The sequence below is a fragment of the Lynx rufus genome, unplaced genomic scaffold, assembly GCF_022079265.1.
Source record: "Lynx rufus isolate CCGP_SWC_20201006 ecotype Redwood Valley unplaced genomic scaffold, mLynRuf1.p SCAF_2, whole genome shotgun sequence".
Taxonomy (NCBI): Eukaryota; Metazoa; Chordata; class Mammalia; order Carnivora; family Felidae; genus Lynx; species Lynx rufus.
This window is the reverse complement of record NW_025814834.1, coordinates 65,247,283-65,319,371: the sequence shown is the minus strand read 5'-3', so window position 1 is coordinate 65,319,371 and position 72,089 is coordinate 65,247,283.

Below are 72,089 nucleotides of genomic sequence, written 5' to 3'. Positions count from 1 at the left end.
GATCCATGTCATATTGACTCATATGCTAAGATCTATGCTGTGTCTGGATACTAGAGAACTAGCAAACAAAAGACTTAAAAAACTGTAAACAAAAAGACTTGGTGTAGCCGAGTAAACCATACAGATGTATGCCTGACTATACATACATACACAGATGTGTACATTTTTAAAGTGTGTATATCCACATGTATGTGGATATGTATGCTTTGTGTAAATATATATATATATATATCATGAAAACATATATGTTTTTTGAAAGTCTTGCAAATAGTAGGATGGTTGGGAACCTAAAACCTGCAGCATTGGTGAGAATGTAGGAAGGGTATCACTTTCGGGTTTGTAAGTGCTGTCTCTCTTTTGCTCCTAACAGAGCTGACTGCTTAAGACTAACACGTTAGTGAGCACCTTCCCTTAAGTCACCCTGGGTAGAGCAGTGATCTTATCACACTGTTCCCAGAAGGCAGCTTTGATTATTCTCCAAACTAGGTTTGCTATGCTCACCAACATGAAAAAATGAAAAAAAGAAAATAAATTCAGTTCATCCTTGTATAACCCAAATAGTATTTTAGAACATTATGTAAATCACAGAAATTGCTGAACTAAATATGACAGTAAAGAGATTTTTAGCAGGGACTTCTTAAAAATTCTTACCCGAGGTTTCTTGACTTTCATGAAAAATCTATACCTGCTTCTAGAGCACTGATAGATAATACAACTGATATTAGACTAAAGAAAAAATAGTTTATTCATCAGGCCTAATTGTACCTTAAAATCTATGTGACAGATGTTTCTTGTACTCCAAATTATTGCCTTATTATTGTTAAAAATATTCTAAAGGTGACAGATCTAATTATGTATATACATATATAGATGTATGTGTATATATATAATTGTTAATGTAAAAATGGTAAAAAGATAAATATGCTGTTTGGGTGTTTTTTGTTGTTATTGTTGGTTAATTGTTAAAGACACTGTGCCAAAAATTAATGACAAATGAAAGCAGTCCAATAAGAGTAACAAAAGTAGGTTAATCTCCTTAAGCTCACATAAATTATGGCAGCCTCTATTCTTTCCCCAATAGTATAAACATGATTGGAATTCCTAAAAAGAGCTTAGGTAGAGTACACTCATTTCTTTTTCTATTTAAACAGGGTTTAGACTAGACCAAAGTTACCTTTATCAATGAAAAAAAAACACAACACTTTTGTACTGTAATACAAGCAGACAAATGAGACCTCCAAGGACAAAAAAAAAAAAAAATTCCAAATATGCAAATATTTGGAATTTCCCAGATTGATGCAGGTATACACTTCAAGCAAAGGTTAGACAAAAATTATTCATTATCCCAAATAAACCGCACAATACATTACAGGTTACCCTCTTTAAACAAAGTGATGTATTTTGAACCTCAACCTGATATGATTTATGGCAGTGATATATTTTGTGAAGAGACAGGAGGATAGCGCTGATTATTCCTTGACATTATAGCATAAACTGTAGGTCATATAAACATGCAGAAATTGAATTATAGTGAAGTCACCTGCAGAACTATACCCATTCTCTTCTCATATAACTCTATTCATAGTTAACCAAAACCAGCCTTTGTTCTGTTTTTTACTTTATTGATCAGAAGGTAAGCTGAAGCAAAGATAATATAATTTGGTTTACACAAAATACTAATAAAAACAAGAAATTATCAGATCTAATTTTAAATTAAATTCAAACAGCTTTTTGGAAATCCTCTAATTCTTCTATTTTCCAAATCTTGGATTATATTTAAATTAATCATGAATTTCCCTTCTTCCAACTGTTAAAAGACATCCCTGTTCCTTAAAGGAGAAAGGGTATATGGAATATGACTCAGATTTTATTTATTAGGAACAAGTTGAATCCCCTGAAACAAATGAGTCTAAACTACCTACAAAATGGTCATTTCCCCAGTCTTGTATTTGGCAGAACGCTAGTCATCTTTTCTGTTTCCAAGAGAATCCTGTTGACTTTATTCTTGTCTAGTGGTGGTCCACCTCGGATGATAACAGTAAGAGAACTGTTTAGGCCAGAAGTTGCCCAGATTGCCTCAGCTCTGGGTTAACTCATTCAACTAATGGACAAAAAAAAACGCCTGCACATGTTCCTACTCCATGTAATAGTGCCCTGCTACTCAAAAGCGTTTCCAAACCAGCAGCATCCTTCTCTCTTGGAAGCTTGTTGGAGACACAAACATTTTGGGCCCCACCTCAGACATATTGAATCAGAATCCATATTTTAACAAAATCTCTAGATGATTCATATGCCTGTTAATGTTTGAGAGGTGCTGCTCTAGGCTACTTGGTGCTTGAGCATTCTTTCTGTTAATTACCCTAATGCTCATTGGTTTCCTTTTAAGTACTGAAACTATGGATCGTGCCTTTTTAATCTATATTATGCCAAATATCAGATGCTGACTTTCTATTACATTTTAGAGATGCCAATTGGTGTTAAACTAACCTCTCTGGTTTCTTTGGTTATTTTATTGTCTTTATGTCTTTGGCTGTCTTTGGTGGAGAAGTGTGTTTTACCTCACATGTCTGTCATTTCTAAAGTACCATTACATCTACCTTTAGATTTTATTTTACTCCCCATTACATCTATTTCTGAAAAATTAAATTATTTTCTTTCTCAAACCTTGAGAAAGAGGAGGCAGAGATATTGGGAATATGGAGTGATTTCATTCAAACAAGGTTACCAACCAAATGGCAGCAATGGATTATTAATAATAAATCATTGAAATGATCACTCTTCAGTCTTGGCACATGCAAATCAGTCATTAAAATAACCCCAAATAAAAGCATTAGTTATTCTTTGTTTGGGTAAAATTCTGAAAATTATTTGTTCTTGCCAAATGGTAACATTTTTGTAATTAATGGCTTGTTCTTATTTTTTAAATAAACTCTTCATGCATATGCTTTTTTAGTAAAGAATAAATTCTGTGGCCTTGGTTTTCAAACAGGCTGCTCATTTTGCATTCTTACTCTGCATTCTTCCCTTTAAGGTAGGAAAAAGCTGTATTCCCCTTTCTGATTTTACTCTGATTATATGACCAGGAGGATAGACTTTTTAGCCTTCCTGAGTTATTTTGATTAAAGATGCTAGTGCTTGCTCAACTCATGTTTCTTTCATTTCTATTCCTCTCCTTATCTCTAAATACTAATTTATTTTATAGCAACCAGGTTATATATAAGCAATTATCAGATGAGGACTAAAAACACTTTTTCAGTAACCTGAAGTTGGAAAAGTATTGTGGGTGGCTTTTTCCCGTTTCACCTCTTTCCCAGAGGTATTTGAAAATGCCTCACAAAGGATTTAAACTATTGTGAAGTAGATGAAGGTTTGAGGTAACGCGAGCGTTTTTGGAATAATCTGGAAATTTCAGTTTTGATATCTGGAAAAAGTCAGAACTATTTAGAAATGACCTCAGTTCTCTACTTCCTTTTTATCCATACACACAGAATTTTCTACAATGACTGCAATAGTTCCGCACATTTATTGAGGGCCTATTAGATTTTTACATGTGATGATTATATCATCCTCCATGAATGTTTTCCAACTCACCAAACTTCTAACAGTGGCTCCATAAGGCAAAATTATGTAACTCGTTACTCCTAATTAACCTATGCTTTGAATTTCCATAGTGGTTAATCTCTTTAATATGACCTATTACCTTAAAAGACAAATCATCTAGTGGAAATTAAATTGGGTTTAGAGGTCACAACACAAGGTTTTGGGTCTTGAATCTGCTGTTTGCTGACTGATGTCCCAGAAGGAGCTACTTGAGCTCCATTTTTTTAATGGCAATATTAATACTGATACTGAACTTGGAAGGATATTTTGAAGACACATGAAATGCTTTTTTATAAATTCTTCTGAACCAAGGTTTAAATAAATCCAAACTGTTAGCTGCTTTGTAGTGCTTTTACTGTAAGTTTTTACATTTGTCCCTCTACCCCTTTAAAATTTGAGACAAATATATTTCATTTGTCATCTTGTATAAATGATGTAAGATAATTTTTCTGCCTGCTCTGATAAAAAAAAAAAAAGGAAAGGATCTGCCCTTTCATAATTTATCTGTATTCTTTTTGTGTTTTCAACAATGTAACTCAGTTGTATTCAATTTTCTAAGATAATGTTAAAGATTTAAAATAAGCCTTAAGAAGTGATTCTGCTGTGAGGTATCCTACAAAACATAGAACTGTGATGGGGAACCCAGATGGTGGTTTTGCTATTTGCTTGTTCTGTTAAAATGTGGGCAAGTCAGGGTCTATCTTTTCCACCTGAAAATCTCCATATTTGGAAGAAGGGAAAAGCAGTGGCACAGTTTCTTCCTTATGGACAAAACTATATATAGTGATTTAGAAGCCTTTAGTTGTTTTTATGCCATAAAATGAGATATAAATTCAGCAGAATGCTTTTACAAAGGAATAGCAGAGTATGTGAAATGACTGTAGTAATCGCTGGTCTACTTGTATAAACATACTCTATTCTCAAAGATGTGACCAGGGTGTTGATGGAAAATCAACTCTACAAAGTGGAATTCTGCTCCTCTATCTTGTTTTTAAAATGCATGGGTTATAGGATAGACTATAGATATATATATAGTCTTCTCAGTACTATAGTATTCTAGAGATCTGTGTATGATTTGGTATTAAGGCTTTTTGTTTTGCAAGATTAAAGGAAAGAAAGTCAGGTAGATTCTAAAACTGAGAGTGACATTTTTACATGTGTGCCGTCTTAATTTTCACACTCTACATTAAAAAAAAATACTCCAGAGTAGAACATTTTGAAGAGGGAGCTTTAAGTTCTCCCTGTGAAAACATATTTTCCCACTGGAAATAGTCTCATAGGAGGTTTCCTAATTAAACATTAATATTAAGAGATTAGAGGGACTAGACATGATTGATTTATTAGTTGTTATTTCGCTCAGACATTTTGGAAGGAAAATATATACTAATTATGCTCTCAGCTGGGTCAGTAAGAGAGAAATTTTTATTTGTGGATTTATCCTCTAGAACTGGGGTGCTGGTTTTTGTAAATAAACAACATGTTTGAAGAAGTCTACTTAATAATTACTTAGAAAAACAATGAATTTAATATTTATTTTAAACCAAGCAAGAAATAAATTTATTTTGAAACAAGGACTATATAGATGCTTTCAGTCAGCTAAGATGAGATTCAAAAACTTTTTGAAGTTCTTTAAAAGTACTAACGCTTTGGTGGATGGGATAAAGTATTTTTAATATGAATGGATATGACATGGTTATGCACCACGTATGAAGTCACTGGGGATGATGAGAGGGGAGTTGGTAAAAGTCAAGAGAAATGATGTATTAAAACAGCAAGAAAGTAAGGGTGCCTAGGTGGCTAGTTGGTTGTGGATCCAATTCTTGATTTTGGCTCAGGTCACAATCCCAGAGTTGTGAGATGGAGCCATGCATCGGGCTCTGTGCTGAACATGGAGCCTACTTGCGATTCTCTCTCTCTCTCTCTCTCTCTCTCTCTCTGTCTCTCTCTCTCCCTCCCCTTCCCCTCTGCCTCTCTCCCTCCCTCTCTCTCTCTCTCTCAAAAAAATATAAGAAACTATAAGTTATAAGAAAGACACATTGATTATTCAATCTACTGTTTTAAGGGTCTAGTAATGGAACATTGAGCTTTATTACTTTAAGTAACTTTCTCTAACTAGAAGGTTATTTCATTCACTACACAGAGTAGTATGTAGAATATTAAGCTCATTATTATTTATGAGATAAGGGATAAATCAGGAGAAAAAAGGAGTATTGAGGAAGGTGTTGGCACAGGATTTAGGAGAATAGGGCTCAGTCTTAGTGCACCTATGACTTTGAACATGGTGCTTCCTCTTTCTGCTTTCTCGGGGTGGGGCTTGTACCTATAACAAGTACATTTGGCTACAAACCACAGAGAAGCAGATATATACAGGCTGCAAACAAATACAAGTTTATTTTTCTTACATAGCCAGAAGTCCTGAAATATGCAGCTGAAGGCTAGTGGCTCAAAAATACCGTTAGTGCTCCAGGCTCAATCCAACTCTCCTAATCTTATAGGTTTGTATAGACTTATGGTCCCCCCTCCCCCCCCCCCACACACACCTAGGCATTATATCCCATTCAAGGCAGACAAACCAGCAACAGGTGAAAAGCTATATGCATCCTCTTATCAGAAAGGCAAAAACTTTCCCAGAATACATGCACCCCCAGCAGAAATATTTTTTAGGGCTCAGTGGTCAGAACTGGGTCACATGGAAACTCATACATTAAAGGGATAGAGAAAACAGAATTGTTATGATTGACTTTGACCAAATTTAATCCAGTACCTGCCCTCAATAAGTACATTGGCTGCCCTTAAAAATATCAAGAAAAAGACAATGGATTTTAAATGGCCAACTAACAGTGTCAATCAGAAGGATCCAACAGGCCCAAAAAAGGAAGGAGATTTACCTCCTCCCCAAAAAGGAAGGGGTACCCAGAGTTATTCAAACTCAAGGTTAAGGGTATAGGCCCCAGATTGCCAAATTGACAGAAAACATCTGACACCAATTGCAATGAGTTTGGCAAACAGCAAGTCTGAGGGCACAGTCCTCCCACAGCCCTTCTCTCACAGTCCTCCACAAGACTGCTCTCATGTCAGACACAGCCACAAATTGAGAGAACTTCAGTGCCACCCTCACTTTATCCAGACCAGCTGGCTACAAAATTGGATTCCCTGTAGACTTCCCTGGGTTCAATAATCCACTAGAATAACTTGTAGAAGTCAAAAAATGCTGCAGTTAAATTATAGTTTCATTATAGTAAGAGGATACAAATTAAAGCCACCAAAAGGAAGAGACACATAGCAGAGCCAGGGAGGGGTCAAAGCACTCTCATCTTCTCCTTTGTGGTAAAGGAGGGCATTACTTTCTCCCAGCTATGATGCGGGACTCAACATTGAGACTCAATAACTCAGGGTATCGTCAACCAGGGAAGCTCACTGTAGCCTTTGGTGTCCATAGTTTCTGTTGGGGCTCAATCACATAGTGCCTACATGGCTGATCTCTAGTTTCAATGCATCCTGGAAATTAGGGATAATACTTTTAGTTTCTAGTTCCTCCAAGGTCAAACTGACATGATGGTTTCTAAGCTCCATCATATTTCATGTTGTTAAACAGTTTGGTGATCAAAACTCACAGGCAAACGAAGACAGTCCTATCAGGCAGCATATTCCCAGGGCCCAGAGATCACCTCCTAGTAGCAGAGGGCAATGGCCAGACATCTCTTTGGCTTAAAAAGTTAATCCTTCACTACACAAATGAATTGAAAAAGGAGTTTCTGATTCAGCTCTCATATAATTCTAGCATCCAAATGTACCACCAATTTACAAGTTAGATTCCTGCTTAATATAGAGCATCTCTTTCCACATCACTGCTATAATTCTTTTTGACCTTAAACTTTTCCTGGCACCCACATTTCCCCCTGTGGTACCATTAAGTATCTCTCAGAACACCAACCTGGAGGAATATGAAGCATTCTTAGCACCAGAAAACAAATGTCATTTCACCATTGTTTCTGCATTGAGCCAAACCTCTTCAAGGTCAAGATACATCCACATTCTTCATGTTCCTTCCCCCAGCCCCATCATGGCCCCTGGCCACTACTCAGCATTCCGCATCACATTCTGGATTCTGCTACTCAGCCTCCATAAACTGGGCACATGGGCTATTGGAAATGACCTTTCACTAGCTCAGAAAGTAGGGGCTCTTAGCTGTATCAATCACATCACTGCTGCACATCCCTGGTCTTCCCAATGCCATACAGAGTTGCTCTGCTCCAGATGCCATCCTGCTTTTGCTGCTGCTACTACTATTCCTGGAACCTTCCACTTGGGAAGCAGCCACATGTTTCACCTGATTATTTGGTAGTAATTTTATTTTCCACGTGGCCAACTTAACTGGTACATCTGTACATTAACATCTTCATCAAATCACTGAATAGGAGGGAGAGAGATCTCTGGGTCTTTACATTATTTGCTTGGGATACCTACAAACATTTTGCATTTAGTAAAACTGAGACCCAAAGAAGTTAAGTGAGTGGTTGCAAGTCCCAGAGATAGTGAGTGACCAAGCCAGGACAGGAATTAAGGTTCTCTTAACTTCTTTCCCTGCTTTCCTCAGGCCACTGGCCAACAGACTTTGCTGTATGAAATTTTGTGCTTGCTGAGGCTCATGAAGCATCAAATCAACAACCTCTAAATGAGAATTTCCATTGGCTCTGTATATCAGGACCAAAATCACTGCAGAAGGAAACCCCTTCCTTCATGACTCTGGGACTATAAACCTTTTTCTAGTTCAGTGATCTAACTTAATCTTTTAAGTGTTAAACTCTTGAATATTTCCCATTTTGAATTTTTTTAACGTTTTATTTATTTTTGAGACAGAGAGAGACAGAGCATGAATGGGGGAGGGTCAGAGAGAGGGAGACACAGAATCGGAAACAGGCTGCAGGCTCTGAGCTGTCAGCACAGAGCCCGACGCGGGGCTCGAACTCACGGATGGCGAGATCATGACCTGAGCCGAAGTCGGACGCTTAACCGACTGAGCCACCCAGGCGCCCCATTGAATATTTCCCATTTTGTAAAGTCACTGGGTCCAGCTCCATCAGTCTGATTTTACCCATGACAAAATTAGAGAGTTTCAGAAGAGTTAAGAAACCTCACTCTCCTTTTACAGCCGATAAAGGAAGTGGGGAGAGATGCACCAATCTTACCTAGTTCGCGAGAGCACCAGAAGGGGACTGCAGATCTGCTTCCTCTCTTCCCACTCTCTTCTAGGGGCATGTGTTAGTTTTCCGACTAGAGGAGGAAAAAGAAAACAGAAACCAAGCCTACCAGAGACTCACCGCCCGTACTCTCTACCCACCCCCACCCCCCAGCTCTGCCACCCATGCCCATTCTTTTTTTCTCTAATAAATGCTTAGAATCCAGTTTTCAGAAGCTCTGTGTCTCAATATGGCCACAGACCTGAGTTCTGAAAATGAGAAGTGAATGGACATATAGTTTGTATCTAGAATGTCTTCTTAAAAGAAGTGAAGTGGGCCCTTCTTCCCCCTCCCCTCCTTCCAGCTGCCTGTAATGAAGATATATGACTGCAGTTCTAGCAGCTTCAGTGATGGGAGTGGATGCATCAAGACAGAAAGAACCTGAAGTCTGACTCTGAGAAGGTGCCATACCAGCCTTAGATTGTCTGAATAATGGGTGAGGAAAGTGGGAAGAGAGAGGGAGAGGGAGAGGGAGAGGGAGAGAAGGAGGTAAATTTCTGGCTGAAATCAGAAATTACTCTTCCTTCTGTCACATGTGGCAAACTAAATCCTATCCAACTAAATTTCCAATTAAAGTTCTTAACTTGAATGGGCTCCTTTTTTATCTTTTGCTTCTTAACTAATATTTAGTATCTCCTGTTCAGAAATATATTTCTCCCATTTCAAGGCCTACCTCTCATTTGTATTATTCATCACCTAAAACTCACATTCACTCTTAATAACATATGATTTTGTATTAATATTTATTGCTTCCTGAGTATATCTTGACTCCCCAAACAATTGTAATCTCCTTGAGACGAAGGTCCAACAACTTCTTAGAATCACTTATGGCTTCTAACTTAATACCAAAATCCCATAAGCCTCTCAGTAAATACTTAGAGAACTATATTACATGAATTATTGATGTTTGTTATCAATGTAGTTATTTATAATAGTTAAAACCAGCAACGTATGTGTGTGTTTATGTGTGTAGCTTACAAGATATTAGAGGCAGATATTAGAAGCCCTGTTTTCCAGAAAAGGAAGCAGAATCAAAGAAGTTCATACCCTGCATAATAACCTTCCTAAAATGCTCATCTTAGGAGAGATAGAACCAAAACCAAACCCTGACCTTCAGAACACAGACTTTCCACTACACCCTGCTGCCTTAAGTCACAAATAACTTCATGCTCTTCACTCAGTGTGGCATACTTCGATGGTGTCCCTGCCATTTAGGAGCTAACCATTATCACTGATAGATAATTCCTTCATACTAGCAAATAATTATCCCTCTCCCTTGCTATGTTCTAGTCTCAGCTATATCCCTGGGGACAAGAGCAGAAGTGACTTAACTATACATTACAAGCATACTTCCACACTCACCTGTGGGGTTGCCACTGGAAGGTGGAAGACAGCTTCTCTCCCTGCCCGTGATGCCATTTCATCACTGAGGCTCTGTTTCTTAGCATCGGGTGGTCTGGGTGTTCAAATGGTTTTCTAGACCTCACAGCAGAACTAAGTATCAATCAGTGAGTATTTTATATAGCCAGAGAATATGAATCTGTATGATGTAAAAACCTTACGGAAACTTGCCTCTTTCTCCTCACCTAATTTTAGCCTCAAATATTATTACTGTTAAAATCTCATCATTTCACTTTCCTCTTTAGTGTTTGTATTAGGTTATTCTAAAGCAAAAGTTGTTACAAGGAAAAAAGACTTCAAAAATACTCTATGCTCTTAATTGTTGCTCTGATGAACAGCTATGCCAGACCTATCTTGCAATTTGATACAGTCCCCATAATATTTTTTAAGATTTTTGGTCTTCAGGTCTCAATTTCTACTCTGGCCTTTGATGATTAGTACCATTTCCTTCCATTTTCTACTTTGTTGTGAATCTACTTATGTTACCACCAACTTGAAATTAATTATAACATGTTGTTCTAATCTCAAAGGTGAACATCCTGGTCATCTCTATGCATTACTGTCTTCTAAGGGAGTGGGAGAAAAGAATTAGAATATGCAAGTTAATCTCAGATAATGAGGTGGTTTTGTGTGGTGCATACATCTTCAAAAAAATTAACTACATTTATTATCCTTTAAATGACAGCCTGGGTACTTGGAGGGAAAGCCATAGAGTTTAAAGCATATATACTGGATTTTGTGATCTAAAATGCAGTCTCTGGAAACTTATTTTTCTTTCAAGAATAGCCTGTGGTGGTATGACTAAGAACAACCAAACTCCATTTGTCCTTTTACAATCATAGAGAAGGTATGTCACACCCAAAATGCTGAGTGAATTCTACAATATCAGCATGGAAGGGTAGAAATTGCATGACATTCTCACAAGTTTGGATAAGCTGGAGTTACTTGTCACTATCTTCAAGGCTTGATGTCTTTGAGAGTAGAGTGAGAAAGCATGATGTCATTGAATTTCCTATGCCACAGAAAGGATAGCTGCCTCTGATGACTGTCTGATTCCTCAGTAGAGCCTGGCAAATGTTGGAAAGGGGCATATTTTGCAGAGGGCTTTGGTGGCTTACTGCAAAAAACAACTGCCAGATTTCAGTTAATTAACCCAAAAAACGTATTCATTTCCGTTATAGCCCAGTAAATGTTGGCATGAGTGGTCCATTCTACAGGTTTATTCTACAGTTATTATTATTTGATATAATGACTGTACTATCTCCCAAGGCCTACAGACCTCTCCTGGATCTTCTTTACTTGAGAATGGATGGAGAACATTGTGGGTTGTACAGGAATTGTCGTATGCTAGATCCACATGTTACTTGTTTGTTTTCAGTCATCTGCCCATTCACCAGATCTTAGTCAAAAAGCACCCCTGACCGTAAGGAAGGCTGGGAAATGTGGCTCATGTGTGTGCCCAGGAGGAAAAGAGAGTTTTGGTGATCAGCTAGCTAGAATAATTACAAACACGAAAGGAGTCACGATACAGAAGAAGGTGAAGATAAATAAGCAAAAATATGCTATTTGAGTGAGGAGGAGATGAGATAGAAGGTATTGGTGGAGATGTTGCCTTTGAACAAGAGGTAGAAAAACACATTCTCACACTAGAGAGAAGGCAACTTAAGTGTTAATAGGTGCTCAGTGGAGGGCTCTACAACCATGACATTTCCTTCTAATCTCCAGGGGAATTCATGAGGCAGCAGATCCAAAAGCAAGATCACCACATAGAGTTGTGTAGTTTGCGTGTTGCACAGAAGTGCCCTGCCAAAAAAAACAGGAAGAGATGAAGAAGAGGCATTGGTTGGCTCTCTATGCAGTGTGCTCTGGGGACATCTGCATTCTCCTGGAAGAGGGAACATTTTTTTTGGCACAAAGTCATCTTGTTCCTGACAGGCTGCCGATCACCCAGACGAGGTATCTTTTTCCAATTCAACTGTGCAGAGAGGGTTCTTTTTTCTAAATTCATTCAAGACACCGTATGAGCTAACAGTGGCCCTACTAAGATCAGAGGGGACTTGGGCCAGACTAAAGCAGATATATTAGAAGTAGTTCTATGCCTCCCCAGTGTGCAGGTCTGGGAACACACTGGAAGGGATGCTGGAGAAGGGTTCTCAAGTCCCCAAGCTGCATCCTTATATTAAAATGTTGCTATTTTAGGGGCACCTGGGTGGCTCAGTCAGTTAAGCGGCCGACTTCGGCTCAGGTCATGATCTCGCGGTTGGTGAGTTTGAGCCCCGCGTCGGGCTCTGTGCTGACAGCTCAGAGCCTGGAGCCTGTTTCAGATTCTGTGTCTCCCTCTCTCTGACCCTCCCCTGTTCATGCTCTGTCTCTCTCTGTCTCAAAAATAAATAAATGTTAAAAAAAATTTTTTTAAAGAAAAAAATAAATAAAACTTTGCTATTTTATTTGAAATTACTGTCTTTTCCCCAGTATTTTATTTTTTTATTTTTTTAATTTTTTTAATGTTTATTTATTTTTGAGAGAGAGAGAGAGAACAGAGTGTGAGCAGGGGAGGGGCAGAAAGGGAGGGAGACACAGAATCCGAAGCAGGTTCCAGGCCCTGAGCTGTCAGCACAGAGCCCGACGTGGGGCTCGTACCCACAAACCATGAGATCATGACCTGAGCCAAAGTCGGACACTTAACCGATGAACCACCCAGGCGCCCCTCTTTTCCCCAGTATTTTAGATAGACTGTGGAACATTTCTGTCATGTCCTAAGGTTTTAAAGACTTATTGTAAGAAGTTTTTTCTTCTTATAACTTTACCTTTATTGCTATTTACTGCCAGGAGTTTGTAGCTACATGGGTTTTGCTTATAGTGGAAAATTCTCAGTGCTGGAAGCAAAGAGAACTGGATCTGACTTTACCCCTAACTAGCTGGATGACCTTGAAAGTCTTTCACATCTTCGACTCTGCATTATCTCAGTCATAAATGTTGTTGTTGTGTTTGTACTGATGATTCCTTGAATACATGATTACCAATTTCCCCTTTATAGTTCTTATATTACTAGATTCTAGGGTACATAGCAAGCAAAACAGTTTAGACAAAGATATTTTCATATAAACATTTAAGAGACCCAGAAATGTATAACCTTGCATTTATCAGTTTTAATGAAAATAAACAAAACTGCTTATTTAGAATACAAAAGTAAAATGGCTTTTTTAAAACTTGTAAACTACTCAGGATTATTATAAGCAGATACACAGTAAAATAAGTGTACAAAATGAAATTTAATGTATTTATATATATTTTAGAGCAGTACCACATAGTAAGCACAATATAAGTGTGTGTTGTTTATTATTATCATTATTATCATAATTATCATTATAAACATTATTGTTTATTATCATTATTATCATTATCATATAATCATAATTATTATTATCATTATTATTAAAACTCTTTCCACCCTAGGACCGATATTATAAATAGTCCACCTGTGATAAAAAAAATTTCTTCAAAACCGAAGTTGCATTTTAGTGGAATTTGGAATGTGTTTCTAAGTCCCCTTATTCTAGTTGACTTTTTGGCCTTCTATAAGGACACTAATGAGCCCTTACTGAAATATTTTTGGGGGGTCCAAGCCAGTTAAAATGGCAAAGTGTATTATAATGGCCTGGATTTCTAGGCAAGATAGTTTCAGTTGGTTTTCAGTTGTATAGTATGTCACATTTTGTTGTTTTTTAAATGTGCCTCAAGTCCTTGAATTTCTCCACTGGCCACCTTTGTCTTCATTTCTTCTACTTTAAAAGCAATTGTAATCAAGCCTTCAGTACTTGGATGTGTTGTTAAACATCTTCAGGGGTGTACTATTTTATCCCTGATTATGTGACCAAAACATATCATCAAATATTTATTGTATCATCATTATTAAAATACTTAATTCCTATACAGGGAAGAATTTTTAAACTATTTCAGTAGATATTTTTTAAAGGCTTCCAAGATAACCAAATCCAAAACAAAATGTAAATCTTAGCATAAAATCTATTCGTATCAAAAGAGCAAACGAGGGCAGTACAGTATTTGCGTTTAGAATTAGAATGGCGGTAGGCTGAAACATGAGTGGATAATGACAGTGTCTGTCTGACGCAACCAAGTTGACCGTACTGTAATGAAACTCAGGATAATGTCAGAGTTTTAAACAAACCAAAAAAAAAATTACAAAAAATAAGAAAACTTTCTTTTAACATTAGGAAACTTGAGACCCAGAAAGCATAAATGACTACCCAAAGATAGCATTGCCATTTAGGGGCAGAACTTAGATTTAGGGGACCCTTGAGTACTGGTCAATTTTTGCTTTTATTTTTGTACCTCCAAAAGAACACATAGAATCTTTTGTCTGCATTCCACTTCCAGCTCTGCTAACAGTGGGACCTGGGAATAATCAAGGACTCTCGGTGCCGTCCACCCTCATTGGTAGAATGATAAGGCTGGACAAAACAAGGGTGTCGAACTTTCTTAGTCCTAAATCGCTCTAATTCCCTGCCATGGTTTCTTTTTCTTAGTAATATAAACCAGATCTTTTTCTCAGGCCCAATTTAAACTTATAATTTTGGAACTATAACTATGGATATGAGGCTCTTAATCATCAAGGCATTTTTTTCTGAACACTTAAGCTGATGCAATTTTCTGAAATTCAGAAAACAAATTTTGCAATCACTTTTCCTAGTGATTGAAAAGAAGGTAAAAGGACAGATATGAGAGGCATAATTATATGGTACATTTAGTCAACAACTGTGCAGGAAAAATGTCAAAAAATAAGGGCATCCATCAGGCAAAAGCTGTACCATGACTCATGATAGTACAGATTTTCTTCCATGGGATCTGTGTTTATTAGGAGCATGACCTCTGATTGTCACTGGCCTAGATTCTAATTCTGGCCCTCCTACCTGCAAATAATATGACTCTGAGCAAGTGATATTTCTAAGTCTCAGTTTTCTCATGTTTGAAATGTGAATAAGAGTAGTACTTACATTGTGATGGTTAAGGGAATACATGGCAATAATATATATAAGCATTTAGTAGCAGTCTTAACATGTAAATGCCTAAGAAATATCCTTTCTGAGTTATCATTTCCTACATTGTGCAAGTTGTTAAGTAATTTGAACATGGCCCCCTGTCCATAATGAGTCTCTAGGAGTGATTGGGAAGAAAGACAATATCTTCACACAGAGAAGCACCTGGCCAGGTGCCAGCTCACTGAAGGATCACTCAGTAAATAGTGGCTGGATGAACCAAGAGTTAGATGACTGGATAACAGATCAAGGTAACACTAAGGATTGTTTCAAAACCATTTCTCTTAGGAACCAATAGTATGCAAATAATCTGCCTACTGTCTACCTCCTCAATATACATACCCTTAGTTTTGTTCTTTTCCCTTCCCTTCGATTATAAGGCTGGTGTGAAGAAAATGATTGTATGAAATGAGAATATATAATATTTTAGAAATTTAGATTTCACACTTGATTCTCATTGCTAATCCATAAAGCTCCTAGAAAATCTTTCATATAAGACTTTTTGTTTATTTCCTTGAAGATTACCTAAGTCAAATTATCTTTTGAATTACTTATAAGGTACTTAGTACCTTTAGCCAACTGAGCTAATTCTTTGTGTTCTTTCATAATATTTCTTTACATGTCACCATAGAAGATATCATGCAACTCATCATATAACTTTTGTTAAATAATTGCACACATCGTGTGGACAAGGAAACATAAGGTAGGAAGCCTGAGGCCTATCTTCTGAGTCTTCCACCTTAAAATAGGTAGTTGCATGATGAGAAATAACATGCTGAATGATATATAAACTCATATTCTAATGATAGACTTATATTTCAGCTAACTGAACTATCCCATGACAGTGCATAAAGGACCTATGTATAAGCTTCAGTTTTCAAATTCAGAGTTTACATCTGATCTATCTGAGAAATCTCAGGAAAGCATTAAGGGGTATAGAAGGCATAAGAACAAGACAGCTACTGAATGTTCCTATCTCTCGAATTTCAGAACTAACTGCCCCCCCCCCCAGGTCACACAATGAGTCATAAGCTGAGAAAGAACTGCAAAGTCCCTGTTGTTTCCACTATAGTATGTTTCTAGGATAAAGTAAAATTCAATCTTTTATGGGCATTTTTTTTTTCTTACCCGTGTATAGCTCAACTACTTGTCACTGAATTACCACATCTGGAGCTATTTCATCTTTTTGCTTACATTTTACTTTTATACACTGTTATAAAAAAGCTGCATTTCAGGAAGAAACACAGGCTTTTATTCAGACATAAAAATAAGCTAATAGCAATGACAGGGATAAATATGAAAGGGGAAGAAGCAAGTGCTATTGCCAAATCTATATTAGGAGTTACAGTGTTCATCAGAAAAGAACTTGAGCATGTCATATTGTGAAATAGCATATGATAGAAGATACAATGTGGTGCTCTGACTGATTCCACTTGCCATATGGTGTGTTGATATATCCTATTTCCTTCGAGAATGTACTAAGGAGGAAAGGAGAAAGGAATCCTTCGAAAGTGTATTGAATAATCATCTGAGTCTGAATGGATTTTGATTATACCACCATGCACAATGACTCCATGACGATAATGAAATACCAGACTTTTTGAATGCATGTTGAGCCATTCTCCAGCTATTGACATCAGTCAAATATGAACTATTTCAACAGGATGGAATCTCCAGGGATTACTCCATGGGTCTTAGGGACAGTGTGGAAGGGATCAAGGCTAAATACCGATTATTTGTAAGTCACCCTTTTTATAATTGTAACACAAAAAAAGCTTTTGCATCTTCATTGGTAATCTGAGGGACAAGTAATGACAAGAAAAATCTCTTCATAAGAAAGGATTCAGTAACATTATCTACAATATATTTTAAATCATAATTATGGAGTATTCACCTACTCAGGTTAGATTAAAAGAATACTGGTTCAATCACGATGCTTAAAATTTAGCACAAATGAGGCATTGGAATAGAAGAGGCTAAACACTCTTGTAAGAACTGAACAAAGCACTTAAAGTTCTTTAATGTGAAAAAGCTCTACTTATAAATTTATCTATCTATAGTGCACAATAGTGGGAATGCATAATTTTTCAGAAATAATTATTGTCAAGCATGCAAGGGAACTATTAAAAATGTAATATAAGGATGCCACAGGGAGATTAAAGTAGCATTAGGAGGTCTTAGAAATTTCTATAAATTCCAGTCTTTAAAACTTTTCTTTATTTCAATAAAAGCGGTTTTATTATGATCAAAATATTTAAACTCAAAAATCTCACTGCTTTATTGAAGTCTGGAGAGAAGACAGTGAGGGAATATTCATCAAAGCATTGCAGAAACAGTGAGTAGGCTCTCCTCCTCATCTTCACTTGTGAATGATGCCCTTAGCTGGGACATTTTCCTATACTGCAATTACAATGAGAAATGGATAAGATAGGTATGCATCTCTTCACGATGCTACTTAGGAAGCATTGTTCTCTGGTGAAAAAACTGATTTACTCCTTACTGTGTACAAGGTTCCTCTAGGTAATATTGTGCTAGTTTCACAGGTGAAGCTTAGGGGGGGTGAAAGGCTTGGAGAAATGAGGTAATGTACCCTTGGGTTAGGCCAGTGTTCAGCATCTCTGTAATTCCAGAGCTCATCCCTTAAAATAAGCCATTTGGCTATAAAATGTAGACCACTCTACATTGTAGAATAATACTCTGTAACTACTTCTGTAACTACTGGTGGTACAAGCTAGCTACAACACACACAACTGGGTTTTGTTTTTTGGTTTTTTCCCCCCTTTTTTTCTATTCTATTTGTATACCAAAATAAATTGTGAAGTGAGTTTGGGGATGGATTATGTGATCGAAAACATTTTAAGCATCTTATTTTGTATGCTGTTATGAATTGCAAATATTGATCGACAAGCATTCTTTGTTGCGAAGCATTTCACCTCTTCTCATAAAAAGTTACGGATATTTTTATCTTCTCAGCTAAGACCATATCATCTTAATGCTAAGTAATAAAATACTTGGCTACAGAATAGAAGTTACTCTACCTGATTGAAATTTCAGATTTGTTATATATTATTTAATATCTAAATTGTTTGTTAATGAAAGTTTCAATAAAAGAGAGAAACATTGTATCTTGGATATCAAGAACAAACCAATACTTAGCAGGACACAAGGCAGCCCCTGTTTTGTTTGTTGGGTTGTTTTGTTTGTTTTGTTTTGTTTGGAGGGCAGAAGAGCAGAGAAGCCCGTGTTGTAGCCATAGCCCTGCACTGATAAGGTGATAGTGGACAACACTCTATCCCACAGGCAACAGATGTTCGTTGTTTTTGCTTCATAGCTGGTGTAGAAGACAAAGGGCATGTGTTGCTTTCTTTAACTCACCCAAAACAAATGAGCATTATGTACTTTTCTGTTCCACATAAATATAAATCGCTGGCTTCACTGGAGACCAAGAAGAGTGTGTATTGAAATTTTATCCTCAGAAAGGAAGACTCAAACCTATATGCTGATGTCACTTTCACAGGAGTTTTATATTCAGTCTACATCTTTTGCAAAGTATGAGGTTGCACCTGCATTCAATTATTTTGCCAGTTCAAGAAAAAGTGCAGTGGGGGACTCTCAATACATTTGATCACTTTTGTTGTTGCTGTGTTCTTGTTGTTGTTGTTGTTGCTGCTGCTGCTGCTGCTTCAGAGCGTAAACCTTTTTGGCCCAATGGACTTACTAAGTCATTCATGAATCCAGCTGGAGTCAAGAGGAGTAATACTGAGTTCCAGATAAAGTCACAGTGCTCTGGAATTTTAACATTTTTTAATGTCTTATCTCTGAAAGAGAATGCAGACAATGTATGGTATTTTGAAAAAGACAAGTCGGTTTATCAGCAAAAGTGCCCTTAGAGCTCATTTTGAAAACATATGGCTTAGATAAAATAATATGGAGAGAAAATGAAAAAAGAAAAACTAAGATTTACTGATTTCACAAAACTTTGAAACCAAATGATGTAATCTAATCTACAATTTGAATAACATATTGTTTAGTACAGTTATGGGTTTATTAATTGGCCCCTATAACTAGTGAAAAGCATTACTGGGTCTCGAACCCACATGTCCAGGCTGAACAAAGTGTACTGCTTAAGGAGTTAGAAGGGCTTATGAAGCAAGGAAGGGTGGGCATTGCTTTGCTGAAGTCCTGAGTGACCTTTAAGTCCTTTACAAATAGTGCTAGTGGCTATGCCATCTAGGAGTTGGAAGGAAATTGAGTTTAAGTACAGCTAAAATTGGTCTCTCATGGCAACATGCTCTTCAAAAGCAATTTTTGAATATTGGACCAGAGTTCACCATCTGAATCACTTGGGGTACTTGTTAACTGTGGAGATTCCAGGACTCATGCAGTCTTACTGGATCAGAATCTCTGGGAAATGACTCAGAGAATCTGCATTTTTAACAAGCTCTTTGGTGATTTATGTGGACACAGACTTGAAAGAGTACTTGTAAAGAAGCTGAATTAAAGGGGAATGACGTTCCCTTCCCTGAATAAGATCTGATTTTTTTTTTTTTAAATGAAGAGTGTAGCTAACATTAAATTGATGTTAAGACAGTGGCTTCAATGATTAGGAAACTGTATTTTACAACCTAAGAAAATAAGAAATAGAATTAATCTGCAAGACTGTAGATAATAATACCTGATTATTTTTCAAATAGTGTTCAAATGAATGTAATCCTTTGATTTAAATATAGGAGTTGTCTTTTATTATGCATGGAATTTTTATTTGGTTTTGATAATCCAAGGCCATCTCAAGGATGTATTAAGCTCTGTGTATTACTTGAATAAAGGGATCATTCTTGATGTTTCATATTTGAAACAAAGTGAAATGATAGTGACAGTGCTGAGCAAACTGATGTTTGAAAACTGCCATCACTATTCATGTTTCTTGCAGTGTTTTCAATAATGCTATAAGTGTTTTTAAAGTTTCATGCATTTGTACTTTATTGCTTCCAAGATGTTGTAGTGGATAATGATAAAAGTGTTATAATTTTTAATGTGATGGAGGGATTATATTAACTAAAGAGGCATTTTGGATACTCTGATTGAGTGGTAGCTTTGTGCTTCTCAGCAGTTAAGTCAAAAGGAATGCAAAAAATTTTATCCTTGTATTCAAAACCCTGTTCTTTAGATTTTTCTTTAGTTCTTTAATTATGTGGAGAGATTTTAATAGCATTCTGAAAACAAGGGTTATATCTTTCAGTGAGCTGGGAAATGTGGCTGTTAAATCTCCCTTTTAGAAACTCACAGTACACATTAGCAAATCAAAGTCTTGAGGACATCCTACAGTTAAAAAAGAAACCTGTTCAATTTTTGAATCTTGCTTCAATTGTTAAACAAATTTAGTTTCACAGGCATAGACTTTCACTTTTCATATGTAATAACATCCTCCACAATAATTTCTTTTAAAACTATTTTGGAAACTGTTAAGTTACGTAATTCTCATTCTGGTGAAAGGAAGCATTCTATTTCTTCAAGAGACACATTTCTCCTAGGTATCACACTGTAAAAGAAATGCACTGTGGGGGGGATAGGAGACTTGCAGGAGACATTAAATAACATAGTAGATAGGAACTTCAACAGAAAACATAGAAGAATTCTTTGCATAATATTTCCTGTAGCTGCTGTATAATTGCTCTGCGTTAACCTGAAAGTATAATTCTGTATCGGTGATTCTATAGTGGGAGAAACTCATGTTGTTTCGATGTGCTCTGCACCTTTCCAGTCATGTAATTTGACACAATACTGGAGCTCATGCCATGTAGGAACAGGATTCCCCTTAACTCTCTTTATTAAATATTACTTTTGGCATCCAGACATTTAATAAGTCTGGAGAGAGCAAATAGGAGATTCTACTCTCAATGTTCTGTGTTTCTGATTGAAGGGCACCAGGCAGACAAAGAGCGGATTGGTACTTAACTGGGAAAGAAGAGAAATCTCACTTGGATCTTACCCAGAGCACCTAACACAGAAATTTGCTGCAAAGTTTCTTCTAGAAGCATATGAGCTCTGAGCATGTACTCAGATTAGGGTTCAGTTCAGATCCCAAAGTTGCATACAATAATATTTTTTAACCTGAACTTTTCAAGGATTAAGAGCAAACTGCAATTCTAACCAACATAAGAATTTCAGGACTATTCCTGCTGTACTTCTGAATTTAAGCAAGTTATTTTTTGTAGTATATCTGCCAACCTGAGTTAGCTAAAACATACAGCTTCAGACACCTGAAAATAATTGACCTGCTAACTGAGTAACTTGAAATTTTATAGACACTGGAAATTTTATAAAATTACAATTATGAAAACAACAGGAGAAAAGGGGGAAGAGAAAGAGAAAAATCCAAAATCAGAGTAGAACTTCAATAATTCTTGAAAGAAACAAAAAGATGCCATAACCTAGCTGTGTCAGAACCATAAATAACAAGGAAAAAAAGGTCATATTGTATTGATACAGCTCTCAAACTGCATGGAACCTCAGTCTTGACCACTACCTCTTAATATTATTGTAAGTCAATAACGAACATAAATGCAATTAGTAGAAACAGAAGTAAAGGAAAAAAACAGAATAATTAAAATGAAGGTCATTCTATTTACATTCTTAATAAGTGTAGGCAATTAATATGATGTTCTTTACGTGTCTGCTTGCTAGTAAGTCCCTTCATTTTAACAACATTCCTTGAAACATACATAAATGCTATGCATTTAGAAATATTTCTAAATAAGTAACTTTGCTCCATCTATTCAAGTTTTTAATTATAGCACATAAATCCTTTTTTTATTTTTAAGTTGTTGGCATTTTCAGCTTTATGGAAGACCCTTCCAGAAAACATTTTTCAGATTTGGAGCTTAGAGTGAACAGATGCTTTATTTCTTTTCTTAGTTTATTGAGGATTAACTATCTCAGTGCATTAAACTTGCCACAAACTGTAAGCATGTAAAATGAAACAAGACTTTTTCTTTGTAGGCATGTCTCACTAACCAAACAAAAATTGGGATTCATGAATATTTAAGTAAGCCTGTGTATCTGCTTGAAAATCTGGTAGACCGACACCTGCCTATTGAGGTCACAACCTCCACTTTGCCCAAAGTGCTTCGTTTATCTGGGATTGGATCTTTTGTTGTAAATACTGCCCTTGAAGTGATCATCTACGCAGTGACCTTGCTTGGTTTACAACAAATACATTGCTATGTTTCAGTCCTAAGGTCACAGCGTTGGTGCCGTAAGGAGCCCTCCAGTGACATTTGAACAGACCAGGTTGGGGGTGAGTGATGCTGGTATATGGATGCCTTAGGTTAGAGAGAAGGACATCATTAGTTGACCTGTTCATTAGAAATAATGAGGGAAAAGAAATTAAATCCTGCTGCCTCCTTGTCCCCATTCAAAGAGACATTGATCAATTGAAACTTCTAAAAGATCCCTCTCAAATGATCTCAAGTCCTTAATGATGCTTGCCAAAGTTCCTGCTCCCAAGAGTTTCTCTACATGTACAATTTCTGCCAGGTCCAAAGGTGATCTATGAGTCAAAAAGATTTGCTGAGATAATGCAGGTCAGCAAAAACACAGATTTATCCTGAAAATAATTTTAGAAGAAAAACAAAACCTTTTTAAACTAAAAAAATGCAGTATCCATATTTTATATAAATACACTGTAGGTATCATTTGATTGTCCCAGGAAACAGCTTTTGGTTTCCATTAAGTGAATTGAAACATAAAAGGTATAAACTTTTTAAAACTATTTAGAATATTATTGAATTTTGTTTGACACCAGAGATGACAGCAAATGTGATTAATTGCCACTCATAATTGCAGTTTCATTCCGGTGGTTATTGCTTGTCAGTATCAATTAATAGCTCAACCAAAACCTCATTCATTCCAGAATATTAAAGAATGATGGCTTGTGGGAATTATGCTAAACTAGCACTTTCAATTAGATTTTGAATTTTATAGGGTGCTGAATAATAGTTTATGAGTTTATAATAGTAAGTACCAGTGAGTTATTGTTGAATTGTAATTACTATAATTATATATGTTTATCTGGAGAATTATAATTAGTATTGTCTTCATGATTAAAAATAGACTATTGTACTTAATTTTTTTTTTTTTTTTACTGAATGTATAGTTTCTGAAGTTCATTATATAAATGAATGGGCTTCAAAAATAACCAGTTCCAAAAATGTGCAAGTATATTGAAAATGACTACTGGCTTCTCAGAGGGGAGAAAAGACTGAAGGTAAACATCTTGAGGTTACAATTCAAGAGGCGAGGCTTCTCTGCATGCTATGAGTGAGTAAGTCTATGTCCGAGTTTTCTTTGTCTATTGAGTAAATAATTTGTCATTAGTTTAGAAAGATGAAGATATATAAAAGAGTAGTAAAATGTACTATAGTAGACCTTTCTTGCCAAAAGGGTTGAACCTGCAATTTTACTTTGCTTCCAGAACCTTCCAAAATTATTTTGTTTACAGAATCCAAGTTTCCATCAATCCTTAGGATATTAGAGAAAGCACACAAATTTCAAATTTGATACCATAAAATATAAGCTGTGTACTGAGTAATATTGTATAAAGGGTCTACAAGGGCATTTTTAGCATTTAAAAAGTATCTTTAAAAAGTACATCACAGACAATTTAGAAATCCAGTCCTGAATTTAAAATTCAAATCTAAAATCTGATAAAATTGTTAATCTGGAATAATTAGAGTAGGTTGAAGCCAACTAAGTGTAGGTCTAGTTCCCTTTTTCCTAGCATAATTGAACCAGTAGCATTCAACCAAAAATAAATATAAAAAAATAGGAACTATATGACCAAATGAAATTAATGTTAAAAGAAGGCCTGGTTAGAGGCGCCTTGGTGGCTCAGTTGGTTGAGTGTCTGACTTTGGTTCAGGTCATGATCTCATGGTTTGTGAGTTTGAATCCCACGTTGGCTCTCTGTCGTCAGTGCAGAGCCTGCTTCAGATCCTCTGTGCCCCCCCATCTGTCTGCACCTCCCCCTGCTTGTTCTTGCTATCTCTCAAATAAATAAATAAATAAATAAATAAGCATTAAAAAAAAAAAAAAAAAAGAAGGTCTGGTTATTTGGGAAACATGATGGTCATCCCAGATTACCCAGTCGATCCAAATGACTATGTGGTACTTGTACGTTAATATGATTGAAAAATGAATGGACAGGAAAATGAATGAAGCACAGGCTTCAATTTCACTTTTTAATTTATATTCCTATATTCACCAACCTGATTCATTGAATAATTGCTCAAATTTTCTTAAAATTTTGTGTTTTGAGCTCAAATTGTGCTGTATTTTGTTTTATGTTATTGTTTCTTTGTTAATGAGTCAAGTAGCTTTATCAGTGTCAATATAAATGCAGAAAGTGTAGAGAGCATAAAATTAGATGATGAATGAATTAGAAGCAGGGACACCACCATATGGAAAAACTAGAATGTTATTTCTCTTGATCTAGAGAAATTTCTGCACAAATGCTGCTAAAGATGCCATTAGCCATTCTGGCAACACTGATGCCTCATGTTGAACTCTCACAGAAATTTTTCACTGATGGACTGTTGAGCAGTGTCTCCCCTAGCAACCTGTGCTTCTGTGTTTGGTTTTTGAAACCTCAGGACAGAATTTATGACACAGTACAGAGCTCTCCATCCTCACCTCCTCTCTACTTACTAGTTCCATGACTTACAGAAAGTAGCTTTACTTCTTTGCTTTTGTTTCCTCACCTGTAAAATGGGAATGACAACTATTTTGTAGCCCTGTTGTAAGGATCAAATGTACAGGTAAACACATGCAAGAGTTCCAGCCCATAGTAAGGACTGAAATAGAAGTTGTCACTATTATTATTGTCTTTTTCATTTTATATTGGGATTAGATGGTCAAATGCTAACTGTAAAATTTTGTCTTAAGTCTAGATATGGACTCTTGCAGAACACCGATACCCTATTGTTATTTTCAGCCCTTCACTCCAGCCTGTCAGTTTGCTTTAGGACCCTGACGCTGTTTTATAGTTTTTAGCTCTGTGAGATCTGCGAATATGACAGGATTTTATTTATGTCTTCATACAAGTCATTCACAATAATTTTCGGCAAGACATGGCTGAGTACAGAGCTCTTTGGCACACCAACAGGGGTCTCCTTGCCAGGGTGAAACTGATCCACTAATCTCACACTCTTCATACAGTAGTTCAACCAGCTTTGCATCTGCTTAACCAGATTATCATTCTGCTCACACATCCCTATCTTGTGTATGAAGTATCATGAGAGATACTGTGGAAAGCCTTTCTGAAATACACTTTTATAAAACTAACAATGCCTGTCTCTCCAAGTCACCTCTTAATTGAAGTTTTATATAGGCCATCTGTAGGCTTACTCAATTATCTCACTCATTGCAGATTATCTATATATCTCCCACGTACAAAGAACAAAGGAGGGTGAACCAATAGAATAATTCATTATTATTATCATTATTATAACTTGGCTTTAATGGCTTTCCAAATGTTTTAAAAATAGGAGTTTCACATTTTTAATTTCTAGGATACATATGAAATACATCTGTATATCTGTTTTTCAGTTGCCTTGTCAACCAGTCAACCATATACAATTCTCTAAATTCCTAGACTTTTAATAAACCCCACAAATAAAAATTCCCTTACTGTCTAATGAATGGTACCATCCTTAAACTACAAATCATACAGTTTGTACAGAGAAGTTACTGGTGAGAACAGCAAGAACAAAAATCCTACTTTTGATTTTTCCGTGTACCATTATCCCAGGTCCCCAGGAGCACCAGACTTAATGTATGTGGGGACTTTCACCATGTTGGTGTCTGCTCTCTCCTCCTTTTCCCCTCATCTCCTCATACACTAAGTACTCTCTTCTTAAACAGCCAACCACTTGGTCATATAAACAGCTTGTGAAACTAATGGCTCTTTGGTATCAGTGAATATGAAACATTAATAACCTCAAAGGCAATTATTAAATCTCCTCCTCTGTCTTAGTATGATGTAGAATTCTTCCACCACCTTCTGCACCCTACTTACCCCACCATGATATTTAATAAATGCCTGGTACTTAGAAGGACCCAGGTTATGGGAAGACACTTCAGTTGAAACCAAGGGACTATAATTCTAATACTGATACTAACAGGATTTCAGTTACATTGAAAAAGTTCCTTCTTAGGGCACCTGGGCACCTGGGTGGCTCAGTCAGTTGAGCATCAAACTCTTAGATTTCAGCTCAGGTCATGATCTCACAATTCATGGGATTGAGCCCTGTGTTGGGCTCTACCCTGACAGCATGGAGCCAGCTTGGGATTCTCAATCTCTCTCTCTCCCCTACTCCTACCCTGCTTGTGTGGGGTTCCTTTTTGGTGTCTCAGAATACTCATCTATAAAATGGAAAGATGAGTCTAGATTAGTAATGGCATATCAATTAATTAAAAGCCAACACGTTTATTTTTATTTTGATCATCAACATCTGTATAAAGTGATGGGTAATGTTCTAAAGTTTAAGAATGCTGGAGCGGTAAGACATTGCTTTTAATTAATTGCTTTTAATTGACCACATAGTATATACTTTGTGAAAGCAGTAATAGTGAGCATATTTATTTTCCTGACTCACTTGTACTTCTTTTAGTTCAATCACATTTCTGATTTGTATGTAATGTGGGTATGTTTTTTCATATGAAATATGGCTTCAGGGATTATACACATTGAAATGAATTTCCTACAGGTCTTGAAATGTTTTGGAAGAAATAGCAAGCAGCAGGCTAAGGTTACTTTATTCAAGAACATTCTTAATTAGTAAAATTAATTTAGAATCCCCATAGTAATTTACTGAAAAATGTTAAGAGAAGTCAAACAAGATGTTTCCTAGTGAACAACAACAACAAAAAATCTGCCCCTATAACCCTATTAGACACTTAACTTTTCAAATTGTCCTTTGAAAATGAGTATATAAAAACCCTGCATAAATGAAGCAGTCAAATGTTTTTTCTATCCCACATAATTTTATTCAGAGATTTATTATCTACCATAAATTTTAAGCAACAGAAATGTTAGTGAATACATTTTCTTGTTTTTTATGCTTATGAGTTCTCAGCATTATATTGGCATGTGAGCAATCAGCCTTGTATGCTTGTAAAGCACAGCATTGAGTTATGGAAGGAGCCATCCTATCATCTAGCCTAGCTCTGTGTCAGGAAGAACATACCCAAATCATCTCAGTGTAATAAAAATAAAAATTTTCCCAATTACAGATGTGGAAATGTGATTAATGAGAAATTCTAAGTCTATCCAACAACAAACCAAAATGCAATGCTGGCTATAGATTGTGTCCGCACTACAGGCTCCCCAGACCTACGTTCTGTCTGTTAGTGTTACTTCTCTAAGGAGAAATTGAATTTTAAAGTGCTACCAGAATGACGTCTAAATAAACATTAGGGCAGGATTTTCCCCACTTGCATGAATATAGTCAAACAAATTTTTCCTTGTAGTTATTTGTGGGAAAGAAAACTCACTTCTAAAAATTAAGCACAGATATCTTCAGCTTCTGTAATAAATGTATTTTCTCCGGAGAACAGCGCAACTTTCTCTTAAAATCATAACAGGTGTCCTGATAGAGGTGAAGAAACAAAAATAGCCTGGGTTGGAATGAAGGTATGTTCATGAGCTTTAGTACAATCTTTTCTCTCGTTTCCCCATGTTTCAGGGAAGTCCCGGAAGTTGAAAATCAGTGATGCTGTGGAAATTAACAAGTACTGAAAGTTGTGAGGACATTTGGAGGGCAAATATGTTGCTTGTTACTTGCAAAACTCTGATATTCAAGCCACAGTACGGGATGTGTATAATAGGAAACCTAATAATATAGTGGGAAGCATTTCCTTTCAGCAGAGAGAGAGGAACATACAAAAGGAACAGATGGTGATAAGTTCGTGGCAGTAGGGTGAAGCACTAAATAGTCTTTGACAGAGCTTGCCCCCAGATAGAATGGCATTGGTGGGGCTTAAATCATTTTTTACATTGCTCAATGACTTTCTTTGCCTGCTCATAAGTCTTCAGAGAATGAATTTCGTTGCAACATGATGTTGCCTTTCTCTGTTAATGTTACATGTCCAATGCTGCATTTGTTTAACCTCATGACCCCAATTTTGGTTTTAGGACCCTCTCTTCAATCTTTCCTCTCTTAAAATGAAATTTTATAGGAAGCAACTCTAGCCCTCAACCATTCTCTTTTAAAATTTGGCATAATAACTAGAAAAACCTGGAGAAGGAAGTGGTTCTGAACCTTAACTGCACAGCAGAATCAGTTGGGGGTCAGTTGGGGGATTTTTTTCTCTCCTTTAAATGCTGATGCTCTGTCTCCATCCAAGAACAATTAAATTTCTAGAAATCTCTCGATTTCTGCCTAGTTTGAACAGTCTGGGCATAGGAATATTTTCAAAATGTCCTCAGGGGATTCTGACGTTCAGTAAGGGTGGATAACCTTTGCCTTCAAGCCCTCAAAAATAGGAAGCTTTTTACACAAGCTGTAGTAACTGGCGTTTTGATACACTGCTGAGCAAAAAAGGAGTTTAGCTGAATTGGCAGCCATTCTTCCTTGATGCCCAGTACCTTGGGCTTCTTTTATCATAGTACTTATCCTGTTTTATCATAATTGTTGCTTATTGCTTTCTTTGTCTCTCTCCCCCTCATACAGGGCAATATCTCTGTCTTTCAAGTTCCTAGCCTTTCCATAACACGCTATGGAAAACCAACTCCTGAAGGGCAGAGGTTAGGGGATTTCTTAAATATGTATATTTTTTTTTTCCTTTCAAGTTCCTAGCCTTTATATAGGTGATTGAAAAATAGTGAAGTTCAATTTTTTTTTAACCAAATTTAGGTTGTTGCGAGGAATAGACTTGTACTTGATAAATTTCAATCACCTTCACAACATCCTCACAATTTGGGAAAACAGTGTTGAATAAACTTAAGAGAGTTTGATGTTGGTCCTCAGTACTGTAATGCATCTTCTGCTGTCAGACAAGAGGTAAGTCATGGGTGGGCTCATGAAAGGATGACTTTTAAAATAGGCTTCTGTTTTCACTTAGATTAAGCATGACACTAAAATGTGTAATCTTTTCAGATGATGAAATTGAGACACAAAGGCTTTTGGAAACATATTTTGCATTAGCTCCTTTAAAATAAAACCCACTTGGGGACACCTGGGTGGCTCATTCGGTTAGGCATCCGACTTCAGCTCAGGTCACAATCTCACAGTCTGTGAGTTCGAGCCCCACGTCAGGCTCTGTGCTGTCAGTTCAGAGCCTGGAACCTGCTTTGAATTCTGTGTCTCCCTCTCTCTCTGCCCCTCCCCCACTCACGCTCTGTCTCTATCAAAAAATGAATAAACATTTAAAAAAATTTTTAAAAATAAATAAATAAAACCCACTTGTTACAAGTAGCCTATTAATCCCCCACACTCTCCTTCCCCTGACTTCTCTTATCCAACTGGGCATTGCCCTGTTCCATCCTTCTTTCCTTCTCTCTGTCTTTGAACAAAGGCCAGACTCCACCCCTCTGTTTCCTTCCACTGTTCCCCAGCTTTGGGACCCTGAGGAGAAAGTCATAGTAGCCCTAGTGAGAAATTGTATCTAACTTCTCAAGAAGACATTAACCCCTGCAGCCTCCCACCCAACCATCCTATAGAAATACAAACTATTCTTTGTTGGGCCTGTCTCTACATCACCACATTAGTATGTTTTTTGCAAATTTCCTTGTTTTTCAATTATGTTAGTTTCACTTCAACTGATAAAAAAATTTACTTCCTAACATTCAGGCTGGGGTTGGGGAGACATTGGATTTTTTTCTTTTTTTCATCAAATCTCTGTAGTATTGTTTGGAGAATACAATAGTGTCCCAGATGAAGGTAGACTAAGGGGTCTTCCCTTCTAGGAGCCTTCTAGCTTTGTAATGACGGGGCAAAATGAGGGAAGAGGCTCCAAGGGACTATAGAGGAAGATCTATGGGGACACTGAAATATGTTCACTACAGTTTGTATTATTTTATTTTATATCTGATTTAAAAAATGAGATCAGAATGGCCTCTTCAATCTTTATAATTTATAAACTGTACCCTTCTCCATTAACTCCATTCTGAGCTCAAGCTAAGAAATACTATATTCTATTTATCCCCAAACTTTTTTATCTTAATAAACTCTTAAAATTATTCAACAGTATTTCAGTTTGACTCAACTTAGATGTTTTTCATTCTAATAAAGTGTCATATGTTATCGTTCAATAGCATTGATTGAATGCCAGAGAGCATCTTAATGAGACTTTAAAAGCTGTCCCTGTCCAAAACATGCCTACATTTACCTATGGAAACAACTATGTAAATAAGCAGTTTCAATATCATATATTATATGCTGTAGTAGAGGTACATATAAAATGTTTAAAGAAATTATGCCTTGGAAATGCTAGAATAAATTGCTAGTAATCATTAGAATCATACTTCTCCAATGGGCTGTTTTATTATTAACTTAGTCAACAATTTATAATCATTCCCTTATTCTTCCTTGAGATTTTTTAATCCACTGGAAAATATACTTGCCTTGAATACACCTGAAACAGACTAACTACCTCTGCTGCATTGTCTGTTGCTTTCAAAGCGGACACATTTGGACATCATTGTACCTCATAGCTCTTATGAACCAGGCCTTTTATGATTCCAGTCCCACCAAGCCTCCTGTGCCAGTCATGCAATTACATCAAGTGAAATTCATCAATAACAAAGTAATGACAGAGAACTGTATTACAACACCAACGCAATGTCCATTGAATCAGAACATTAATTTCAGGAACACAGAGGCTTTTGAAAAACCATAAAGGGGTTTGTGAATTGTTTGAGGAGCACACTTCAAATATTTCCAGAAGGTAGCTACACTTCCCATGTATGAATTGTCTTCCTATTTATGTATTTGCCTGTCAGTGTTCAGGTGAGTCCTGCAAATCAGAGGGCCCAGAAATAATTTCTTAGGTCTGTTGTATGTTTGTGTTTGTTAACAGCCATCAAACTCAATGTGCTTCCTCGTCTGTGCATACGTGTCTTGGTAATACAGTGATGCTCCCTCTCTGCCACAGGTTATCAGCAGCCTGAAGAGTAACAGTACTAAGACAGAAGGATAGCTCCTCTCTAGTGAACCCGTTGAAAATGAAAGGAAAACCAAGCCCACGTTTTGTGGTCCATCTCCCAGATTATACGAACTGACTATCTCATTAGCGATTAAGACAACAGCTGTTAGTATCTTCGAACCAGTTGATCAGTTTAATTATTTTGGAATCCAGCTAGATTCCTCTTCTTTTAGCCAACATGGGGATTTCATTCTCTCCAAACTTACCCCACAAAAATTAAAAAATAAATTAAATAAATTGAAATGGTCCTGAAAGCAGTGCTGTTGGCCGCCATATGTTTACAGACTCAATACACTCTTGTCCAAGCGGTAGTAATAAGTATTATGCAACTGGTTTTTCAGCAAATGCTGCAGTGGCATCACAGATTTACTCACTGTATATTCCGATGTACCAAGAAATATAGTGCCATTGATCTGCAAAAGAGCCCTTATCTCTTTCACCAGCTTCCACACAGTGAGGAGTAGAAAGTAGAGACATACTAAAGTTAGCCCAAACATAATCTGAGTCAATAATTTAGTTTCTCTTTAACTGCTTCTTCAAAAAACTTATTTAGTTTCACCATTTTCTCTCTTTGTTATTTTGACCTTTCCTAAGATGGTACTTGGGCTATTTATTAGAGGGTTAGGAGATCTAGTACATTGGCAAGGAGGGGTCCTGCAGGCACCCTGCTGATCCTCGGTTTGTCCCGCCACAAGGAGGCTACAAACAAATGGCCCACACAGACCCATCTCTGGGCATTTTACAGGGACTTCATACAGAACTCAGAGAATGGTACATCCATGCCCTAACCTCTCTTATCTATATCAAGGCCCAGGGATCCCGGCAAGCTCTGTCTCATACTCATGTTGAACTTTCACCACAGTGGCCCACTGGCTCTGCCATGTGGGCACTGAAAGAACCGTGAGGCTAGAGTTCACTCTATGCCTGGCCATTCCATAAGACCCTAGCGACTTGGTTGTGGCAGCTCCCTATTCGAAAGTTTACTCCACACTACATTCTTTCCTCAGGGCACCATTAGGGAGAGAGATAAGAATTCCTCTGCTCTCAGTGTTGCCTGAAACATCTGTGACACACTTGCAGCTTCAGCTAAAGAAGCAAGATTTGGGCTCAGGATTCTGACACTCTACCGTCTTTATTACTTTTTTTTTTTTTTTTTTTTTTTTTTTTTTTTTTTGCTATCCCTCAAATGGCGAGGGGCAGGCTTTTATTTTATTTCCCCAAGCCATTTCTTTCTCCTACCATACGACTGCAGACTTCATAATGTAGTTCCAAAAGGAGTATCTTCTCTACATTAAGGGAGAAATTCTATGATCTATCACTTTCATGATTAGATATTCTTGTTCATATGTTAAAGGAATTTAAGAAATCTATTCTCTTTGTTCATCTTCCTTTTCCTGTCTCTCCCTGCTCTCTCTCCCTCTTGCTTGTCAAGGTCATTATTTTTGTTAAAAGCATCAAATAGCATCCCTTCTCTGGGATGTCAGAAGGCAGAAAAAATGTTTTTTTGTTTTGTTTTGTTTTTTAATTTATTTATTTTCTTTGAGAGAGAGAGAGCATACAACCAGGGGAGGGGCAGAGAGAGAGAGAATCCCAAGCAGGCCCTGCACTGTCAATGCCAAGCCTGACATGGGGCTCAAACTGACTAACCATGAGATCATGATGTGAGCTGCGATCAAGTGTTGGACCCTCAACGGACGGAGCCACTCAAGCACCCCATGAAAGAATGTTTTGAAAGGGTAAATTGCAGCACCAGTGTATATTTACAAATATTATATTTGTTACCTTAATCTATTTTCTATATCCATCTTAATGTATCAGTACTTCAAACTACTGTGCTTTTTTCCAGATAGTGTGAACATCATCTGTGACATCTCAGTGTTATCAAACTTGTTATCAGTATACTTGAGATACTGTGTTTAGTATTGTAGGGGAGGAAAAACATTCTCCCTCTATCCTCTAACCTATCAGGTTTTCCAACTGAAGTTCTGGAAGTTAGACTTATAAAAACAAGATTAACAAAAGAAAAGCAGAATCTTCCTAACATGTGCAGAGTGCTGCATACACGTGGAAGAATTAAGTGATGAGTAAGCCAACGGGGTGGTTAGATCTTGGGGTTTATATAACATCTAACAAAGAATAACGTTTTAGAGAAGTGACAAGACAAAGGAAAAGAATTTAGGCTCTTAGTGGTGGTAAACTGTGGGAAGATAAATGTATAGGGAAACTAATGGAAGATAAGGGTTGTTTTAGTAAGGTTTGTTATGGAGATTCCTCTCAGGGCTGTCTCTGTGCTAATAAGAGTCTAGAGTGTCTTTCTTGATTGAGAATCATCCTTCCCTTTCTGGTAGAGAGGGAGAGAACAGAATGTGTGTGTGTGTGTGTGTGTGTGTGTGTGTGTGTGTGTGTGTTGCTTGTTAGTTGCCTTTAGCTCAAAATCATCCTCCTGTCAGAGTGACATGTTTTGGGGTAGAATACTCTGAGCCTCTTCTCTCCCCCATTTGAAAATTTAAGTTTTGTACATTAAAAGTCATGTTGGTAGCTAGGGTGGAAGATCTGAGTTAGAAGTTGTAAGATTAGAGATCTGTAAAGGAGGAGAAAAACACAGATTTGAAAAAGCAGGAAAGAACAAACCTAAGTACATTGCTCCGTATCTTATTGAATCAGTCTCTCAATGCTGAGAATAGGTCTGTCCAGATAAACAATTGTGTCTCATTTCTGGAGGCAGTGGTGCAGGTGGAAAGAGGGCACCCCCTTAAAGGGACCCCTATATGGTTGAGCATTCAGACATTTAATGAGGGGCATTTCTGTGGAAACAAAAAAAGGAAAACAGTTTAATGGTTAGAACAAACTATAAACCCAGTTTTTGAATCCAGAAGACAGGGAATCAAGATTTCTAGATGTTGGGCTTGAAACATCCTTAGATGATAGAGTGAGAATAAACAGTGGCAATCCGATGAATTTTCTGTTTTGTAGTTTGGGTGTCTCTGCCGATGGCGTATACATCAGTGTCACAGTCACAGTTATTTTTCAGAGTGGAGCAGGGAAGCATCCAGCTTCAGCTTGCAGGGCATTTTCAGATAAGGATCTGGGCAGTTGGGTTTTAGTTCTCAGTGACACCAAGCCAAGAGGGTGAGAGATAAATTGGAAACCTTAATTACTGACAAAATGCACAAAGATATAAGATCCAATTTACAAAGAGATGGAAATAGTTCAAAGATACTGAACATACATAAGGGTAGGTTATAATTTTTCACTGAAACATAGAATTTTTCCCTACAATTACCCCCTATTTCTTTTTTTTAAAATGTTTATTTATTTTTGAGGAGGAGAGAGAGTGTGAGCAGGGAAGGGGCAGAGAGAGAGAGAGAGAGAGACAGACAGAAAGACATAGAATCCGAAGCAGGCTCCAGGCTCTGAGCTGTCAGCACAGAATCCGATGCAGGGCTTGAACTCACAAGCCATGAGACTTGTGCCAGAGTTGTGAGATCATGACCTGAGCTGAAGTCAGACGTTGAACCGACTGAACCACTCAGGTGCCCCCATCCCCAATTTCTATGAAAGATAACCAAAGTAAGACTAATTTGTTCACAGTAAGAGCCTGGTCAAGTTAAACTTGGCCTGGTTATTTACAAAAGTGCAGCAAGAATAGTGACTGGCCAGATAGGCTCTTTTGTTTAAGTTTGCTCTACTGGAACTTTTTTATAATGAAAAAAATTTTTATTAAGTTTATTATTTTAATTCCAGCATAGGGAACATACAGTGTTATATTAGTTTCAGATGCACAATATAGTGATTCAGCAATTCTGTACATTACTCTGTGCTCATCACCAGTAAAACTCTTTAATCGCCATCACCCATTTCACTGGGCCTATTTCACCCCATCCCCTTACCCACCTCCCCTCTCATAAATATCTGTTTGCTTTTTATAGTTAAGGGTCTGTTTCTTGGTTTGTCTCTTTTTTTCGCCCTTTGTTCAGTTGTTTTGTTTCTTAAATTCCACATGAATGAAATCATATGGTATTTGTCTCTAATTGACTTATTTCCTTTACTTTCCTCTAGTTCCATCTATGTTGTTGCAAATAGCAGGATTTTATTCTTTTTTATGGCTGAATATTATTCCATTGTGTGTGTGTGTGTGTGTGTGTGTGTGTGTGTGTGTGTGCATAGACAGATATAGAGATAGAGATATATACTTCTTCTTTATCCACTCATCCACCAATGGACACTTGGGCTACTTCCATAATTTGGCTTTTGTAAATAATGCTACAATAAATATAGGAGTACATACATCCTTTTAAATTAGTGTTTTTGTATTCTTTGAGTAAATACCCAGACTGTGATTACTGGATCATAGGGTAGTTCTATTTTTAATTAAAAAAATATTTTTTTTAATGTTTATTTATTATTGAGAGACAGAGAGACACAGAGCATGAGCAGGGGAGGGGTAGAGAGAGGGACAGACACAGAATTTGAAGTAAGCTCCAGGCTCTGAGCTGTCAGCACAGAGCCCAACACGGGGCTCAAACTCAGGAACTGTGAGATCATGACCTGAGCCAAAGTCAGTCGCCTAACCAGCTGAGCCACCCAGGCTCCCCGCTGTTTTTAATGTTTTAAGGAACCTCCATACTGTTTTCCTCTATTGAAACTTTTAATAAGGAATCTCAGACTAGACTTTTAAATGCCTCTTGATACTAGGAGGTCAAGCCAAGAAGTAACCTATGGATGTACCTATGAAACTATCACTAAACACTGACAGATTAGATTTAATTCTATAGAAATAAATTATATGACATGAAAAAATTTAATACCTATAGATTTAGTATATTTCTCTCTTCCTGAGTTTCCCAAAATATTTTAAGATTGCCAGGCCCGCTAGGAACTGACCTTTCTTAACTCACCTATAAGTCCAGGAACCTGTAAGTCAGCTACCACACTGGTTTTTTTCAAGAGACCTTGTAAGGAGTGACTCTGTAAAGTAAATCTTACTTTATTAAATCTGTTTGGTCATATCTGATTCTATGCAAAGAATTCTTAAATATGAAATTCCAGTCAAAGCCTTGGTAATATAACCAATGTTTTCAATGATGTCCTGTTACAAGGAGAACAGAGTCTTATTAAACTAGTAATGTTTCAAGCAAAAGGTTGTAAGAAGGAGTTCAGGAGCATATTTGCTTATTATCAGAAATATAGGACAATTGCTATTGAATCTTTTCTTTTTCTTAAGTGTAGACAGTCCAGTGAATTCTTTTTGGTGGGAGATCCAAAATATATTTGCCAAGAGTTTTGTATGAGAAGATCTGAAGTTGTTGGAGTCTAGTTATAGAGTAAGAGACAGTAAACACAGGCTTACTGTGTGTTCCCAGGACCTGTGCTAAAGCTATTTCCTGGCTATCAGTATTTACTTATCTCACAACTGCCTGAGTGCCTTTTGCAATGTTCAATTTTTTGTTCTAAATCTAAACTCCACTTTCTAATCTTGTTAAGGGCAAGGAAATGAATTCTCCTGTTTCTCCCCCCGCCCCCCACCCCGCCATCCCACCCTTTTTTTTAATGTTTAATCTGATCTTCCAATAGGTACCATTAGGACATTTGTTTATGATGAGAGCTCTCTAAAAATCTTCTTAGATATTTTCCAAATGTATTTTTCCAAACTGAAGATCTATCATTAGGCCTTCAAAAGGTAGGATCTCCAAAGGTATACCCATTCTAATTGCAGCACAAACCAGAAAGCCTTTTCAAGGAGAGACCCACAGGCAACTTTCCAGGCTTAGAGTAAATGCTTACATGGATGCAAGAGGCATCCCTGGACTCGGTACAGATGACATAGTCCCCATGATCCAAAAAGGTCACTTCCTAAGATAATAAAAGAGAGCAAAGACTTCACTGTCTCAGACAGTAAGAAAACTTAGGTCTCCCACAAAAATGAGATGCCTCCAATCACAGAGCCATTAATCTATTATACTTGGTAGGCTATTTAGGCAGGAGGTTTCCCAGCACTGACAAGGCAATGAAGGGAAAAGATGATAAAGGCCCTTATGGGATGAGACCCCTTGTTTGAACAAATTCCCCTGTGAGCTGGCACAGACAGTGGGGACGTGTCTTGGGTCCTCATCTTGATAGATGGCCATCTGCAGGTACAGGCCTGACAACCTATATCTCCCAGGAAGCAGAGAGATCAGGGAGAGTCCACATCCACTGGATTCAAGCCAACTTCTCAAGACACAAAACAAGTCAGAAGGAGAACTATAAAGTGAGAACTATAAAGTGACTGGGCTGTGAGGCCAGCTCAAACAACAGTCTTAGAGGATTTCTGCTTGTGTTTTACCCTATGATTCTCCCCCTGGTGACAAATGACACAAAAGACAGAGACAAAGGGAAATTGTAGCTACTCGAGAGAGAAATGGAGCGATAGCAAATGGCCAAAATACCACATACCCAACATAGTTCACACAAATGCTTTTTCCTGTTAAGTTTAATTTGGAAAGGAGAAATGTTTACCATACTTTCTTGACTGGACCCTACAGACATTAATCGGAAAGGCTGATTTTGGTAAGAATTCTTTGCTTCCTTGATCAGTTGTCCTAAGATTTACTGGAACCTCTGGGGTAAGTGGAATTTTCCACGTATCTCATCTGGGTTGCCAGTTTATGGGAGCAAAATATTTCCCTACTTCTCTTAGGTTCAGTGGCTGGGGCTTCAGAATACAGTGATGAAAGACAGATTAACAAGAGAAAATCAAACATAGTCTATTAACACATGTATCACACATGCATGTGGGAGAACTCAGTGATGAGGCTCTCAAAAGGGTGATTAGAACCAGGAGCTTGTATAATATAGGAACAAAGAACCATACATTTTTTAGAGAAATTATGAGGCAAAGGAAAAGGGGTTTAGGCTCTTAGGGGTCATAAACTGTGAGAAGGTAAATATGTGAGGAAACTAATGGAAGATAACAGCTAGTTAGTAAGGTATGTTATGTTGATTATTCTGGTGCCATCTGTAGGCTGAGTCTACAGTTGTCTTTGGTGATTAAGAATTATCCTGCTCTTTCTGGTAGAGAGAGGGAGGGCAGAGAGTTTTTTGTGTATGCTGTCTGCTTCTTTGCAATTGCATTCAGCTCAAAATAACCCTTATGTCAGAATGGCATATTTTGGGGTGGCATACTCCGAACTCCTTTAGTACTGAAAGGGAGTAGATTTTGTTACCCCAAAATATGACTCTTTGGCATAAAGATTATTTTGACCTAAATATAATAAAAACTCAGCAGATTCAGGAAAAACACTTTACATCCCTGCCCCCCACCCTACCCCTCACACAGCTGGAGAAGGGGTCTGACTTGGGAAGAGAGCTGTTACTAGAGATAGCTTTTTTTTTTTTAACGTAAGAAATTTATCAGAATAACAGGGCACCTTTGTTTTCCAAAAATTTCCTCTGCCTTCCCATGAATGGCCTTCCTCCTCTTTGGATCCCCAGACTCCCATCCCTTTCCACTGTGGCTTAGGATGTCATATAAGCCTCAATCTCCTGGCTACTTTTTGTATCTCATATTTTGTGGGGCTCTCATATATACAACATGTATTTGATTTTCTCTTGTCTTATATCAGTTTAATTATTAGACCAGCCAAAGAACCTAGAATAAAAAAAGGAAATTTTTCTACCCCTACAGTATGGATCATATATATTTCATTTGTTGTAAGGTCTTGATGAGACACTTCAAATATCCACAGCAGCATTTCTTATTTTTTCCTACCTCGTGCCAAACCCCAATATTTTTTAGCCTCTTGTGGGCTCTTAGGAACTACAGCAGTAATAGATTTTTTTATGTCATATGTTTTTAAGAATCCGATAAAAAATCATGGATTTTCTGCACCCCCCAACCCTTGCCAAATACTTTCACACTCACAAAATTCTGCTTAAACTTAAAAAACAAATCCAGATTATAAATTCCACATCTAGAGTCAGCTGTCAGCCATGACAGAATAACTTATATCAAACTAACCATCTCTCTAAAAAGACGTACAATAGCAGAATAATGATAATAAAAAAATACCAAGCCCTCTGCGTTATTGGAGGGCAACCGAGGTAGCCAGTGGGATCTGTAAGATCCTACGGAGAAGGGAAATGCATTCAAGAGAACTTGGAATTTTTTATTGCCTTTCAGTTCAAAATATTTACCCTTCCTTAAGTGATGTGGGCTGAGAAGCCAAGCAGAATGTGGTGACCTAGAGCTTTCAGCAGCTTCATAAGGCTGAGGGAGACGAAAATTAGAATTAAGAGTAGCAATGATGCAGGATTTCTTGGGAAAAGAAAAGAGAGACATGAGCTCTTCGCCAATTGGGGCATTTGCTAATAACTAAGCTCAAAGACTGAGCATAGCTCTTGGCAGTGTCATGGTTGTACGCAAACTAAAATTAGAGTTCAGGGCCCATTTCAGGATGGACAGAGAATTCATGTCTCAAAGAACTTAGTTGGTCCTATAAATCAGTTAGACAAAACCTCCTTTAAAACATTGGCAACCAATTTGACTAAGCACTTCACAAAAGAGGCTATCTAAATGGTTAATACACATGTTCATCTCATTACACCTACCAGAATATGGCTAAATTTTAAGAAAAAGACAAATCTGAGGATTTGGAGAAAGGTGCACACTTATACACTACTAGTGGGAATATAATTTGTGTATCCACTTTGGAAAACCTGTTTTGCCAAATCTACCAAAACTGAATATTCATCAGTATGATCAATAATTCTACTCCCAGATTTTTACCCAATAGCAATGAATAAGTTCCAGAAGACAGATGTGAGAAGTTATAAGAGCATTATGTATAATATTTTTAAAAATTGGAAACAACTCAAATATCCATCAATAATAAAGTAGATAAATAAATTTTGGTATGTTCACACTGTAGAGGAATACGTAATAATAAAGATAATATGGGTGCTTGTCTTGAACATAGTGTTGTTCACATTAAGCAGGCACAAAAGAATGAATAATATATGTATATATGAACTCAAAAACAGACAGACTGATGTGTGGTGAAAGGTGAAAATAGTGGTTACTCTTCAAGGGAAATAATGCTTAGGATAGCATAAGGGAAATATCCAAGTTATAGACTATTTCTTGAAGTGGATGATACTTACACAGGCATAGTCACTTGGAGTATTTACCAGTAAAGCTGTATACTTTCGATATGTGCATTTTTCTGTATTTATGTTATTCTTCAAGTTTTAAAAAGTTTGCTTAAAAGAGTTATTAAACTTATGGGAGACTGTTTTGAACAAAATCCTTTAATCCTTCGTTATTCCAGGAAGCAATTTGCAAAGTCCAGAAGGCTCCTTTGGGGCATCCTGCACAATAATTTTAAAAAAGCCATATTTTCATAGTTACCTCAACTACACATTTACAGTTGGTGATAACCAAGATCCCCGTGTTTGAAGTTATATGCTAATTAATCCATTACATGGAATAAGAAAATCAGAGTATTGATAACCAGTTTGAAGTTGAGTTAAGGAAGATGGGATTTCATTAAATGATTCTTCTACTTGTGTGTATGTTTAAAATTTTTCTCAAGTTTTTTTTTTAAGAAGGGTAACACAGAATCTGCCTAGTCAGCAGCAAAAAACAATTTATATTACAAATAGATTCCCATAGAGGAGGACAAAGAAGAGTCAGAAAAAGAAATAATATACAAAATTGGATGCTAAAATTTTGTTTGTTTCAGCTACAAGTTTTAGTTAAACATCTCAAACTCCTACCTTTTTTCCAGAAAACTGAATCCTACTTTTATTTCTATGGCTTATTTTAACCCCACCTTCTCTAAAAAGTCTAATTACTAGTCTTGCCTTTGACTTCTATTCAATTATTATTTGTATCACTTAATTGATCGTCATTATGTGGTATGCAACCCCAGCTGTTATATTTCTATCCATGTTATTTTTCTTCAAAATATTTTACTGCCTGCCTGGGAAATTTGCTATGTCCAGACAATATTAAACACTCAGTATGTTTGGGGCACCTGGGTAGCTCAGTAGGTTAAGTGTCTGACTTTGGCTCAGGTCATGATGTCACGCTTCGTGAGTTCCAGCCACACGTCGGGCTCTGTGCTTACAGTCTGGAGCCTCCTTCGGATTATGTGTCTCCCTGTCTCTCTCTGCTCTTTCCCCACTCATGCTGTCTCTCTCCTTCAAAAATAAATAAACATTAAAAAAAATTCAGTAGGTTTAATTTATAATTTATAAAACATATTGTCATTGTGTTGATAGTTTATTTATTGGAGATTTACTGTTTGTTGTAACGTTTTAAAACATGGTTTGTTCTTCTTACATGCTACTTATTAAATATGCTCATTTACTTATTTAGTCTTAGTAGAACCCATATGGACTTCCTATTATTATCTTTATTTTATGAATTAGATAACTAAGTTGCACAGAATGTTTACAAGGCATCACACACTATGTGTAGGAGCTCCCAACCTGTATTTTAAAATCTGGGGTGCCTAGGTAGCTCAGTTGGTTAAGCATCCAACTTCACCTCAGGTCATGATCTCACCGTTTGTGAGTTCAAGTCCCGCATGGAGCCTGCTTCAGATTATGTGTCTCCCTCTCTCTCTGCCCCTTCCCCGCTCATGCCCTGTGTCTCTCTGTCTCTCAAAAATGAATAAACATTAAAAAAACGTTTTTTAAATAAATAGATGGATGGATGGATGGATAGATAGATAGATAGATAAAATCTACCTAATGCTGCATCTTGTTTGTGTAGTGGGCCTAGCATAGTGCAGTAGAAAAAGAAAGCTTCCAATGTGCTTCCAGAATCTAAAGCATTTTCTATAGAATGTTGGCTTTTTCTTAATTAAAACGAAATTTTCTTTACTTCAGAAGCTATGGGACACAAAGTCTGTTCTTGCTGAATTTGTATTTTCTTCACAAGACTATTTGAATCATATCATTAAAATTAGTCCTAAATTTATGTAACTAATATTGAACTGCTTACCATTAATTAATCTATTTGCAAATTCTCCAGTCGAGGACTGCAATACATTTATGTTATCTTAGAAAAAGTATATAACCTTGTGAATATAATTGAAGAGGGAATCTTAACTAATTCTTTTACTGTCCTTTGGAAACAAACTTCAGGTCCCATTGTGGAGTCAGCCAAATAGCTGCTGTGTTGTATCACAAAGGCTCATTAGATGAAAGTGTAGTACACTGTTAAATATTTGAGGACCAGAAATTGACTGGCACTGATGAGAATTTGCTCACTGATCCTGAGGAAGTCATTGCACCTCTTTAAACACACTTTGCTCTTCTTAACTGCCGCATATTAAATGTGCTCAGGAACCCCACTGTGCTTCTGAAAATAACCATCTCTGGACTGGACCCAGAGAAGTATGCCTCTTGTTTCCAAATTGGGGCTTCTAGTCAAAACATATGGGCACACAAATGGAAAACTAATTTAAATTAACTGAGATCTCAAAAATCCATAATTACCACTAACATTGTGGTATATGTTTCCTATCTCCTTTTACTAACAAATATTAACCTTTATGTTGATGAAACCAACAGGAAAAGAAGATACTATTATAGATTCCACACATATTTGTATAATTGGCCAGTATTATGTGTATTAAATGCTAAAAGACATGCTAGAACAAATGCTATTTCAGGTTTTTTATTTTTTAATGTTTATTTATTTATTTAGAGAGAGAGAGTTTGAGAGCATGAGCAGGGGAGGGTCAGAGAGAGAGGGAGGGAGAGAATTCCAAGCAGGCTGTATGTACTCTCTCAGTGCAGAGCCCCACACAGGGCTCGATCTCACTAACTGAGATCATGACCTGAGCCAGTATCAAGAGTCGGTGGCTTAACTGACTGAGCCACCCACATACCCCATTTTAGACTTCTGATACATACTGTTAAATTGCTTTCTTGAAATTTTGACACAATTTACACTCCCCACAACAGCATGTAACAGCACCAGTTTCCAAGATCCATACTTAAAAGCTTGTTATTTTTCAATCTTTATCAGATTCATTGGCATCTCAATATTTTATTTGCCTTCATTTGATTACTGTGGTAGTTGAATGTTTCCATTGTTTATTGACATTTGAATTTCTTTGGGGAAGAATTGTTTCTTTATGCTATTTTTTTCCTATTATGCTATTCAGGTTATTCTTACTAATTTGTAAGCTCACTTTCTTTTGCTGTCTTGTTAGATATATAGATGATAGATAGATAGATCCATTTATATGTATCTACATATGAATCCAGGTATATACATATAACCATTTTCTAAATATTTTTCTAAATTTCTAAAATTGTTTCTTTTTTATGTTTTTGATATATAGAAGTTTCAAATTTGTAAGTGATTAGACTTATCAGACCTTTAGGATTTTGGCCTTCATTGTCATGCTTAGGACAGCCTTCCTTTTAATAAAAGTGCATATAACTTATAAGCGTTTTATGATTTTATTTCAAAATTTAACTTAAAATGTATTTTGTTACAAAGTATAAGGTAGGGATCAAAAAATTTCTTATTTTAAACTAACTAGCTACTTATTCTTGTACTGTTTGTTAAATAATCTACACTTTGCCCACAAATTTAATATCCCACTTTTATCACATAGTTCTGATATAATTGGATCTCTTTCTAAACTTTTATTTCATTCCATTAATCTGTCTTCCTCTCTTGACACTAGTACCACTCACTGGGATTTTTATTGGATTGCATTAAAATTATATATTATTTTTTGAAAAATCATTGTAACCTACTTTAAATTTTTATTACAGATACAATAAAACACAGACAGTTTTCTAATAGCACAAAGTAGAGAGGTTTTATTTTTATTTCATTAGCATTGAAAGTCATAATGCTCTGAGTAATGAGAAACTCAGCAACAAAACTTGGGTCCACCTCCAACAAATCTACAGAAGTGCACATTTTGTACTTCAACCCTAATCTTAATTGCATCATTCTTCCCATTCTTATATCCTCTTTGTCTCCATTGCCTACCTTGATTATTTTTAAAAATCTTTCGCATTGTGTTTATAATTGCTAGCCACCTTATCCTGTTTTGAAATGACTTGAAAATATAAGTAAATAGATTTCAGTAGATTCTCAAAGAAATTCGTGACTCTAAAGGTTAAGAACCGTTGTTCTAGACCATATAAAGTGACTCATTATTGGCTACATTGAATACAGTTTTACAAATTTCCTGACACCAAACTATTTAAAAAAGCCATCTGACCCAAATGTCACTCACATTATTTGAAGTTTATGTGAAATTAAAATTGTTAATGTTTAGAAAGCTGGTGCTGAAGTACAGTACCACCCACAAAGTCCATGGCATAGTGCTTATGTTTCAGGATAACTGCAATAAAACATTCAGGTTTTGCTTTCAGAGGCTATATGGTATAAATGTCAAATCCATAGACTTTGCTGCTTCCCACGTTGGTGGCATTAGACAAGTGGATGCAAAGCAAGTCTTTAGTACATCTTGCTCAATAAATCATAGATTATTTGCTTTTACTGGATGCATATCACGTATTTCCATAAATTTATTTTTCAATCAGGACTTTGTCATTATAAATAATATTCTGGATTAATTGGTTGACTAAAATGCCATGACTGCATAGTAAAATAACGCATATGTTTCCTGATATGTGGCATGATCAAAGTATGATTTGATGTATATCATAGAACCTGATTTGTTGCCGTATCAGGACATTTTTTTACAGAGTGGTTCTTAAGCTTTCTGAAATCAAGTGGCCACTTAATCTCATATGCCTTCACAGCCCTGCACTAGAAATTTGTATGAAAAGCTTAGATAACAGACAAAGGTATAGGCAACTACTTACTCTGAACTTTAATGGTGGAGCTGGAAGGCAGGCATACAAGAGACAGTGCAGCAGGTTGGAAGATAGAAGCAGAGCGGGGAGATAGGACAGGGTGCCCATGTGTAGCGGGGGGCCAGAGAAAAAGTCCTGATGGAGATGACAGTGAAAGAGTAACACTAGGGAGCTGAAACGGGTCATAAAGCTAGAGGTGATAGAGAAAAAATGTACAAAAATAAGTCACACTGTAGCTGTCTGCTCTAGAACACCCAACTACATCACATGTTGTCTCCTTAGTCTGTTTTGCCAGTTTATTCTTTTTAGAATTAAACACTATCAGAGCAAAGATGATACTATTAAATCACAGGTAAGTAAGGCCTTCAGATTGTCCAAGAAATTTTAAAATATTGTGCCTTCATCTGTGTGTGTGTGTGATTTATAAAAATATTCTACTCTTTATTCTGCTTTACATGTAAAAATTAAAGTGGAAAATCACTGAGTCCAAACTCAAAACACCATGGAAACGCCTTAGCGCTGACCAATGTCTTTCACTGATGACTTCAGGATGACGGAAAGGGAAAAAGATTAATCACTTAAGAAACAGAATTTCCAACATTAATCCCACTAAAATGTAACTAGCACACAACTCAGTAGTTATGTGAATTGAAATGTAAGCTTATGTATCTTGGTAGAATAAAAATGAAAATTGTTTCTCGGTCTTAAAATATCAAAAGACCAAGTGAGAGAGATTGAGAGGGCTATGTTGTCTCTTTCTGTGTTGGTATATGCATGTAACAGTTATTCTCATTCATTCCAAAGCTATTTAAGCTTTTCAATTCTTCTGACTTTATTTTCTTACATTTTAATACTGCTATTTTTGCTAAGAGAAATAAATGGTCCTAGGAGCCCTCCTGGAAGAGATAATTGTGGAAGAGTCCCTGGTCTCCTTCAGCAGTGTAACATACGTCACTTGGTAATGGCTAATTCATTTGTGCATTTGCAGTTTGGTCTCTTGAGGAGGGAAATTATTTTTTTTTCCTTTTAGCTTAAAAGAATATCGATATCTTGTGAATGTGTTCATCATATTTAGACTTTCAGGCAGGGCCTCTATTGAGGGGAATGGAATGAAAACAACCTAAACTCAGAGAATGACAGGTCATTTGCTGAGGACACCAGTTATAATAGGAAGTGCATAGGATGTTAAGTGCCTAATTTAACTGTGCCTATTAGATTTAACACTGGGCTGTATATATATTTGAATTTTTACATACTTGTTCTTTTTTTTAATGTTTATTTTATTTTTAAGAGAGAGAGAGAGGGAACATGAATGGGGGAAGAGAGGTTCAGAGAGAGAGGGCCAGAGGATCTGAAACAGGGTCTGAGGTGATAGTAGAGAGCCCAATGCAGGGCTCAAACTCACAAACTGTGAGATCATGACCTGAGCCAAAGTCAGAAGATCAACCAACCAAGCCACCCAGGTACCCCATACTTGCTCATGTTATTGAAAGAGAGAGGCAGTGTGCTATAGTTGAGAGAAAACCGCCTTTGGAGTGATTTTTATCTAAGTTCCAAAGATGGCTCTACCATTTACTAGTTGCATAACCGTTGAGATGTACTTATATTCCAAGTCTCATTCTTTTCATCTGCAAAACAAGGATAATATTACTATACACTTGAAGGCTGGTTGAATTATAAATAACCCATATGCAACACTTAGTATAGTATATATCACATAGTAAATTTTCAATAAATAATAGAATTTTTGTTATTATTTTTGAGATCTACCTAATTTTTCTGCCCTTTAGTTTTTTCCCCCTCTAATATATAATATAAAAATACAAAACAGGAATATTGTAGAAAACCATAATACACTTAAGTAATATGCATTAAGATGACCATATTAATGCCCACAGCAATTGAATAATTTTATTTTTTTTTTATTTTTTTTTTTAAATTTTTTTTCAACGTTTATTTATTTTTGGGACAGAGAGAGACAGAGCATGAATGGGGGAGGGGCAGAGAGAGAGGGAGACACAGAATCGGAAACAGGCTCCAGGCTCCGAGCCATCAGCCCAGAGCCTGACGCGGGGCTCGAACTCACGGACCGCGAGATCGTGACCTGGCTGAAGTCGGACGCTTAACCGACTGCGCCACCCAGGCGCCCCAGCAATTGAATAATTTTAAGAGGAACTTGGATAACAGATTTATTACAAGTTTTTTTGTGGGGAGGCCTCAATGTCATTATTTATAAAATGGAAATGCCATAAATAACCAACAGAGTTGTGTGGATTGAATTGCATAAGATTTGTAGAAATGTTTTGCAATCTATAAAAACTTATGCAAATGTCCAATTGGTCAATGGCAGGCACTTGAGAGTTCATCTAAATCCTTATTTTAAGGATAATGAAAGTAAAAATTAGAGAACATATGACTTATCCAGGGGTATGCAGATAGGGGCAGAGCGAAACTCCAGATTTAGTGACTATTATTCCAGTGTATCATCCACTAATGCCGGTAATGTGTGTCTATCGTCATGTTTTAATGGGCCATTAATATCCTTCTAGTTCTCTCTCCATTGCTATAGCTACCATTAAAGGGCAGAATGTGTAAAGGTGTAAAATCACTATCAAATAGTATGGCCAACTAAAGGAAAAGTTCTGGTTCCATCTCAGGGAAATGAAGGAGCTGTGGGGTTTCCATATATTGCCATATCACCTGCCTTCCTTGAATCAGCTCTAGTTTGCAAATCCGTTACCACGTGTTGCCTGTTACTGTTTTAGAATAACGTATTATTGAAGCTAGAGCCCTGGTGTACTATAGTTTTATTCAGGAGAAAAACTTGATTCTGAAACTAGGTGTCCATTTTGTAGATACATGTTGAGGTCACTTTGCTGCTGCTGGGGGAAATAACCTATAAAAATGAAAGTTCAATGATGCCATCTTTGAATATTAAGAACAACTTTGGCTCTCCCCAAATGAGTTTTGGGCTCATCCCCAAACTATGTTCAGAAACTGAAATCTCGTGAGATTTTTTTTTCTTCCATCAGCTTTCTTGATACTTATATGAGAGAGTAGGTACTGGTAAGAAGTTAACATCTAAGATAGGCCTGTTTACTGAGAGCTGCTGACAGAAACTAGACAATTCTAACAGTTATCCTTTGGACGTAGACTAACAATGGGATTACATTTATTTCATTATTGAAAATGGAGGAAAGTTGAAATAGATAGCCAAATAAATCAATTAATGTAATTTACCTTTATGTTCAAATGCTCAGTTCTGACTTTCCCTCTCTCTCACTCCATCTCTCTCCCTATATATAGATATAGATATAGCTATAGATACATACATTTTATATATATGTATTTTAATTTACATATTATATATTATAGAATATATTTATTTGCTTTAATATTTCAAGAAATTATCTAAATAAACTTTTAGTTCTTCAAAGTTAGGGAGACACAGCCAATATGACTGGCAAAAAGAGTCAATGTAAATTGCCTCATGTATCAGGTTTATGCAGGATTTACATTTTATCACTAATAAAGAACACTATTCATAAAATGGAGAGAGAAAATTCTACCCCTAAAAAATTTCAAAAGCAATATTTGGCAAAATTATATACCAGAGAATCACATACAAGCTTAAGTATAATTGACATAGTCTATTCCGAAGAACTAAAGTAAACTGTTTTTCATTAACACATTCTCCGATGGTGTGTCCATTATTAGTGTCTTGTAGAATAGTTTCTTTTATTAGCTTTAGGTATTTATTACATACATAATAGGCATCCTTGCAACAATATCTGAACTGGCTTTAATATTTCCATTTTTATTGGCTTAAAATTATAATTGCTTAAAACTCTTAGCAGATAAACTCTATTTGTTATAAAGGTAGCTTAATTAAAATATGGTAGAGGACATGCGTTCTATTCTCTATCAGTCTTTCAGACTATCCAGTGCCATATCAAAGAATCATAGTCGGCTATAGCTTTAAAAAATGTTATACAGATAGAGGCCATCTTTTCTTTACAAATGGGAAGACTGAGGCTCAAAGAGTGATTACTTGCTCAAGGTAAGCCACACAGAGCAGGTGCAATTAGGGTTCCTCCATTCACAGTCCTCACTATTCCCCGAAGTTGCCTGTATGTGCATTTGTATTTGGTACTGGTTATGAGATGCAAAGTATTCAGTTCTCTGTGATTCAGAAATTATTATAACTAATAATATTTTATGATGAATAGGATTTCATTCTTTCTCATTATGTTTTGTGTGACTTTTAGAGTCTGGAGTATAACTCATCTATAATAGAAGATAAAATAATCAAAGAAGTGAAAAATAATGAGATTCCATTTTATGAAGATAACAAATCCAAAAAACAGACAGATCACATTTCTGCTTTTGGTTTTCAATGATATTATCAAAATCTCCATCTGTACAGCACATTTAAGAGCCCATTACAAGCTTTGTTAGAAATTAGACTTCACATTGCATAGGTGGCAAGAGACAGGCAATTTTTCGAGATGCATGTGTTGGAGAAAGCTGTGATTTTGTGGGTGTTTTTTCCCACATGTCATAAGAATATCCCCAAATTAAATAGTTTTGTTGTGTATCACCAAACTATGTGTCAGTTTGTAGTAGAACATTTCATTTTACATTTTATATATTCCTAACTTTAGATAAATATAAACTAAACTCAGATCCTTTATCACAATGTACACTGCTTTATGACTAAAATTGCTATTGCTACAGAATTGAACAATTCAGATGCACTACCAACTGCACATGTATTTTTTCCCATTTCTGACAGGTTATTTCTGTGGGAAAGTTAGTTGTATCCAGGGTATTAAACACTTGGTTGTTGATCATTAATTATAGATATGGAAAAAGACAGCAATAAGCAAAAAAAAATAGGGCATCTATCTCATTTTTATCTGTATGTAGCAGGAATGTGTCTCCATATGATGCATGCTTTTGCAAGCATTTGATGTTATACATTACCAATCTGCTTTTGTGTTCCTTGATGCATTATTTATTTCTCCTCTGTATTGAGAGAGCCAGTTCAGAATAATAAAAATCCTTAAAAGAGGAAAATCCTACAACTATGATCAAGAGTGAAGTGTTCTAAAACCAAAGTAGGACAAAACTTGGCAAAAAGATAAGAAATACCTACCATGGCAGCATCCCAGAGTCAGTCATTACCCCCATTTACAACTCCATAGCCACTGTGTTATTGCAAGAGGCCAGCCCCATAAAGTATTAAGGATTCATAGTTTTTATAGCTTTTCCCAATGTTTATCCAGTATTTTTATAACAATTTTATTAAAATATACAAGTCATATAATTTACTCACTTGGAGGGTATGATTCAATAGTTTATAATATATTCAGAGTTGTACAACTAACCATAATTAAATTTCAACCATTTTCACGATTTCAAAAATATACCTATATTCTTTCACAATTATACCCAAATCCCCCCCCCCCCCCGCCATCTCTCCACCCCTAAGCAGTCACTAATCTAATTTTTATCTCTACTGATTTGCCTATTCTGGGCATTTCATAAATATGGAACCACATAACATGTGTTCTTTTGTGATTGATTTCTTCTACTTAGCATAATGCTTTCAAGGTTCATCCAGGTTCATAAATAGCATGTATCAGTATTTCATTCCTGTTTATAGCTGAATAATATTTGGTTATACAAATACACCACATTTTATTTATCTAACCCTTTATTCATTCAAAAAGTATTGTTTCTACTTTGGGGCTATTATCAATAATGCTCCTATAAACACTCACGTACAAGTTTTTGTATTAACTTCCATTTCCATTTTTCTTGAGTATTTATATACCTAGGAGTGGAATTGCTGCATTATTTAGCCATTCTTAAGTTTTTAAATAAATTTATTTTTATATCTAAGTTGATTCTCTTACTCTCTGATTATGTTGTTTTGACCTCTGTGGAGGACAACTAGATCTTTCTTTATACTTGACTTTTAGGTCATAAAGAGCATTAATTACCTTTTTTATTTCAATTCCAGATTTAACTATTGGAATTCCCTATGTATTTCAGATTTTTAAAATCTATCGCTGAAGTCACATTAACTTGAAACTGCTCTAATATCTCCATAACTTTCTTTTATATTTCTTATAAACCAATTTTCCACTGTTAAAATTATAGTATTCATATGCTGAGCACTTTCTATGTGTAGGTACTTTGTTAAGTGCTTTACATGCATCTTTCTAATCCTTAAATATGTGAGATAAATATTATCCCAGTATTGCAGGTGAGGGAACTGGCACTCAAAGAAATTAAGTGACTTACCCAAGGACTGCAGCTAAGCAAATGTAGAAACAGATTAGAAGCTAAAGGCCATCCAGCTCAAAAGCCTGGATTCTTCTCACATACCAGGCTGTCCAAATTAAGAAGTCTTTGACCAGTGACACCAAATAAAATAATGTTCTTCACAACTCTTAAGTAATTGTTTCAACTATTCACTTCAATGTAAATATACCCAACAGTGAGCATGAAAAGCTTAAGAGTAAAATCTCAAATATCTAGAAATAGTTGGATACCTACAATTATACATTAAATAACATAGAAGAGTAATTTTCACAGTTTTTAATATCATGATCCTAATAAGAAATATGTCTTATATAAAAAGTCAGTTACCACTTATAAACAAATCTCAATCACAGATTCATATTTTATGCAGGTTTCAGGATCTGTAGGTCTGTAACCACAATTTTAAAAACATTGGCATAATAAGAAAGGATAAGAACCATATGATCCCCTCAACAGATGGCAGAAAAAGCGTTTGACAAAACATAGCATCCATTCTTGATAAAAACCCTCAAAAAGTATGGATAGAGGGAATATACCTCAACATCAAAAAGGCCATATATGAAAGACCCATGATTAATATTATCCGCAGTGGGGAAAAATATTATCCTCAGGGGTTCCAATGTGGTCAGGAACAAGACAGATATCCACTCTCACCATTATTATTTAACATAGTACTGGAAGTCTTAGCTTCTGCAATCAGACAACAAAAAGAAATAAAAGGCATCCAGCATTTCAAGAAAGAAGTCAAACATTCATTATTCACAGATAACAGGATAATCTATGTAGAAAACCCTAAAGACTACACCAAAAAATTGCTAGAACTGACATACAAATTTGGCAAAGTCGTAGGATACAAAATTAACATATAGGAATCTCTTGCATTTCTATACACCAATAATGAAGCAGCAGAATGAGAAATCAAGGAACCGATCCCATTTATAATCACACCAAAACCCATGAGATACCTAGGAATAAACCTAACCAAAGAGGTAAAAGATACATACTCTGAGAACTATAGAATACTTGTGAAGGAAATTGAAAATGACACAAAGAAATGGAAAAACATCCCATGTTTTTGGACTGGAAGAAAAATATTGTTAAAATGTCTATACAAACCAAAACAGTCTACACATTTAATGCAATCCCTATCAAAATAACACCAGCATGTTTCACAGAACTAGAACAAGCAATTCTAAAATTTATATGGCAACACAAAAGACCCCGAATAGCTAAAGTAATGTTGAAAAAGAAAACAAGCTGGAGGCATCACAATTCCAGACCTCAAGTTATATTACAAAGCTGTAGTGATCAAGACAATATGGTACTGGCACAAAAAGAGGCACATAGATCAATGGAACAGAATAGAAAACTTAGAAATGACCCACAACTGTATGGTCAACTAATCTTCAACAAAGCAGGAAAGAATAACAAATGGGAAAAAAATCTCCTTAACCAGTAAATAAACTCCAAATGGATCAAAGACCTAAATGCGAGACAGGAAGCCATCAAAATCCTAGAGGAGAACACAGGCAGCAACCTCTTTGTGGCCATAGCAACTTCTTACTAGACATGTCTCTGGAGGCAAGGGAAACAAAAGCAAAAATGACTGTTGGGATTTCATCAAGATAAAAAGCCTCTGTATGGTGAAGGAAACAATAAATAAAACTAAAAGGCAACCTTTGGAATAGGAGATGATATTTTCAAATGTCATATCTGGTAAAGGGTTAGTATCCAAAATCTATAAAGAACTTATCAAACTCACCACGCCCAAAAAATAATCTAGTTAAGAAATGGGTAGGAGACATGAATAGACACTTTTCCAAAGAAGACATCTACATGGCAAACAGACACATGAAAAGATGCTCAATGTCACTCATCATCAGGGAAATACAAATCAAAACTACAATGATATACCACCTCACACCTGTCAGAATGGCTAAAATTAACAACACAGGAAGCAACAAGTGTTGGTGAGGATGTGAAGAAAGAAGAACCCTCTTACATTGTTGGTGCAAATGCAAACTGGTGCAACCAATTTGGAAAACAAAAGGGGGTTCTTCAAAAGTTAAAAATAGAACTACCCTATGACCCAACAATTGCACTAATAGGTATTTACCCAAAGGATTTTAAAATACTAATTCAAGGGGGCACATGCACTCCAATGTTTATGGCAGCAATATCAACAATAGCCAAATTATGGAAAGAGCCCAAGTATCCATCAACTGATAAATGGTACACACACACACACACACACACACACACACACACACACACACACTGGAATATTGCTTGGCTATGTAAAAGAATGAAATCTTGCTATCTGCAATGACATGGATGGAGCTAGAGTGTATTATGCTAAGCAAAACAAGTCAGTCAGAGATAGCCAAATACCATATGATTTCATTGATATGTGGAATTTAAGAAACAAGCAGATGAACTTAGGGGAAGGAGGAAAAAAGAGAGGGAGGCCAATCATAAGAGACTCTTAACTATAGAGAACAAGCTGAGGGTTGCTCCAGGGGAGGTGGGTGGGGGGATGGGCTAAATGGATGATGGCTATTAAGGAGGACACTTATTGGGATAAGCACTGAGTGTTATATGTAAAGTGTTGAATCACTAAATTCTACTCCTAAAAACAATATTACACTATATGTTAGCTAGCTAAAATTTAAATAAAAACTTGAAACATTAAATAAATAAATAAATAAATAAATAAATAAATAAATAAGTAACATTGACATAGAGTATCTGCAATTGGGGCAGATTATGTTTTATCACAGACTGATCTGAAAGTTACTCCACTTTCTTGAAAATAGCCAGGAACTATGAAAATCCTTGCCTTAGGACCATGAAGCAGCTGAGTAAAGGATAGCAGGCTGATTGGAAAAACAGCAGTTTACAGAGGCTACGACTAGCATTTTCAGAACTAAATGAGCTCCCAGCAAAGAGAGTATAAAGAGAGACTGAACTGCAGTGCCACACAAATGGAGAGTTCCAGAGTAATCAGCAACTAATCACGGGCAATTTGTAAAGCATATTTATGGAAAGAAAACCACTTTAGAAATATGGCTAAGACTCTATTTTCAAATAACCGCAAACTTAGAAACAAATAATTTCCGGATAATCTGCCATTTGTGTTAAAGGCCTGTATATAAGGTAATGGCTTTCTACTATAGATTAGTCTAGGCTTGTAACCAGCAGAAAAGTAGATCAATGATCTGGGATAAAAGTATAATACTAATGCCAGTCTTGATGAGAAATCTTTCTTTTGAGTACATTTCTCTACAGGTTTCCACAATTTCCAGAGAATATTTTACTCTGACTATAGACATGTTACCTACAGTTTGTTGTAGACACAAACTATATTTAACCCTTTAATTCGCAGCCCAGAGTAATCATTTGTTCATTTTTCTGTTGTCTTCCCAAAATCGTGAGTTTTAAAAAAAATGTATTGTTAGAGGTGACTCATCTGGGTGGGGTGGTCCCAAATAAGAACTCCACAAAGTAGAGCACATAAGATAAACAGCACCTCTTGAATAATATTCCTTTAGCAAGACTCATTCTTGTTTGTCTGTGCAACACATTTACATGAGGGAGGTCACCACATTAGTCAATAATTAGCGTGAGCAAATGAAATGGTACTGTTGATAGATATCCTGTGTAGAAAGCTTCTTTAGCTTTCCTCCTGCAGAAAACAGGTATAGTTTTCAGTGCATATGTCAAGATTTTAATAAAGAAATATTTACTGAACATGCATTCTATTAAGATAACCAACTCTAGTTCTTCCTTAGCACTGTGCAAATGTGATCTTTTGTGTGATTTTTAAACTTCATCTATCACCACTCACAATTTTATGTGTCTCAAAATTTGAGCCACAGAATGATACAGTTAAGGACTCAAGCCCAGGAGTCAGAGGACACAGATAATGACAGCTCTGTCTTATTGGCTGTTTTGGATTGCCTCCTAATGAAATTAATAATATTAGGAAAGTTAGCAATCTTTTTGGAACCTCAGTTTCTCATAGGTGAAAAGGGGAAAAACATTACTATTCTGGCCTCCATCATGTGTTTGTTGTAAGAACTGAATGAGGTAAAGGATGTGGAAGTTCTTTGTAAATTGAGCATTACTACACAAATGTAAAGATGAAAGGAGCCTCATTAGACAGCTCCTTTCATCACACCTGTGATCCGTACAAGCTAGTCATCTAAATATTTCTATCTATGCTATTAACAAGTTGTTAGAATTTCTTTCTTTGCCTCCTTGTTCAGGTCCATATTTGACACTCAGATGCTTCCAAATGTGATCTTCATTGGCTTTCTGGATCTCAACTTGAATCCTGCTTTCCTTGCAGTCTGAATTGTCCTCACCAGGAGATTTATTCTTGGGAAATATGAAAGACTCCTACCATATAGATGGAGGTAGATTGCGGCAGCCGAGAAACACATAGCTGAGGACTAAACGTGTAAAACATTTCTTCAAACTTTATAAGAAAAAACTTTTTTTAATCCACATAGAATGAAAACTGCTGCAATTTTGAATAATTTCAAATTTCTATGGCTTAATTGAGTTATCTCAATTAAAACAACACAATGAGAACATTTCAATGGAAAAATTGCCAGAAAAGAAATAATTAAAATAATTACTATGTTTAAGAGGAAATTTCCTGAACAGAATGTATTGTTCATACTGAAATCTTAAGTCATTATAATTTACAATAACCTTTTTCTTTACATTGCACATACACAATAAGTCCTCTGTTCCTAAACTGGTTGTGGCTTCTTTTGGTAAAGGAAAGCTAGCTCCCCAAAACAGGGCAACTTTAATGTACTGACGCCAAGCTTGTCATAATAATTGCTCAGCTGCCCCCATGTTATTATACTGAATTACAAATTGCACCAGAGATGGCAAGAATTTGCTCCCCTGGAAGCAAAAACTCTCAAGGGACTCACGAGCTTGGTTATATATCGAAAGCAAAGAATATGACTTGTCACTGAATATGCATTCTGTATTTTGATACTGTCACCTCTATTAGGAAATTTACCTAGAATCACATAGCCATTTTGTGTTGTAGATTACTATAATTTTCATTCATTTGTGTCCTGGGGAAAGAAGACATTGTGCATTTATATACCTACAATTAAGATAATACTATGTCTAGTGCTTCACTGGGCATAGTAACAATGATTCCGCGTAGGACAAGAAAGGCTGAGACTGGAAATCTAAAAGTAGTATCCATTAGTTGTAATAGCTCTAGGGAGATAACTAGTCAAGGTCAAGAGTGGGGGCGGGAGAGAGATAGTAAGCATAGGGAGAAACTTATAAACTACTATAAGGAAAGTACAGAAAGTCTATAAAGGTAGGGAATGGGGGCAGATAGGCAAGTTAGGTGTTAGGTCTGTGATGTCCACAAAGATAAATGAGACAAGGAACAGGGGAGGGGGCAAACAGAATGTAAATCTTGGAAGGCCATAGGCAAAGAACAATGAGTGAGTCTTTGAGAGCTGCACCCTTTAAACAGGCTGTGATCCTGGATTTTAGAACAAGCATATTCTCTGCCCTATGATTTATAGTCATTTAAGAACCCACATTTGTGTGATATAATGAGAGGATTCACACATTGAGTGGCGGTACAGGATGTATTGAACCCTAAAGTGTTCAAGTAAAGAAAAGAAATACTAGTGTATGCTATTTTCCCTCATCATTGGGGAAAATAATAAGAATTGCTCCACTTACTGAGCACTGTTTTGGCTATCTATTGCTAAGTAACAAACTGTCCAAAACTTAAGAACTTAGTGGCTTAATTTAGAATTTTGTGGCTTGAGGAACTTGGGTGGCTCAGTTGGTTGAGTGTATGACTTCAGCTCAAGTCATGATCTTGCCGTACGTGAGTTTGAGTCCTACATCGGGCTCACTGCTGTCAGCCTGTCAGCACAGAGCCCACTCTGGATCCTCTGTCCCCCTCTCTCTGCCCCTCCCCTGCTTGCACTCTCTCAAAAATAAACATTTTTTTAAGCCACTTGATTTGTGATGCTTTAATATGGCACCCCTAGGAAAACAAATACAAAAATCAAATGTACATATTTTGTTAGATTTATATCTAAGCATTTCATTTGTTGAACTTCAAATTTCTTTATTTTTTTAACTTGTTTTATTTTTTATTTTCTTTTAATTTACATCCAAACTAGTTAGCATATAGTGCAACAATGATTTCAGGAGTAGATTCCTTAGTGCCCCTTACCCATTTAGCCCATCCCCCTCCCACAACCCCTCCCGTAACCCTCAGTTTGTTCTCCATATTTATGAGTCTCTTCTGTTTTGTCCCCTCCCTGTTTTTATTTTTTGTTTCACTTCCCTTATGTTCATCTGTTTTGTCTCTTAAAGTCCTCATATGAGTGAAGTCATATGATTTTTTTCTTTCTCTGAGTGACTAATTTCACTTAGCATAATACCCTCCAGTTCCATCCACGTAATTGCAAATGGCAAGATTTCATTCTTTTTGATTGCCAAGTAATACTCCATTGTGTGTGTGTGTGTGTGTGTGTGTGTGTGTGTGTGTGTATATATATATATATATATATATATATATATATATATATACACACACACCACATCTTCTTTATCCATTCATCCATCGATGGACATTTGGGCTCTTTCCATACTTTGGCTATTGTTGATAGTGCTGCTATATACATGGGGGTCCATGTGTCCCTTTGAAACAGCACACCTGTAAAAAAAAACAAAAAAAAAAAAAGAAAAAAAAGAAACAGCACACCTGTATCCCTTGGATAAATGCCTAGTGGTGCCATTATTGGGTCATAGGGTAGTTCTATTTTTAGTTTTTTGAGGAAAATCCATGTTGTTTTCCAGAGTGGCTGCACCAGCTTGCATTGCCACCAACAATGCAAAAGAGATCCTCTTTCTCTGCATCCTCGCCAACATCTGTTGTTGCCTGAGTTGTTAATGTTAGCCATTCTGACAGGTGTGAGGTGGTATGTCATCGTGGTTTTGATTTGTATTTCCCTGATGATGAGTGATGTTGAGCATTTTTTCATGTGTCGGTTGGCCATCTGGATGTCTTCTTTGGAGAAGTCAAAAATAAACATTTAAAAAATCTTTTTAAAAATGGATTTTGTGGGGCGCCTGGGTGGCGCAGTCGGTTGGGCGTCCGACTTCAGCCAGGTCACGATCTCGCGGTCCGGGAGTTCGAGCCCCGCGTCAGGCTCTGGGCTGATGGCTCAGAGCCTGGAGCCTGTTTCCGACTCTGTGTCTCCCTCTCTCTCTGCCCCTCCCCCGTTCATGCTCTGTCTCTCTCTGTCCCAAAAATAAAAATAAAAACGCTGAAAAGAAAAGAAAAAAAAAATTAAAAAAAAAATGGATTTTGTGGCTTAAGAAAAAACTATTATCTCAAGTGTCTGTGGGTTGACTCGGCACAGCTGGATGATTATCCTTTTCCATGTAGTGTTGGCTAGGGCTGCAGTTCTCTGGAGGTTTGACTGGCCTGGAGCTTCCAAGAAGGCTCACTCACACGGTTGGCGCTTGGTACTTGCTGACCATTAGCTGACAGGAGACTGTCACCTCAAATGCCTTGGGTCTCCTCCACATGGCCTTTGAATGTGACTTGGGCTTCTCATGGCATGGTGACTGTGTTCAAAGAAGAGGCATTCCCAGCATGAGAGTGAAAGGTGAATGTTTCTTAAGGCCCAGCTTTGGAAGTTATATAGCAATGTTGTGGCTGCATTCTTTTGATCAAAGCAGGTCTCAGAAAAGGCTCATATTCAAGGTGGCAAGAAACAGATTCCATTTTTAGATGGTTAGAATAGTAAAGATAGTTCACCACAATCACCTACTATATTCTAGGCACTCTGGTAACTGCCATATCCCTCATATCTTATATAAATCTCAGAACCACAGAGCAGATTAAATACATTATTGTCACTTTTTCAGGTAAGAAATTTGATGATCAGGGATACTAAATTACAGAGTTAATAAAAGAAGGAAGTAGAATTTTGATCCAAGTGTATCTGTCTCTAAAGCTCCAGTAAGCCATAGAGAAGAAGTATAGCAATGACAATTGCTTATGCATTTATTAGGTAAGTTATATTGCTGTCTTAGTGGGTCCCAAACTGTTGGTTGAATTCCCTCCCCCATTCCTATTATCTTAAAATTATTAAGATTTTTTAAGCCGATAAAGCTAAGTTAATTAAAGTGTCTAAAAATTTCCATGGTATGATTTTCTATACTAGCTCACTTTGTTTCTCATTGTTCTTCAAAAAAAAGGGTGTGTTGAGTTCTTACCACTTAAATAGTCACAAAGATAGATTAGGGCAAATATGCCTCTAAGTTTTTCAATCATGTCCAGTTGTGGCCTGATCAAATATACTTAATAGATAGAAACCTATGGGGAACATGCCTAGCTGAAATGAAAATAACTATTATTATAACTAAATTAAATCCAAATGGATTGTACTATAAAATATGCCTAGACATCTAACACTTTAAACCCATAAAAATTATTCCTTTAAGTTCATTTATTACAATTTTCCTTGAGTATTCTGTCTTGAGTTCCAGATTCTATTCTTTAAGGCTATAAAAAACTACTTGAAAAAAAAAGAAAAAGGAACATGCAACCACAAGTAGTTTTGTCTGTATAAACAGCTGGGTGTATGGATTTCTTTTCTGCTTCAGTTTACTTTTCTACCAAACAGATCAATTATGTGGCTGTGGCTTATGAAAGAGAGATATAGAAAAGTTGAAACTGCTTGAAGTTTTGAGACTCATTTGTAAGAAAAGATTAAAAGGCCAGTGTGATTTAGTGTAGCCTAGAAAAGAAAAGATTGAGGAAAACAAAATATTCTCACTGATAGGAAGAATTATGCTCTATTGAAAGTAAGGCAAATGCAAATGTGGGTGGTTAGACTCTTTTACAAGTAAATTTCACCAAGAATGGCACTATAAATGCCAGAATAGACTCCGGAACAAGGATACAGACTCTTTTATCATAAACTCCATTAAAAACAATAAAAATTCTCATCTAGGTTGTATCATTGAGGGGAGAGGTCCTACACGAAGGTATGGAAACAGGGGTTTGCCTACAAAAACGATTGTACATTATGAATTTATGAGTATACATCCTTGAGTTAATGATTGGGAATGTGAAGCCCAACAAAGTTAAGTAGTTTGTCATTGACTGAACAATAAGAAAATATAGAGTATTAGAAGATGATTTTTCCCTTCTTTCTTCAGTAGGTACATTTTACCCTTAGATAAATGAAAAAATATATGGAAAGAAAGAAGAAATGAAGAAAGAGGATTGTCTAACTACATTGCAATCACTCGTACATTTTCAGAAATGTAGCAGTATAATTTTTTTTCTCACTCATAGGTCACTATGGGATATTCAGCAAGCATCAGGTTTTAAAGTCTTGTCCTGGGTCTTCTGTTTTATGTACAGAGAATAAGAGACCATCCAGAATTGTGGAGCGGGTTTTCATGGCTTCTGCCCACAGTCATTAGAGCTAGTTATATGACCCTACCTTACTGCAAAGGAGGCTAGTACTTAGCAATGTAAGTTTGCTGTGTGCCTAGGTGTGGGGGGGAAAGGGGTGCAGGAGAAAGTAACAAAGCTAAGAACATATCCAAACAGATCTTCTTTCAAAGCACTTGTTAAACATGAACTATGGCCCTGCCAGTGTAATACTAGATTGCATTAGTGCTTCAAGTACAAGACCATTTTTAATCCTTTAAAAAATATACTTTCAGGACAAATGTTGAATTTTTTTAGTGTGGACTTCTATTATAATGTCACTTGAAAATCAGACTTGCTGTGAATTCCACTAGAAATTCTTAGGGCTGAGCAATGAAATAGTGTAATTTTTAGCAAGTGCCAACAATTTCCATGTGAATGGGGCCTTTATTAAACATATTTTAACACTCCTGTGGATTAATAATGTGTTAGCAGAAAAAGACATGTTGAGCTTAGCGCAATTATCCTTCCATCCCAATTATACTGTGACATTAAATCTTGTGACATTTAATAAGAAAGGCCATTTCACCCATGGCTACCTCTAGTGCAGACGATTTATGCAACAGTGTTCCCATAGACAAAATTATGAAAAGAAGGCTTTCCAACATGCTGATATGTCTAACTGCCCATGTAAATTAAATAAGGTGTAGCAAAATATATAAATTGTTAATATTATGATTACCTGCTACCTGAGACAAAAGAAAGAGAAGCTAACAACACTGGCTTTTCATCAATCAGAATTAAACAAATGTAAATGGATAACTAAGAGGGGAGAAAGTTGCTTTGTAAATAGGGATTTAGGAAGTTATTTTCCCCCTTGAGAGGCATTAAAGTTGTTTCTTTCCTAATATCTCTCTCTCTCTCGCTGGCATATTTGGCCTGTAACATAGTTTATTATTTGTTGAGACTTAAATTAATTTGACATTAGAGTTATAAGATTTACAAAGAGCCATTGTTTTGGTAAACAGGCGTTTGGTAGAGGAAAGATTTTTTTTCTTCTGCCTTCTAAGGTTCCATGACTGGACCTGCTATTTAGACTGATAAAATACAGATTGACAGGAGAAAAACTTGCAAATTTAATTTGTTAATATTTTTATGTGAACACAAAGGACTTCATATATAAGAAATGAAGACCCAAAGAAGCAGGTAGGCCTGAGAGCTTATTTACCATTTTAACAAAGAATAGTAGATTGTGGAGATGTGGCAAGACAAAGGAAAAAGGGATTTGGCTGGGGCAGTAAGTTGTGGAAAAGTGATTAGGAAATATATGGGGGAAATAATGGAAAATAAGGGTTATTTTAGTAGGTTTGTTTGTACAGCTTCCTCTTGGTATCAACTCCCCATCTCTGGTGATAAAAATGTTTTCCTGGCACAGGGAAGGCATCTTTTTCAGGGAAAATTTGTGCCCTGTTTTTAGGTAAAAAGGGAGAGGTCAGAGAGCCTTTTATGCATTTGCTATTTCTCAGTAACCCACAGCTCAAAATAATATGACGAAGTGATTTATTTGGGGATGACATGTCTGATTACCTTCAGAGTTTTGTATTAGTTAGGTAATGTGTGTGTGTGTGTGTGTGTGTGTGTGTGTGTGTGTAATTATAATACATACATAGAAAAATAGAGATAGGAAAGATAACTAGTTGAATAAAGGTACATCTTAATCAAATGGTCTGAAAATTACTATCTTTGAATGTAAAGCCTTTAAGAATTTAGACAGGGCTCAGATCCATAGGCAAGAAATGGTCTTAATCCCAGAATACTGAAATTGAAGTATCTCTAATGGCCCCAAAGATGTTACATATTCTGAACACAACCCATAACTATGACAAAAGTAGATTTAAGGGACCATAATCCTGAAATTAAGAACTGTCCTTTAATATCAATACCATTATTCCAGGATCTCTTTCATAAATATGAGTAATCCTCTGTACTCTACATGGATTTCATCTCATGTAGCAAGTGAAAGCCACCTCAAGGATTCAATAATGATATTGGCTTCTAATGATCCTAGAGTAATTCATCATTAGATCAAAAGATATATACTTATTGATGTATCCATTGCTCATTCTCGTCCTAGATGTTGTGTCTTGAGAAAAGTACCCATGATTTACTTATCTTTATAACTTCATGGCTGCTGTCTAGTTTGTTATTTTTAACCCAACCAGAAGCTGACAAGTTGTCATGATCATACAAATATTTTTGGATATTCAAGCTGTTTAGACATAGAGACCAGTAATAATCTATTGTGTTTTTTGTGACTTAGATTTACAGGAAAACTATAAGGAAGTAAAACCCGAGCTTCCCCTTGGAGGCTATCTTTGCCAATGCAACAGTTTTTACTGTTACAGCTAGTAATACATGGATCAAAGTGTGTTGGTTTGGGTGGGTCCTTTGGACTACAAATAACAAAAAAGCCAACTCAAGCTGATTTAAGCAATAAGGAAGCAGAGTGAAGATGGGGCAGGGTCTAAGGGCTCGATAATAGCCTTAGGTCCTAGACTTTTTCTGTACTCTCTGTTCTGCCATCCAGAGTATTATCCTCTTCCTGAGGCTGGTTCCCCTTTGATTTAGAATGACTTCCAGTAGGTATTATATACTCCATGTTCAGGTCAAGAAGAAAATAGATTAACTTCAGCTATTCTCTAGTAGGAGATAGGGAGATGTTCTCAGAAGCCACCAGGGCACATCTATCTGTATTTCTTGTCCATTATTGTATCACATGCTGTTCTTTTTATTCTTATTTATTTCTTTATTTATTTATCTATCTATCTATTTTATTTGAATATAGTTGACACACAATTTTACACTAGCTTCCAGTATACAACATAGTGATTCAACAACTTTATACATTATGCTATGTTCACAAGCGTAGCTACCATCTATCACCATACAACGCTATTATAGTACCATTGACTATATTCCCTATAGTGTGACTTTCATCCCCATAACTTATTCATTCCATTACTGGAAGCCTCTAGCAATCCTCAGTTTGTTCTCAGTATTTATAGGTTGGATTCTGCTCTTTGTTTTGTTTTTGGGGTTCCAGATATAAGTGAAATCATATGGTGTTTGTCTTTCTCTAACTTATTTCACTTAGCATAATGGCCTCTAGGTCCATCCATGTAGTTTTAACTGGCAAAATCTCATTCTTGTTTATGTCTAAGTAATATTCCATTGTGTGTATATGCACATATACAAATGTATATGAATACATACACAGACATATATACCATGTCTTCTTTATCCATTTGCCTGTCAATGCACTTTTGGGTTTTTCCATATCTTGGCTATTATAAATAATGCTACAATGGAAGTGCATGTATCTTTTTAAATTAGTGTTTTTGTTTTCTTTGGGTAAATACTCAAGAGTAGAATTATTGGATCCTATACTATTTCTATTTTTAATTTTTTGAGGAACCTCTGTTTTCCACAGAGGCTGCATGAACTTATATTCCCACCAACAGTGCATGAGGGGTTCTTTTTCTCCACATCCTCACCAACACCTGTTCTTTCTTGTCTTTTTTATTTCAGCCATAGTGATATGTATAAGGTGATATCTTATTATGGTTTTGATTAGCATTTCCTAGAGGATCAGCGGTGTTGATCATCTTTTCATGTGTCTGTTTGCCAACTGTATGTCTTCTCTAGAAAAAATGTCTATTCAGGTTTTCTGTTCATTTTTTAATCATAGTACTATAATTAGTGTTGAGTTGTATAAGTTTTTTATATATTTTGGATATTAATCCCTTTTCAGAATTATCATTTGCAAATATCTTCTCCTATTCAGTAGGTTGCTTTTCTGTTTTGTTGATGGTGGTTTCTACCACTGTACCAATGCTAGTCCCAATTATTTATTTTTGCTTTTGTTTCCCTTGCTTGAGGAGACATATCTAGAAAGATTTGTTACAGCCAATGTCAGAGAAATTACTGTGCTCTTTTCTTGGATTTTTATGGTTTCAGCTATCACATTTAGGTTCTTAATCCATTTTGAGTTTATTTTTGCGTATGCTGTAAGAAAATGGTCCAGTTTTAATCTTTTGCATGTAGCTGTCCAGTTTTTCCAATACAATTTGTTGAATATACTTTTTCCCATTGCGTATTCTTGCCTCCTTTTTTGATGATTAATTGACCATATCACTGTGGGTTTATTTCTGAGTTTTCTATTATGTTCCATTGATCTATGTGTCTATTTTTGTGCCAGTATCATACTGTTTTGGTTACTACAGGTTTGTAGTATATCTTGAAACCTGGAATTGTGTTACCTCTAGTTCTGTTCTTCTTTCTCAAGACTGCTTAGGCTATTTGGGTTCTTTTGTGGTTTCATACAAATTTTAGTACTATTTGTTCTAGTTCTTGTCACATGCTGTTCTTGAACTAATTACTGCCAAAGAGGATGGAAAAGCCCAAAGACTGATCACAATAAGGTAATTCCTTCATTGTACTTTTGCTTCCCCACAGAAAAGGAATGGAATAAATGTTGAGTGAGTAACCATAATGTTTGCCACAATGGGATCAGTGCAAGGAGAATAAGCCAGGGAAATAATGGAGAAGTAGACATGGAAAGAAGACATTGGAGGCTGACTGGTACCACCTTTGCCAGTGGTAGAGAAATAAATACTACAAGCCAAGCAAAATAGTGAAGGTAAAAGAGAAGGAGAAATGACAATTTAAAGATAGATGAGAACTATTTTATAAAAAGGGGGGATGCTAAACTTTTGCAAAATATGGGTATTTATTACTAGAGCTATGGTATTTTTCTGAGAGGAAGAAGAGGTTATACTTAAAGAGGATAAGAGAAAAATAAGAAGACAGTACTATCTTTTAATGTTATCTCATGTTTTGGGATAAGGGTTACATACGAGAAAGACTAACCTATTGATCCTGTTTCTATGGATGTATTTTATTTACATGGAAAGATTCAACCACATAAGGGTTGAAATATTACTTGGTTTGTTAAAAGTAGGCAGAGTATGTAGATAATGAGGAATTCAACTATACGTAAAATCAATGGACTTGTCTTTTTGATGGGATGTAATGAGCCTTCTCATGTGCATACAGGAAAATGCATGCTCCTTATAGAAAGCCTATCTCTACATCTCTTCTGGGATTTCTGCTCCAGGGAAAGATTTACCATTTCATGGTCAAAAGTGTGTACCTGTACCAGCTCCAAATTGTACACTATCACTATCCAAAGGTGTCAATACATATCCCTCTGGGACTGACAAACTCCCCTCCCAAAGAAGGAATTTTCAGGCCATAGGGAAATATCGATAACCACAAGGTTTCTTGTAATAGTATTATTTCAGGTGGGAAGTGAGAACCATACCTAGTAGTGGTAATCATTCCAAAAGGTTTGCCTCTTTAACAAGTTTAATTCCAAACCAGCCGAGACCTCAAAATATAGGCAACAGAGCAGACCTCTGTGTTTGAAAAAGTGTCTGTGACTAAGGGGAGGACCAAGGAGGAAAACACATCTGATTCCAAGACAGAACCTAGGGATCAAAATCTGTCACAAGCCAAGTGAATTTTAAGATGTCAGGGTAATAGAGCCAACCTTAGGGCAGAAGTTTTTAGGAAATTCCCTTCCTGGTTCATTTGGGGTAAAACAAAAAACATAAAACCTATTGAGACCTCAAGCTTTTGATTAATTTTTATGTTGATTAGTTTGCCATATAAGAACTTAATTACTTCAGTGCCTATAGAGAATAATCCTAGGCATATGTACAGTGTCTCCAAATATGTTTGTTTTTAAAAACTGGGCTTTTTAATGATACAACATTATATTCCTGTTAAATTATAGCAAAGCTGTCCTTTCTGGCCCTTCATCATTTTCTTTCATTTTCTCAGAATTCTCCTTCTGGCCAAATCCAGGCTGCATGTTGGAGTTTCACTTATGAAAGTGTTACAAAGTCATTTTTGCATTAACACCCTGGCATGATAGCTGGTAGAAATATATATGTATAAAGACTATTTATGGTGTAAATAGACATTGCCAGGGAGTTGTAGTTAAGACATGGTTAAGGGTGCAGTGCTCAGCAAGAAGGAGTTCTGTGAGAATTTCAGCATACCAAGCAAATTTGAAGGTAGTGGAGTGCCCTTGGGTCACACAGTTCCATCTCAGTCAAACAAGCTAAAGCCTTGTGGAAATGAGTTTAACGACAGCTTCACAGACGTGCAATTCACCATGAGGCAATTTTCTTTACCTAGTAAAGCCTAATCTTTTAATGTTTGAAACTCGTGGTTTCTAAAATGAGCATCTAGTATCCAGCTGCTAGTTCCCTCTCATATGCCATGGCTGCAGTGGTCTTATGCTCCTGCAGCACATCTGCTTTAACCTTAAGGATGACTTTGCCTTGTGAAAGTTTTTTCAAAGTTTAAGCAGAAACATTTCAGCCAAGAAGACTCAAAAACCATTTACAGTCTGGGAACTAGAATCCATCATATTTCTTCTCTGATGGAAAAGAATATCTAACAGATTGTTTAATTTGAAAAAGGGAATGAGTGGCCTCTTGATGAATTGCTTTAGTTCCTGACATAACTGGGAGAAGCCTGATAAAAATGTCTTTATATATAATCATTAACGTGGGACTTTTTAGGGGGTTGGTGATAGCCTGTGGATAAACAAAGGAATTAACTTACTTCATTCTAAAGCTGTATGCAAATCCATCTTTCATTGTTAAAGGGCAGTTAAGAAAATTACCAATTTCTTTGAAAGATCTAGTTTGTTCCTTTTATCATTGGACAGTTAATTTATGAATAGTGGACCTAAAAATTGAATATTTTCTTCCCTGTGGTAATATGTTTGCAGTAAATGAGACATTAACCTTTTAAAATCTTTGCCTGAAACCATGAGTCAAATGGTTTTAACAGACATCATTGGGGCCTTTTTTTGTTCTTGTAGTGGTGAGGTGTGCTTCCTACTACAGCTTGATCACTGTGCTTTTGAATTGTGAATCAGCATAGAATTCCACAATGCAAGCTAATCAGTTCTCTGATAATCTTCTATGTTGTAATTCCCAGTAACACATTGAATCCACTGGGCTCTATAGTTGCTTTGCCTAAGATAAGTGATCCAACTTTCTTATGTCTTGTAGACTGATAGTCAAAATTTAAACAACCTTTTCTTTGCTTTTTAAAAATATTAGATAAGTTTTGCTATTTTTCAGACATTTTGTAATATTTTACAATGGGGAAATTTTTAAAATCCTACTTGCATTAAGGAATAGCATGAGTATTGATAATAATGCCAGACTCTCACAGTGGATCATGGGAAATTTATGAAGATTTACTAACTTGGACAATCCTCGACCTTCTTTTTGTACTTTCTATATAACTGCTATTTTTAATCCTATTTTAAAATCAAGATATAAAATTATAATTCTATTTTAATACACATGTGTATTTTGTACACATATGAGAGGAAAGAAAATATATAAAAAACAAATATCAAAAATATATTAGTAATTATCTTCTGTTTTTGATCATATGCACTTTTGTTTTTCTTTTGTCTTTTTTAAATTTGTAACTTAAAAAACAATGAATACATGTTACGTCTATAGGGAAAAATGTTTTTAAAACATTCTTAAACTCTTGTCCTCTGAGGATGCCTTTTCAGATATGTTGGAAGGGAAGCCCAGATTTGATAGAACTAGTATTTGGCAATTCACTAATTTCTTGCCGTGCTTTATCTTGTGGGGGGCACAATAAAAATAGGTCAAGATATTGCAAAACTCATCTATACTTTTTGCTTTTTAAAGTATTTACTATATAAAAAAGGTCTTACAAGAATTTAAAAATAAACATTAAGGGTTTTTAAAGAATTTTTTTTTTTTTTACTTCTCATGTGTTTCATGTTCCACTTTTTAATTTTTTTTAATTTTATTTTTTTTTTTATCATGATAAGTGTACTTTTTAATCCTCATCCCCTATTTCACCCATCCTCCCACCCACCTCCTCTCTGGTGGCAACCAGTCTGTTCTTTATAGTTAAGAATATGTTTCTTGATTTCTTTCTCTCTCTGTCTCTCTTTTCCTTTGCCCATTTATTTTGTTTCTGAATTCCACATATAAATGAGGTCATATGGTATTTGTCTTTCTCTGACTGACTCTTTTCCCTTAGCATTATACTCTGTAGCTCTATCCATGTTGTTGCAAATGGCAAAATTTCATCCTTTTTATGACTGAATAATATTCCATCGTGTGTGGGGGGGGGTTGGGTTTTTTTTTGTTTTTTGGGTTTTTTTTTTTTTTGGTGTGTGTGTGTCTGTATGCGTGTATGCTATGCCATCTTTATCCATTCATCTATGGATGGATATGGGCTGCTTCCATAGTTTGGCTATTGTAAAATAATGCTTCAATAAAGATAGGGGTGTATATATCCCTTTGAACTATGTTTTTTGTACTTTGGGAGAAATATCCAACGTGATTACTGGACCATAGAGTAGTTCTATTTTTAATTTTTTAAGAACCCCCCATACTGTTTTCCAGAGTGGCTCCACCAGTTTGAATTCCTATAAACAGTGCAAGAGAGTTTGCCTTTCTCCACATCCTTGCCAAAACTTGCTGTTTCTTATGGTTTTGAGTTTAGCCATTCTGACAGGTATGAGGTGATCTCATTTTAGTTTTGATTTGCATTTCGTTGATGATGATTGATGTTGAGCATCTTTTCATGTGTCTGTTGGCCATCTGCATGTCCTCTTTGAAGAAATGGCTATACATGTCTTCTGTCCATTTTTAAATTGGATTATTTGTTTTTTGGGTGTTGAGTTGCATCAGTTCTTTATATATTTTAGATTCTAACACTTCAATGTATATGTCATTTGCAAATATCTTCTCCCATTCAGTAGGTTGCCTTTTCGTTTGTTGATTGTTTCCTTCACTGTGCAGAAACTTTTTTATTTTGATGTAGTGTCAATAGTTTTATTTTTGCTTTATTTCTCTTGCCTCAGGAGACCTATCTAGAAAAATACTGCTACAGCTAACATCAGAAGCATTACTGCAGTGCTATCTTCAAGGATTTTTATGGTTTAAGGTTTCACATTTAAATCTTTAATACACTTTGTGTTTGTGTTTGTTTATGGTAAAAGAAAGTAGTTCAGTTCCATTCTTTTGCATGTAGCTGTCCAGTTTTTCCAACACCATATGTTTAAGAGACTATCTTTTTCCATTGTATATCCATTCCTCCTTTGTTGGAGATTAATTGACCATATAATTAATTAACCATATAACTGTGTGTTTATTTCTTGGTTTTCTATTCTATTCCATTGATCAATGTGCCTAGTTTTATGCCTGTACCGTACTGTTTTCATTACTACCACTTTGTAATATAACTTGAAATCTGGAAGTGTGAAATTGCCAGTTTTGTTTTTCTTTTTCAAGATTGTCTTGGCTACTTGAGGTCTTCCATAAAAATTTTAGGATTCTATATTCTGGTTCTGTGAAAAATATTGTTGCCTTTTTGATAGGGATTGCATTAAATCCATAGATTGCTTTGAGTAATATAGACATTTTAACAATATTTGTTCTGCCAACCCATGAGTATAGAATGACTTTCCATTTCCTTACATCATCTTGAACTTCTTTCATCAGTGTTTTATAATTTTCAGAGTACAGGCCTTTTACCTCTTTGAGTTTAACTTATTCCTAGGTATCTTATTGTTTTTGGTGTAATGTAAATGGGATTGTTTTCTTAATTTCAATTTCTGCTGCTTTATTACTAGTATACAGAAGGCAATAGGTTTCTGTACATTGATTTTGTATTCTGGGACCTTACTGAAGTCTTTTATCAGTTCTAGTAGTTTTTTGGTGGAATCTTTAAGGTTTTCTCTATACAGTATCATGTCATCTGCAAATAGAACTTTATCTCTTCCTTACCAATTTGGATGCTTTGTATTTCTTTATGTTGTCTAATTGCTATGGTTAGGACTTCTGGCACTATTTTGAATAAAATGGTGAGAGTAGACATCCTTGTCTTATTCCTGACTTTAGGGGAAACGCCCTTAGTTTTTCACCATGAAGTATTATGTTGGCTTTTTCTTATAAGACCTTTATTATGTTGAGGTATGTTCCCCCCTAGACCTACTTTGCAGAGGGTTTTTATCATAAATTGATGTTGTGCTTTGTCCAATGTTTTTTCTGCATCTAATGAGGTGATCAGATGGTTTTTATCCTTTCTCTTATTGACATGATGTCATTGATTGTTTTGTAAATATTGAACCACCATTGAATCCCAGGAATAAATCCCACTCAATTGTGGTGTGTGATTTTTTAACTATATTGTTGGATTCAGTTTGCTAATATTTTGTTGAGGATTTTTGCATCCATATTCATGAGAGATATTGACCTATAGTTGTCTTTTTTTGTGGTGTCTTTGTGTGCTTTTGGGATCAGGGTGATACTGGTCTCATAGAATGAATTTGGAAGTTTTCCTTCCTCTTGTATATTTTGGAATAGTTTGAGAAGAGTAGGTATTAACTCTTCTTTAAGTGTTTGATAGAATTTGCTAGTGAAGTTGTCTGGTCCTGAACGAGTGTTTTGTTTGTTTTTATTATTTCTGATTCAATTTCGTTATTGCTAATATATCTGCTTAAATTTTCTATTTCTTCCTGATTCAGTTTTGGTAGGTTATATGTTTCTAGGAATTTACACCATCAAGAGTATTTTAAGGTAATTGTAAAAATATCAACTTTTATTGCCAATGAATTTCTTAGTAAACTAGAAATAAAAGTATTTTTTTTCTTGAAATTATAATCTACCAGAAACTGAGAAACAAGGAGATATTGAAGTCATGTTCTTCTAAGGTGAAGATAAGACCAAGACCCCACTAACACTATTAGCATTCATTATTTTTCTGAAAGTTTTAGAAAATGAAATTAAACAATATAATAGATAAAAG